Source organism: Lepeophtheirus salmonis, chromosome 8, assembly GCF_016086655.4.
Source record: "Lepeophtheirus salmonis chromosome 8, UVic_Lsal_1.4, whole genome shotgun sequence".
In the NCBI taxonomy this organism is placed as follows: domain Eukaryota; kingdom Metazoa; phylum Arthropoda; class Copepoda; order Siphonostomatoida; family Caligidae; genus Lepeophtheirus; species Lepeophtheirus salmonis.
Genome location: NC_052138.2, coordinates 371,136 through 443,224, shown reverse-complemented (window position 1 = coordinate 443,224; position 72,089 = coordinate 371,136). Strand labels below are relative to the sequence as shown.

General features: G+C 31.2%; 1 protein-coding gene across 1 annotated transcript; it reads left to right on the top strand.

Moving 5' to 3' along the window:
• The first annotated feature begins 36,773 nt into the window (after positions 1-36,773).
• Positions 36,774-51,063, top strand: LOC121120816 (uncharacterized). Its single transcript, XM_040715692.2, has 3 exons — positions 36,774-36,984; positions 39,669-40,298; positions 50,731-51,063. The coding sequence occupies exons 2-3, from the start codon at positions 39,745-39,747 to the stop codon at positions 50,885-50,887; spliced, it is 711 nt and encodes a 236-aa protein (XP_040571626.1). The 5' UTR covers positions 36,774-36,984; positions 39,669-39,744; the 3' UTR covers positions 50,888-51,063.
• The last annotated feature ends 21,026 nt before the right edge of the window (positions 51,064-72,089 follow it).

The following is a 72,089-nucleotide window of genomic DNA, read 5'->3' as shown; positions in this document are numbered from 1 at the left end:
TATATATGAAATTCAAACAAATCCTACCTATGCTATGGCACAATTAAACTTCTTGGGATGATAACCTTTTACCAAAAAACAATTCTAGTGGGAAACTCGTTTACTATGCTATCGCTCCAGATGCTGTACATTTTTTTATAGATTGGATCATTCAAATTCCTAAATTAAAAGAGCTCTCGTTTCCAAGATGGACTGGGGGTCGGTCTGAATTCCTTGCTACCCTTAGCGACGCGAGAAAAAAAGTATGGGAGTTGCAGCTTATATATTGTCAAAAGCAGGACAGAATAGCCTCACATCACTAGTAGCATTCTCCAAAACCTTAGTAATGCCGAAAATCTACATAAAGGAATACATACTGCGGATGCATCAACGATTGTAGGAGCAGAACTAGTTGCCCTACTTATGGCAGTCAGAGTTGGACTTTATTTCCAAGAAACCTTTAAGGGAATTATCACCAGTAAATACCTATTGTACTTTACAAATACCATTCTCAATCTTCAGACACTGCAAAATCTTGGAAGAACGAAGAATATTAAAAATACTTGACAATATGGTGGATATATACGAAGACATATAAAGACACAGAGACAGAAAATGTCATATTCTGAAGAGCCCGTTATTTTCTAGGGATCTGTTGGAATCTGAGCCTTTATATATCTGGCCATATAATAACTTATTGGCAACCCTGATTATATTCACCTGTTTCCCCCTTTAAAAGTTTGGAGGTTTTTTCATATTCTTCTTAAATATATTTTTCAATCGATATATATAATTCAAAACCTATACTTATAATTTTGTGTTTTGTTATTGAGTAAGTTATACGGCCAACAATTTTTCCCCCCTTTAGGTATTGAGAGAGGCTCTGGTCTTTTCAAAGTCTTTATTTACTTAGATTTTACAGAAGATGTATTAATGGTAGTACGTGACTTCAATAGATTCCCTGATGCTGAAAGAGTAAAAAGGGAGTAATATTGTACTAAGCCAATTAGATTTTGCTGCTTGATTTTGATTTTTAACCATAAAAAATACACGTCCCCCTACATGACGTGAAGTGATTGAGCTCTGGTCTACTCCAAATCTTTGTAGAACTCATTGCCCATATTTTTTATCAGGAATAGTTTAGAAATTTATATCGACAAGATATACAAATTGTTATAAACTGTAAAAAAATAAATAAAAAATGAAATAACTAGTATGTATATGCAACCATAAAATAATATAACATCGTACTATAAAAAAGTGACGTCTTTCAAAATAAATAAAAGTTTCGTTTTTTAAGATAATATTCATATTAAATTTATTATCAGGTTCCTCACCAAATTTTATTTCATCTTTAAAAAAACATTAAAATAATTATTATTGAATTGATGAGATATTTATTCTTTATTTTCCAAAGATGCTATGATTTATTTTTGAAGAGAGAGCGACCTACAGTCTCCTCCCGTGATATTAATATTCATGTAGATGTGAATTAACTACCCTAAAAAGTACATAATTATTACATTTGTCCTTTTTACGCAGTAATACTTTAATTTCTCATGTACTCTAAGCAGCACATTCTCACGCTTTTTGTTTTATTATTTTCGGCTGTAATTTTTAGTATGGATTTAAAGTACATCACATTGAGGGGATATTTAGGTTAGATATTATGTTTAACGTTACTGGTTGCAATCAAAGTTAATAGTATTTTCTATGTCGCCTACACGTCAGGGTTTAGTTCAAAAACTATTTATTTTAATGAAAAATACAAGATTAATAAAATCATACATTCAAAGATTCAATAATTTATATTTATTAAATGACAGGTACAAAAATAGATTAAGGGTCAATTATGGGCTTTGAATTCAAATTTCTGGGATGAATAGAAATACCCGAGAGTGTTCACTGCAGTTTAAACACTCCGTTTTATCTACTTGACTTCATTTTCAATTACTTCTGGTACACCGGAACTTAGACCAGATGGAGGGTAACGGTTATTCATGGGATATATATCTTTTTTAGGAGGTCATTACCAACATCTAAACACATCTCTTGATCCATGATAATTTTGAATTTGGTCAACTTAACAAAATAGTAAACACTATAAATGTAGACTGTAAAAACCCTTTCCTTTACCTTATAATTATAGTTGATAAAATTGTAGAGAAAAACGCGTGCAAGAAGAAAGGGGGGAGAGAAGGACATATGGTATCATTGTTTAAAATACTAATTTGATAATCACATCAGTATTTATCAGTTGCCTGCTTTATTATGATGTTTTAGTGTATAACGAAAGTATTTATTAGCAAAGTGTTTAATGAAGATATACTACGTATAATTGACTTAGACGTTTTTTATCGGTTATAGTAGATTTGAAAACGTCACACTCCATGAAATTGTAATTCATTATGAACCCTATTCTCAGAATAATAACAAATGAAACGACAAAGTAGAGTATTTCGAAATATATTTGAAGTTCCAAGTTTAAAAAGAAGGCTTAAATTAAATATAACCTCCATACTGAAAAATAAACCATCATACATTTATGTTAAATATACAAAATTAAACAATTAGAATCATATAACAAATAATAACAATAAATTATATATACAGAATATTGAAATAATAGATTGATCCAAATATTATTTTCTTGTACTAACATCGGAATTCAGTTCAATATGTCATAACTTTAGGTTGCAAAACACAAAGCAGACGTGGAGTTTAATCAAAAATATCAGCCGCTTTTTTCCTCATGTGCAAGTTGCATATACAATTGTGCACAGAATAGATATATCTCTACCGATGAGATCTTAATAATTATTAATAATAAAGTAAATGTCAATATCATAAAATAATGTTAGATTTAAATCCACATCTTCTTCCAATCTTAGTACGAACAGCTTTTAGAATCCCACTTTCATTTATTTCATGTTTATCTAAAAAAAGAAAAGTTAATCCATGCAGTCAAGTTTTAAACCTTAATTACTTATCTTAGATATAAAAATAAGACTCCTTTATAACTGATAAGACAATTCGGGCAACCATTCTTGACTTAATGTAATTTTCTAACATGACATCATAAATGTAGTAATGTCCAGCGATATTACTCCTTATTAAGAGCATCAAAAAAAAGGATTTTCCCCCGGTTATTTATGCTTGTATAACAACAAACTATTCTCATGAAGGATACAGACAATTGCTAATTATAGTACTACACCCAATGCAACTACCCCCGTTGTTCTGACCATTTAAGCAGTTGTGTTTGCCTGTTATTAGTTTCCTGAACACCTTTTCTTGGAGCTTATCAACCATAGCTAAGCCTTAAGTGATAAAAAAGTAATATTTATTGACTATGTAATATTGGAAAACCTAATGATCTTACCCAAGTCTTTAAGTGAAGAAACTAGTGTCAGACAAACTAGTTGCGAACCATCCAAAGCTACTACCCCCGTTGTTGTGACCACTTAAGCAGTTGCTTTTGCCTTTTATGAGTTTTCTGAACACCATTTCTTGGAGCTTATCAACCATAACTAAGCCTTAAGTGAAGAAACTAGTGTCAGACAAACTAGTTGTAAACCATCCAAAGCTACTACCCCTGTTGTTGTGACCATTTAAGCAGTTGTTTTTGCCATTTAATGAGCTGTGTATCATAATTCTTGATATGTTTAGCTAAAATAGAATCATATTTTATGGTTAGATTTAAAAAAAATTGAATACTTACTGTTCGATAGTACAAAATTCAGAGTTCCATTTCGAAATTAGTAAATATTTTATACTTTTTAATGATAACTTGATCGTAATTTGGTGTAGGTGACTCAAGACATGCTGAATATTATCTCAACTTCATAATTTACAATGGGGGTATTTCTATAAATGACATCATTACCAATATCCTCCATTAATTTAATGATGGTTCCTCTGGAATGGACGTGTTTACCCGTGTATTTCTCCATAACTTTTTTGAACGTAGGATGATTAGCAATGGATAAGGGTATATTACATGTAATAAGAATCTTTTTGAGATCAGAGTTAAAATCTGACTTAATGTGTTCATCATTAATTTGATTTTTTAGATGAATATCCATGCCCTTGATATGAGATGAGGATAATGAGTGGCGTGGAATTCTAGACAGAGGACTAAGGGCACATTTATATCGAATAATCCGACAACCCATCTGTTTCTCATGCGGTAAGTATTTTCCAAATTCCTGGGCCTACATTATCAGAAATCCAGACAGAAGGCGACGTTATTTTAGGCATTTTATTCAGTTCTCTATCTACTATCTGCATCTAATATTATATTAATATTGAATAATAAAGGCGCTAATGATAACGTTCTTGATAGAAGAAGATGTATACTATTTAAACAATGATGCCAAGCGTATTTATTCCTTCCTCTTCGCACGCTTTTCTATATTCTTATCAAAATGATCACCCTTACATGTAATTCGAACGCAGAACGGGATGAAAATAATGGATGAACGAAAAAAGAAAAATTGAACGGAACGCTAAAATAGCGGAACACTTACAAGCCTGATTTTTCCAAACCCTAATAATTATTATTTTATTCTTGAAGAGAAAAAAATAGCTTTCGAGTAGTTACAAGTGCGTGTTAGACGAATATAAACTCTGAAAATTTGTTGGAGAGTTATAAGTTCAATTTTTGTTGGACTCGGAGTATAATTCAAGGTCGACATCGGAGTAATTCTTGTCATTTCCTTGTAAGATACGGAGTGGTATTACTGTTTATTTCCTTCATCTTATGCTCGCAGCTAATTTAATGAAACGTCAACTAAGCTGTTACCCTCCAACTTATCCTTCAAACTGTCAGGTTGTCCACCTAAATTTTCGTTTTTTTAATATCTCGGCATTTATATAATTTGAAGCTCTGATTATATATATAAAAAAAGAAGAAAAAACCCCTCAAAGACGTCATGTGGGATTTATTTTACCTTCTTTAAGGACTATAGTTGATAAAATTGTAGAGAAAAACGCGTGTGAGGATAAGGGGGGGGGGGGAGAAAGACATATGGTATCATTTTTTAAAATACTGATGTGATTATCAGTGAGAATCACATCAGTATTTATCAGTTGCCTGCTTTGTTATGATGTTTGAGGGTATAACGAAAGTATTTATTAGCAAAATGTTTCATAAAGATATACTATGTATAATTAACTTAGACGGTTTTTATCCGTTACAATAGATTTGAAAACGTCACACTCCATGAAATTGTAATTAATTATGAACCATATTCTCAGAATAATAACTAATAAAACGACAAAGTACAAATAAAAAAGAATTATATTTAAATAAAAATACATTTATTAATATTTTATCCTGAAATTTGTTGGTTTCAAAATATTAGCCCCCACCCCTCTTCAAATCGATGCAGATCGTACCGTGTGTTGGATTAATCTATAGCTCTCATTTAACATCTTGTACTGAGTGTTCAAGAAAATTTTATAAGTTGCATGAAATAGTTGGTTTTATTTGTTGAGCTGTATAACCATTGATGAAAATCCGGTGTATTTTTTTGCTGTCCCATTTTTTTTTAAATTGGTAATCTGAAGAATGAATTTTATTTTCCTAAGCAGTTGTTGTTGTGATTTTATTCTTGAGTAGTAAAGATCTTTTCCTAAATACATTCAATTATATTCAATACTTGATTGAACATTCGCGTGTACTCATAAAAGGCGGAGCCTAGGCCTGAGGATTTGTTGAGGAGTTATAATTGTAAGTCCTTGTTGGACTCAAAGTAGAATTGTGGATACACATCGGAGTAATTCTAGCAAGCGCCCCTGTTTATATCCTTTTTTCCTTCCTCCCTTGTCACGGCTGGTTGTAGCTGTATATAACATATGACGTTTAGAACCCGTGCGAGACTTCCTATAGTTTCAATTTGAACTGAGTTTTTCATTTTCCAATGCCTTAATCATTATTTTTTCGTTAAATGAGAGAACATCTAATTATTAAGTAATCACTAGTACGTTTGCTGATGAATGAGGAAGGGCACCTCTGTGGGTTTCTTGGGGAGTTATAAGCGTAAGTCCTTGCTGGACTCAGAGTATAAATTGAATTAATTATTGTCCTTCCAAGATACCGAAAGGTTTTTGTGTTTTTAATCGCATAGCTACTTGTAGCTAATTTAATGAAACGTTATAACAGCTAAGTAGCTCTTCCCGAAAACATCTATCAAATTGTCAGGGTGACCAGGTTAATTTTTGGTTTCCCTTATATTTAGATACTTAGAGGTCATATTTTATGTAACTCTACTTATTTTGGAGACAGAACTCATTTTGGAAATCAACATCTATAAATTTCAAAATATTAATCCTCCTTAAAATCAACACATATTACGTCCTTTAAATAAAAAAATAAGTTTACTCTAAATTAAGGTGAATTTGCAAAATGTTTTTCTTTCATTTCTTTATGTCAACATGTCATATCTGGGGTTCTCAATATCTATTAAAATCTAAATGTACAGGGGCCCAATAAATTGGGATAATGTTTAAAGGCTTATAACGAACGAACTAGATGGGTTAGTACCATAATTTCTTTATTATTTGAAAACTACATTTAATGACTCTCACGACATACTGGCATATAAACTATACTCGACTCATCGTGCAATAAATTTGAATAAAATACCAATAATTGACTGATATATATTTATGAAACATAGGCCTGTATAAAATGAAAAAATAAATTGGGCTTGTTTTCTTTTGTTGATTTTTGTTCAAGATTGTATTTATGTTGACGGATCATATATTTCATTCTGCACATTGAGTTCAACAGAGTAAATTCTCATGTTCGTATTGCCCCCTGAGCTATGTTGCTTTAAAGGTGTGATTTATAAAAATTGGTTAGTTTTTTCAATTTCTTATACATAAAAACGATTATTTTTAATATTTTATTTTCATTTTGAAAAAATTTAAATGTGAATCACTCGACACAATCATCTGCAATTATTATTTAATATATGTTTATTACTAAATTTTGCATTTAAAAAAAAAAAATATTCCTTTAAAATATCATAATGAAAAATTGTTTTCTTAATACACACCTTAAAAGTACCTTCCTTTAAAGCCAGTTTCTATCTATTTTTTTAGAAAACAGCTAGCAAAAGCTTGAGAGTCGATAATAGTCTTCCCCTTATTAGTTGGGGGGGAGTGTTAAAATAACATTCAATTTTAGCCCAACTTTTCGGATGCAAAAATGTATTTTTTAGCACTCTGAAAAAAAAAAAAAAAAAAAAAAATCCGGCTAAACCCTACCCCAAAATTACTTTTTCACCCATGAATGCGTATTTTTTTAATATTTTTCAAACTAATAAGAAGAAACTCGTGATCATTAAAGCCTTTTTATACTTAAAGCAATAGTTACATAATATTTTAAGTCTCTAAAGTATAGTTTTAAGGTCATATAAAAGGTCAAAGATCAAATTCTTCTAAATTTTTATTTTAGCGTGTGAACTAGGGTGTCTCATTTTTAAGATGACCAGTTAATTCGATATTTTGTTGTATTTTAATGAAAAAGTTACCTTATAATGTTTCAGTTTTTAAAGGTTGTTCTTTGACCTCTCTAACAATTTAAAAATGACTTTTTGAGGGACATTCTCTATTTGTAAAGAGATTCAAAAGTTTAAATTTGTAAGTTGTGTTGTTAATTTCAAACGTTTCATTAAAGTTCCTTTTCTTAAGTGATAAATAAGAATATAATCCTTATTATTCATTTTGAAGATAAACAAATTGTAGCCTAGCAGAATACTAGCCATTTAAAAATAACTTTTTTACACAATATTTTCTATTTTTAATTTATGTTGCAGGATTTCAGAAATTTTCAAATTTTTTTGTTGTATTTTTAAATTTCAAAAGTTTCATTAAAGTTCCTTTAAAATATATATAACTATTGCTTTCACCACGAAAAGGCTTTATTGATCACATCATTCTGGAGTTTCTCTTATTACTTTGAAAATGGATTAAAAAATACGGATTCATGGGTGAAAAAGTAATTTTGGGGATATAGTTTTTTTTGGGCCTGAAATTAAAAACTATATTTCATTTATAAAATTATATTTTGTCGAGTGCTTAAAAGATGCTCTTGCATCCAAAAAAGTTGGGCTAAAAATGAATTGTATTTTAATACCCACTCCTCCTTTCTTAGAAGTGGAATATTTAATGTTAATATTTAAAAACTGAAAAATTCAGACTGTTTAAAGTAATTTTATTGATCCATTTTATAGAACAAATTGGAAAACATCATTATTCATCATGAAAGAATGAATTTTCCATGCTTAATTCTAGCAACTAAATATTTGAGTTATTCCAATTTGGTAGTCCCCATAAGAAGTAGTCTTAAAAGTATTTTTTATTTAAATATTTCAATTTTTTTTCTCAAACAATCTAATTTTTTGTCAATAGCTGTCTCTGAATTTTCGATTTTTTTTTTCAAAAGAATTGTTTTTCTGTAATTAGTAAATATAGTGAATAACTGTGGATTTTGGAAATTTTTTGTCGAAAAAATATAATTTTTTTCAGAATTGCTATGGATTTTTGAAAAGCAGAAACTGGACGCCCTATGTCCCATAATACCGTGATTTAAAAAGAAGGTCGGTAAAATGATATTATATAAATTATATTGAAATATATGATCAATATATATTTGGCTATAGAATACATTTAAAATGATTTAATAATAATTAAACGAATTAAAACGATATCAATTTATTAAGACACAAGAACCTTTTCTAACGAGATGAAATCCCTTAATACGATGGATATTGCAATTTGATAAACACAAAGGAATTGAATGGAACTATGGGTTGACTGAGGTCCATATATTCGGATATTCTGTGAAAAAGATCAATACAAAATATCCTTAATGTGCTACAAATAATTAATTTGATAACTAATAATTTGAAACACAATAACTGTTTTTTTCAAAAAAGTGCTAAATCATTTTATTACTTCCTTCTTCCCCCCGATGAAGTAGGTTTTTTGTAGGGAGCTTTCTTGACATTTCTCATTCTCTCTTGCTTAGATATTATTACACTGTCACAATTCTCCAATTGTTATTTAAAATATACCATATTATCTTACGCTATTTTTTTTTCGCATTTTTAACAACGCAACCTTTGACACTTTCCTCTGTAAACATGACATTAGCCCGAATAGGCTACAAGATGGCGCCACTCTCTGTCGTTTTGTTTACAAACAAATATAAGTAAACAACATTAAGGGACCATTAATGTATGTAACAGGTTAGCTATCATGACGTTTTATTAGTAGATTTGACATGTTTGTGAGGAAAAACTTAGATAAAAATTAGAAAAGGAAAAACGGAAGATTGTTGTTGACGTGTGCTCTTTCTTCTTTTTTGTTCATTATATAATAAGTAGGACTGGGAATCGAACGGGTGTGTGTAAAATGCGTGAGGAATGAATATCACTTGATTCTGATTAGAAATGAGAATCTTCTATATTTCAAGTAACAATAGAACTGAGTATATAAAAAGTAGTCGAAATTTTTTAATTAAGTAATACTTGATTTACTTAGTGAAATTCATCAAAAAACTTTCGCATTTCTATATTAAAGATCAATTAACATTGGGATCTTTTAAATTTATTCCCATTAAAGTCCCTAATATGATATGCTATACAATGAGTAATTAAAAACTAATGGCTAACACATTAGCCGCAGGGTAGCAATATATTACTAGTAAATTGATAAGTTAAAGTATTACAACGTATATTTGTGATATTAAGTTGTAATAGTATGGGTTAAAAAAAAAAAATTGAAAAAACGATTTACTATTACAAAATATATTATTTAGAATTTTGAATAGAAGTTGTGCATAGAAAATGAAAGAAATTAATGAAAACAAATGATACGACATAAAAGTTATTAATGTTAAATATTACAAATGGATTCAACAAATTATTATGAACAAATGTGAATTATATATATATATACAAAATATAAAGAGATATAATTAATTAATATAATTATTAATCGAAATAAAATCCGTCTTCATCCTATCATAATTCAAATACACTAACAATGCTTAAAATTATCTTAAATAAATTGCACATCTACATGTTCCAATCAATTGATCATATTAAAGTGTTTACAGGAGAAAATGGATGAAAGAAAAACACTTTGCAAACTATATGAAGTTAAAAAAAAACCTTTGAGACCATTCAAGCAATTTGTAAATCCAGATACAACTAAAATTACAACTGCAATCATCAATGTCTATATTTTTGATGGTACGAAAATACGGAAACTCTTCAGATATGTTCGCCAAAAGATAGGACCACAGCCAGATAGAGAAAATTGAAGAAAGATACTTCTAACATGATCCTCCATCTCAAATGAGCAAATTCGACTCCTTCCTTGGGAAGGAGATTCCAAGATTGCAACATTGAAGAAATCAATTCAACATGAGTAGGGAATTTCAATATTTCAAGTATAATTAGTATTTATTTTAATTGAGTTTGTACGAAGCACTGTATTATATATTGATATTATTATGATTTATTACAAAGTATAACGTCTTAATCGTTACATTGAAATAGTGAACATTATTAAGATAATTTATGTAAGTATTACAACGTGTATTTATAATAGTAAGTCAAATAAGTATGGGTAAATTCAAAAAAACAAAACAATTATATTAATTATAAATTTTAATTGAAGTTATAAGCAGAGAATAAGACAAAATTTAAAATGAAAAATTATACGATAGATAATTTATAAGTAAAAAATAAAACAAATTATAAGTGATATTATACATATACAAAATGAAAAGATACATTTTTATACAGAAATAAAAATACTTATTAGCAGAATAGAATATACATTGGCAATGCAGACAAAACTATCGAAAAAAAAGAAGCGTATTATCTTTAGAAGTCTATAATTATGTATGTTTTTCCAATGACAAAAGAGGCGCACAAGTAATAAAGAAATCATGGGTCCATGTTATATACTTATACATATAGATTATACATTACAAACTCTACATTATAAATTGAATTGTGATTGAGATAAGTTATATCTGCTTATTTACATCAACGAAACTGAATAATTCTTATTAATGAAATATTTTTTTTAGAGTAAGAAACGAAGCAGAATTGACTTAAGAAGAAAACGAATTTAGGATTTCAATAAAGGAGCAGTGGAAATATAACTCTTTCTGTTCCTAATTTGGGCTGTCAGTCCATTATTCCGTCTTTTTATGGAACTCATTAGTTCTTATTATAGTATATGATTATTCGGTAGAAGATTTGGAGGAATTTACGTATTTTTGAACATAGGTGCAATTATTCACAAGGTTAGAAGTCTCTATCACAGACCTTTAAAGGGAAGACTCATTTGCAGAATGAACGATTCTTCCATTAAAGAAGATCAGCTCCATTGAGAGAGGTACAAAGAGACGAGATCCCTTGAACAGAACATGAAAAAAGGATCAGAAGGTGTGTTGTTAGGATATCCAAACGGAAAAATATGAGCTCCGAGGGAATATTTAGAGATGGAGATCCAATTTAATGCAATCCAAGGTGAGGGGGGAACTTTATAAGGCATTTGACTAATAAAATTAATTATATTCAATATTTATTGCGCTAAGTTAAATGCCAAACTATTATATTTATTAGAAGGAGATGTTGTACAAGAATTATTAATAGATAATGAAGAAAAAATCGAAGAAAGATGAAAAAGGAAACGCTTGTTGCGTTTACCTTTTCTAATCTCAAAAAAGTAATTTATTTGACCAAACGCAATATATATATTACACTTAAATTCATATATATTTATTGTGTATTTTTATAACGACTTAGACCAAAGAAGTTTTTTCTTTACAAATACCCCTTCTTTATGTATTAGATTAGCTATAACCAGATATGTGAGGAAAGAGATACACGATTAAATGAGTATCTTTGCAGTATATGTATGAAGACTATATTTTTGTCGATACAGCATCACATTAATCCATTCATTTAACATTTGTCATAATTGCTTTCTATTTTCAATTGGGCGTGATTAATTCATACCTTTAAAGATCCCCCCCCCCATGCCTAAATCACGAAAAAAGTGATAAATATGGAATCAAGAAAATAATACTCAAAAGAAAATTGTGAAATGTTTAAATACTATATATAGCTATATTTTTTATTAATATGTCCTCCTTCAAATGTAATAAGCGCCTCCACACACCAGTAATTAGATTGACAGCTCTTGGCGATGAAGACCGTGTTCATGGCTTATCATGTTGTCAATATGGCAGCTCGGAGCAATTCCAAATTAGAATGAGAGGTGCGGCAGAACTTCTCCACAACACCCTACACTATAAAGTCCAGGGGTTAGAGATGAAGGCTGGAGGAGGGTCCCACGGAGGCAAGCCAGATGTCAGCCATATTATTGTTCCATAAGTTTTGATTTTTCTTAACTGTATGGTGCTGTAATGGACTTTTTGATGTTGTCTGGTGTTATACTAACGGTCTCTGGAGGTTATTCGGCATTGATAATGGCGTGGAAGAGATCAAATGACCGTTGCCCTTTTTGTTGTTGCTCTTTACAGACAGAGGGGGGGTCATATTTATTGTAGTTTCAATATAATGAAACCTTGTAGTTAAAAAAATGGGCGGAAATCGATATAACCCGTAAGTTTTAGTTACTGTAAAGTCATCGAGAGATTAAGACCTGTATATATATAATATTAGAACGTACCTTGGTATGGAATATATTTGTGTTAGTATCAATAGAATTGTCTAATCGTATAAACGTTCGTAAATTGATAACTCAACATGGTGCATTTAATAATTAAAGTTATTAATCCACGAATCAAGGCGAATCTAAGTCGTCAAGTTACAGCACTTAGGAACTTTATGGGAAGAGTGGAGTCCTTAACATTGGATGAAAAACCAGAAGATATGATGAAGAAAATTCAATTCATCATGTCCAAGGTCGATGATGCCTTACAAGAAATGGAGACGAGATTCGACTCTGAGTTTGAATGAGAGGAAGAAGAGGCCAAAACTGAGGAGACTATTCTTGAAGAGGTCTCTGAAACAGTCGATAAATCAAGGCTAACGGTCCTAAATCTCTCCAAATGTTCCATTAAACCAAAAAAAAAACAAAAGTAACCACATCCTGTCCAAGAAGTAAAAACTGCAAAAATAAATACAGATTTGAAGCCAGAGAGACGCACTACAGACTCAACACTGTCGGAATTTAGATCATGGTGCACAAGTTACGAGCTCTACTATTCTACAAATAAGATGAGGCAAATGAGCAAAGCTGAGCAACAGGGCATTTAGTTGTATAGATCTACAATTACTAGGTATAACTTTATTCAAAACAACTCCAAACACTACCATAATAGGCATCGGAGGATATTTAGATGAAATATATAAAATTTTAATTTAGGCAATTCCTTTCCGAACGCAACGTCATCATCAAAAGCAGATAGAAAACTACTCAGATTGGTATCTCCGTCTTAGGCTACAGGGACAAGGAGTAAAGCTCAGGACTATAGATGAAGACTATTTGTACACCCTATGCTTGATCACAGGTATAAATAATAGACGTCAATAACACGACAAGCTAATCCGGATATCCATGGTCTGGGAGTCAGCTTCATCCATGGATGAAAAAATAAAAACTGAAAAACAGGCAGATGTTGTTGAACTTAAACGTTAATGCTATAGGTGTGACGAGTCAAATGCATCACATCGACCTTTTAAATGTTCTGCTTAAAATGCGACGTCTAATAAATGTAAAAACATGAACTATTTAAATTTACTTACATGATGCTAAATCTCCAGTGCAGATTAAGGCCAAGCCAATCAAAACGTCGACGATGTTAGTGAAAACGTTATCCATTGATCAAGTTACTCCATATCTCGAGGCTAAAGTTTATCCAAGGTAAGGGAAACCTTTTACAATGGAAGCTCTCTCCGATACAGGATCTACTGAGTCTCTTATTTATCTCGACTTGGTAATGGAGGACAACATCGAAATAGACTCAACTAAAAGACTCTCCATCACAGTAGAGAGTCAACGGGAAATCATATCTCATATACTGGGTGGCCTCTCATAAGTAAGTTACGAAAGACTTCAACTAAGTCCGTCACTGATATAATGTTGACGTGGTTTGAAGATTGGGGGCTTACAATACATATTTGAACTGACGGTAGACCACAATTACGGAGAGAATTCCTGGAGTTCTGCAAAGATTTAGGCAGTAAACATGAGTTAGCATCCCATACTCCCCCCAATCCAACCGGCATGCAGAGGATGCTGTCAAATTCATGAAGATGATTATCAAAAAATCTAATAAATGCGCTTCATTTCGATAATCACTCCTGGAATGGAGAAATACACTTAAATCTGACAGACTCATCCCAGTCCAATAGGTATTTGCCTACTCACTAAGAACACGGGTCTCAGCATTACCCATTGTCTACACTCGCATGTCACCTTCCGATTTTAAGGGGGCGAAGGAGAAAAAAAAAAGAGAAGAACCTCTCATCCAAAAAATACTACGATCGAACCTCTAAAAATCGAAACCCTTTGATTCCTTGAGATCATGTTAGGATCCAAAATACACAAACTAATTTTTAACACTCGGGAAGATGGAACATCCTACTTTGTTAAAGAAAAGAGAATGGACGCTTCCTTAAAACAAATGAACCTGAATGTCCTTAAAAACGACTTACATAATATTAGTAGTACATAATTATTCGTCAGTGTTGTATATTATTGTTTTCTAAAGTGTTTGTTTATTATGTATTAATAATGTTAATATATTATTGTATTTGTCGTCTATGGAGGAGATACCATCTTATAGAAAGATTAAAACCTGTATGTATAAATTATTAGAATGTACCTTTGTATATAACATATTTATGTAAGTATCAATTGATTCGTCTAATAGTATAAACGTTCATAAGTTGGTAACTCAACAGTTACTTACTTTGTAGATAATGAAATTTGGATACAAATTGATCAATGATCATATATCAAAACTGTACATAGCTACATAAAAGCTCTCAGTTAATATACATTGTATCTGTACACTTTATATAATAAAAAACTGAAATGAAGAATACATTATGTAAAAGTTTTAATTTGCTTTTCATTGTCCTTTTTAAGTACTCTTTGAACATTAATAAAAATTCTAATTTTTACACCATCAAAAGTTTTTTTTACCCTTTACTCTTCATTATTGCTTCAGTTTTCATTTAAGACACTGTAACATTGAAAAGTTCGCAGCTAACAATTAAATGAAAATGACTATTTTGTGTATTCAATTATTTATTTGTTACACTGGTAGAGTGAATGTAATTACATTACAGGGAAGTGCATTTGATTAAATTGTAATTCTAATGAAATTATTTTTTAACAAAATTACTTTTATTTTTTTAATGATTTCGATGGGATATTTGAAGTTCAATTAAGAGGGTAATAATCAAATTACAAAAACATTACTTATTGTACTTTTAATGTTTTTTTTCAGTTAGGGGTTTCTAGAAGTACCTGCTATTAATCGGGGTTATTGGATATCGACAAACATGCATAAATTTTGCTCTGATAATTTAGATCAGGATTAGGCAACCTTTGAGATATCGAGTCCCAACTTGAACATTTCTAATGAATGTGTGTGCCCCTATCAATAATAATTGTAAAAACACGCACAAACTACGGGAATATGTTCTAATTTGCACGTACTATAGGTCTGCCGATCCCATATTTAGATATTAGTATTGGGTTTCCATCTCAAAGTCCATGACTGATCTAATACCGTAATCATTTATAGTGGGGAGAACTAATTCGATCCTTTCGATGCTCGGTCAGAGCTAGTCTCAAAGAAAAATTGGTCTAAATAGCTCACATTTAAAATTCGGTTTATACCGATTCTATACTCGAATAGTTGATGACGTTATGTCAAAGTTCAAAATGAGGAACATCAACCTATAACTACGTCATATAAGGTTAACTGCAAAAAGTCTGGTGCTCTTCCAATGTCATACTTTTTACAACAATTCTCAACTATCTTATTTTAGCCCTTGTTGGTCAATGCTTTACTTGAGCGGAAAGGCTGATTCGTGATATACAAACTTATTTAAATAAAATATATAAAGAGTTTAAAGTACTCTAAAATCAACTTGATTTCGGTTTAGGAATGTTAACAAGATGAACGTACAATAAAAAATGTCATACGGAGTAGTCTATTAAAATCTGAACACATTGAATTTTAAACTTCAATAAGATATCATTAATATAGTAACCGTAGCGGCAATGATGGCTTCCAGGCGGTGTAGAAAATAGGCGTAGTCGAGGGGGTTGTCATCAGGGCTATAGGAGGCGATAAAAGTGTGAAAAAAGAGTTCAAAATACTCACTTAAAGAGTCTTGAAATGTAGGAGATGGGTTTATTTCACTGCTGATGTCAAAAGTGGCCTCTCCACCTTCACAAGCCTCTTCAATTCACTTTTTTGACAGCTCTCCGGACAGTTTGGTGTGAAACTCCAAGATCTCTTGCATGGGTCCTCATGGACTTGAGGAGATTGACCTGGGCTGTTTTCGTTAACTCCTACGGATCCAGTTTGTCCTTTTGATAGAACCCTTCTTCCTCTCCAACGTTTCGGACTTTCTGACGTCGTAGACGGGGGTCCCGGAGACGCCCAACTGCGAATGGAAATTTGTGGATCACGTGGAAGAGTAATTTCCTCAACTTTTACGTAAGCTAGAGAGCTCAGGTCTGTTTTGTTTTGTAACTAATGGTTGATGCTTTAATATATCGAAATGGGAATTAATTTCAAATACTCAATCTTAATATATTATTGAATTATTAAGTGTTCAGATTTTAATGTCCCACCTGGTAACGGATGGATTCATTCATTTAAGTATGAGTACTCTGAGCATTAAACATTCCCTTGTTTAAAAAATAAAGCATTTTTTTTTCTATTCTCTCCTTTGCTTTGAATGCAGCGTACAAAATATCGTTCTTGCACGTTTTTAAAGACCGATTAGACAAATTATAAAGAGTTTTTTGTAGTAAGCCGGGATCCTCTCTATTTTTCCTTCAATTGGACATGTCTATGGCGTATAAAATATGCCCTAAGAAGCCGGAGCAGCTTTTTATAATTAGTAATTTGAATAAGTTTTTTATCTTCCAAAGCTGTTATCCTTATTATATAATTCTTGAGAAGGGAACATTTAAGTATAAAGTAATCCCAATTACATGTCCTCATATACCATGCAGAGTAACAATGAGGGCTTGCTCGGAAGTTATAAGTGTAAGTCCCTGTTTGGCTCGGAGTAAAATTGAGGATTGATATTGGCCTTGCTACATAGGGTTTTGGTGTTCATTTATTTCCTTTCATAGATTTTACCTGATTAATGGAATGTCATGTCGGCTAAGCTACTCTCCTACGTATAAATAAACTCCAATATGGATACATCCATATATGTTACTATTGTGAAGTAAAACACACTTTAAACTTGTTTTTGAGCTATGAATAAAAAGTCTCGACTTATTTGAATGATACACAGGTAATCCCACAGCCAAAAAAAGCCCTTCAATGTCAATGCAGTATACAAAGTGATTTTAGGAATCAAAGAACTTCCTTACAGAGTTTTTGTCTCTGTTACTATAAAATGTGACACTTGTGCACTGAGTTAGCATGCTTTTTTCTTGCAGTCTGGAAGCCGACAACTCAGCAGATTGTTTAAGTAAATTCAAATCTCGAATCGGGTCATTCAATTTAGGTTAACTATACAGAGAAGGTTGAGCAAACTGTAAACCCAATGGGGTGTAATTTGCATCTACATCTTCTTCATCATCCTCATCGACTGAAGTATGGGCTTTCTCATCAATATCTGCTAACTTAGTGAAAACAGGCACAGGTATTTCATCCGAATGAGGAACTGGGCATATTGCAGTGGAAATGCTAAGGTATGTCATTCATCGCTTGTTCTTTTTATCCTTTAACATTTAAAGGTAGAAGTAGAAATCATCTAGATGATGTGATGGCTCTCTCCAAATCATCGGTACACTCAATTTGAGGGTAGCATTTTTTTCTTGAGACCATGATCTCAGAGCGTCGAAAAACGTCGTGCATACTATGTGAGGTGCCCAATTTTTGTCTTGGTCTCCAAGAGGTACTTTAAAATAAGCAAGGTACACAACACTCTTAACGAAGGAAGTTATGTTCCGTCTTTTAGTTGATAAAGTGAAGCATCCACAGTATAGCAGAATATATCTGGCTCGCTACAGCACTTATTTCTCCGTGAGGATATAGACATGGCTAGCTTATACACTATCACAGATGTGTTCGGATTTGGTAAACAGTTATGATGGTAATTTAATTTTTTTTAAATAATCCCCCACGTTTACTAAATGACAGCAACATAAGAAAGTGCATCCAATGAGAGATCCACTAGTACCAATTTGGATTGAATAAAAGATATATTGACTGCTGAAGGAAAAGCTGGCACACACCGAGCTATATATTAAAACACTGTAGGTACTCGAGTCAAAAAGAGAGAAATACATTCATACAGAAAAGGAACACGTGGTATCATTATAGCCTTTTAATATATACTTCCACGAATATTAAATATCAGTTAGTACAAAAACTTGATGTGATGGGGAAAATCTAAAAATATATTCGGAATCAACTGCCCACATTCTATAAGAATACGTGGTTAAAGTTCATAACATAATTTTAATTTTTTTTGTTAACCATTGTAATGAACTACGCAGCATTCATGAACATACTTTTAATTGAATAGTATAAAGTGAATTCTGCAAAAAAGAAAAAAAAATGTATACGTCACGAGGAAAAATGAGAAAGGAACGAAATGAGATGCATTATCCTGCTAGGAAAGTTTTTTTTCTTGTAGGCAAGGGAATTTCCTCAAACTAAAAGCAGTGTTTTGTTTCTTTGCTAACTTTGATCTAATCAGTGTCGGGTTTAAACGAAATTAGGAGAAGGTATTGATGAAATTTTTTAATTAATCTATAAATTAAGATCTTTTTTCTTTTATATACAATTTTATATTACTTTAAGTCACTTTTTAATACGAACTATGGATTCAACATAGAACAAAACATTTCAACAATAGAATTAAAAGTTCTTTCTACTGTATTAGTAAGCTGCAATTAAAATCAGACGAAACATGGACGAGTGGAAAATGAATAAACAGGTATCACACTCTTAACACTTTAGATAAACAAAGTTTGACGATAAAATTAATATAATCAAAATAAATAAATAAATTATTGTTTGCATATATGAAATCCCAAGATCTCAAAATTTTGATAAATATATCCCTTAACGTAAAGAGTTCAAGTAGTTAAAATAAACATATAAAAACGTCAGGTTCCAACAAAATGCAATGTAAATTTCTATATAAGTGGAGCCGACATTCAAAAAATATTTAAAAAAACTACAACTTAAATGGTCACATTTGTCTTAAAACAAAGATATATATATATATATATATATTTAAATTACTAAATAAATGGCAAATTGAATTAAACTTGTCCTTTGTTTGATTCAATATTTTTTCAAGATGAGAATTTTATGTAAGTGGATAATAAAAGAATTCTACAAAACTAATATTATCGATGCCAAAGTTTGATAATAGTCAATTGATCAATTAATCAATTTCATTGTTTATTTTTTGCATTAGGGTGGATTGTTTTGAACTTTTTTCGAATTTCGAATACGGCTAATTAAAGATAGGTCGTATCCGTATTTCTCGGATAAGGTCAGTTTGGTTCCTTATACCAAAATACTCGGATAACTTTCAGATACCCAAACTTTCGGATCCAGACTCTAAACTAAAATTAGACAAATATTTGTCTCGAATTTTATAAGAGGTTTAACCGAGGCTCTGTCTTTAGATTAGGATAACGCTTACATTTATACTGATTACTTATGCCGAAATAATAAATAACCAAATTTTATTACTATTAAAACATACATATTAGTAATTATTACAATTAGTTTTATAATAGTATTGGACACGTCATTACCTTTATTGTATTTCACAACCTCTATTCCGATAAGAAACAAAAAAAGAACGAGAATCAGTTGGGAGTTGGCCAATTCTTCCAACTATGGAATTAATAATTGAATAATCATTAATAACTGTTCATACTTTAATAAGAACTAATTTGAATCCCAACCTTATTAATAGTACGAACACTTTTGAGAGGAAAAGAAAAAGAAACTTCAACAACTAACAACCAAATATAATGTACATTTTAGTGTTTGTGTGCATGGCGTTATCTCGCCAACAGTAAAATATACTGTACGTTTTTGTGTCAGAGGGATTTTTTGGGTTCTTTTCTCCTATTCAGTGTTCTGAGCATTGATTGGTTGAATGATAATGAGCTCCTTTTAAACTGTAAATAATTCTAAACAATTATGGAACAATAGTTCCATAGTTTGAGAAAAATGAGCTAACTATTAACTTATTTTGAAAACTTTTTTCCATTTCCTTTCGGGGGAAATGTTGTGTGATACATTCAAAGTAACGATGTGTCATTGACTTTTGTCACATATATAGTTAGTTACAACTTTTTTTGATATGATAAAGATGATACGCAGTGAATATCTCATATTAAACAATTATATTAACGGCTAAAATAATACATTAAGCTTAGGCATGCAGATGGTCAAAATATTGCATTTAGTGCTTCTAGGTATATACTATATAATGGCCTACTTACGAATATTTCATATGTTTCTTTTAATAAATTTAATATAATTTCATAGTTTTAAATTTTATGCATGACTAAGACACATTAAGTTTAAAGTGTATGTATGCTCGAAATACTGATTAAACATTCAAAATATTTTTTGTTGGAAAAAAGTACATATGGGCATGGTTATGCACAAAAATGACCCAAAATAAAAACGTTTCATCTAACATGCAAGGTATTCACCATTTGTTTCACTTTTATAAAGTGTAATTTTCTGCAAAAGTTTTGGCTGGCTAAGACTATTGGGCGACAACCCTCAAATTAGATGAAAATAATAATGTCCACCGGTATGTAAAAAAAAAGAAAGCGAAAATTAAAGTGGTCACCTTGATAAATTAAAGATTGTTTGGCAGCTGAGTAGCTTATCTGTCATGACGTTTAATTAAAGTAGCTGCAAGTACCTATGATATGAAACGAATAAACACAAACCCCACTCCGCATTAAGCTATGGCATAGGCAGGAATTACAACGATGCGGGTCTCCAACTCTACTCCGAGTCTAAAAAGTACTTATTTTAATAAGCAATAATTACACAATAAATTCTTAGAGTACTCTTCGATTTTCACGCAATCAAGATTATTCTTACTTTATTGTTCATCATTCAAGAATAAAATAAATAATGTTCACACCTTATAAAAAGCCAGCCATTTTTGATTTATAATTCCACCCCCCCCCTCTAGTCTCCTTGAACACCAAAAAATTGTTTTTTAAAAATTTAAACTATAGAATAAGCTCCCTTTATACAACCTCCTCCCAAATTGGAGCTTACCAGGTTTAAAACAACCTCCTAGGTTCAATGGTGTAGGCACCTCTAAAAGACGCATACAAACTGTACTTCATATTTATACAGATGATTTTTATTTTATACTAATTTACATATGTTAATCCAAGACTTTAATACAATGAATATTATAGATAACATATAAAATATCCCCTGAGAAAGAAATATTTATTTATCCATGAAAATATGGGAATAATAATTTTGCCCATAATAATTAAAAGTGGCGAAAAACATAGACTCAGAGTGCCAGCTTCTTTTTCTGCGGAGCAATTTTACGTGACGTCATCAAAGTTGATGACAGCCATTTTGGGAGCCTAAACAACCAAGTTTCATAGGGAGGAAAATACTTTGTTCAATATTATTAAGGAAAATATTGTCATTGTATGTCAAAATGGAACCATCTGAGGCCTATTTTTCTCTTCCTAAATCGATCAAAAAATAATAATAACTGTACAAATTCCATTCATTTTTAGTACCTTATAGGTATAGTTGAAATAAATCCATTATTTTTAATGGATTAAAAAAAAAAATCTGTTCTATTAACGGCAATTAAAACAGTCCATACATGACGGCCAGACTCGTCGATTTCATTATTTTATCCACATCTTTTACAATTGTCCTTCTAGAGCGTGGTGCATCTTTGATATCAAAATTACTCCAAACAAATCGACGAAATGAAATTTGTGCGTGATTAACTGTAACAGTATCAGGATCATAAACACAATTCACATTTATAGCCGCCTGGCTTGCGTTTTCGTCATATTCGAAGGAAAACTGTAAAATATGGAATATTTTTTCTTTGCAGTTGTCCCTCTTTGACACGTGCTCAAACAATAAAAATCGACGTTGGAGGTGTCATTTAGTATTTGCTTTTGAAAGGAGGTCCTTTATTTAGATTCAAACAAGAGCAGACATATAGATACTTGATGTGTTAAAATTGGATGTTTCTAAGTCAATCCAACTCGGAGTAATTGAGCCAAAAATAAAAAGTGTCTCTCAAAGAATTATTAAAAACACCAAGATAAACGTGAGAGGCAGTAGAAAAGTCAACAACCATCAAAACAACACACTGTTAACTTACATAACTTGCTATTTCCACTTATATGTTATTTTCTTTATAATTAACCCTTTGATTTTTGAATGCTGTTCCAAGGTTTTATTAATGAACAAAGCCAGATATTGTATAAAGATTTTAGTAATAAATTACTGATATATTATATATATCAATAAATAAAATACTTTTGCCCTTTTTGTATCTTATATAAATTTTACTCTTGGCCTAATAAAAGTTAAAACTTTCCAAATGTTCATGTGTCTTTTGAATTTGTTTTTAAAATAACATTTTGAGAAATGCTTTTTTTTTGACAATGAAAGTAATGAAATAGCTTTGTTTTTGGGTCAGAAAAGACATAAAGAAAATAATGTGCATTGAGTTGGACATTACAAAAATATTAGCAAAACTTGTAATAAGTTAAGTTATTGAATAAAAGTATAATTAAAGATCGACATCAGAGTAATTCTAACCTAAATTTCCTTACTATATCCGAAAAGTATTTGTGTATTTTTTTTTATACTTCATATCTGCTCGCTTAGCGGTTTATTATGTATTTTTAAAGCAATATAAAGCTAAGATGGGCAATAATGCTTACTTCATAAGGAGACGTTAGGGCCATGACGACTTATTAAATAATGAAGAAAAAAGAGCACACGCACCAACCCTTTTTCCTTTTCTAATTTCATTTTTTTTCATTACAAACATTTCAAGTCTATACATAAGTATTTCCATTTACACTGTCCACACAAGAAAGCGTAAATGGCTTTGTCAGATTTCCCGCTCTAAATATCGTTTTATAATAAACAGAATGCTGGCTACTTGTGAATACAAGCCCTAAACGGTTAATATGATGTGTTATCCTAGGAAAGGCTTTTCTCTGTGAACAGCTTGCTTGATTGAACCCAATCCTAAGTATCTACCGGCTGGTCAATGGAAATCTGAAAACTAATTAATCCAAAAAATAATATGTGTTTAGTGATATCAGTTAATTTATATTTCGAACCATTAAAGTCTAAACAATTGGTAACAAAACAAAAGAAACCTGAGCTCTCTAGATTACGTACAAGTCAAGAAAAAGACACTTGAACATGATCAACGAATTTCCATTCGCGCACTTTAAGTACTTGGGAGTCTCTAAAACCAACGTGTAAGCCGTCACCAAGTCCGAAAAGTTGGAGAAGAAGGAAGGGGTCTGTCAAAAAGGCCAATTAGTCTGCACTCCTGCTGAATTTAATGATTTTTGAGCGCGCTCACCCTCAATGAAAAATGAGCAGTGCTCACTTTTTTAGCTCGTATAGGTGTATTTGAATTTGATAACTCGTGCAGATTGCAATTTAGTACAATATATTGCAAGTTCAAGTGTCCCGTACGATTTGTGACAACCATGCATTATTAGCAATAGCTTATAATAATCCAAATCTTTTGTTTTATCAAAATATATGGTTCTAGAATTTTTTTTTTTGGTGTGCCTTGGGCACAAAAAGTTTATGAACCAATGTCTTAGGGGAGATGTATTTACGAGGTTTTGTAAAATATCATCCAGTTCATCCTTATAAGTAGATTTTGCTTGTACAAAGGTTTCTCAAAGTTTTGAAATTATGTTGCGTGAGATTTTGAGATCTTATATCAATTTACTACTTAAAAAAATAAAAAAACCGTATTTTAGTGGTGAAAATTCGTTTAGAAATAGTAAAGATTTATCTTCCAATTTTATCTTGAAGGAGGAAGGAGTTGGTAGTGTGTCTGGGGGTATCAATATCTGTGTCTCCTTAAAGTGACTAGTTACATGAGTGACATTTGTCGTCAGAAAACAGTATGTAGTCACAGATACAGATGAAAAAAAAAAAAAAAGAATCTAGCTTAGTTTTATCTCTCTATTTGTTTGAAGTTATATCATAAGTAAGGGTGATAATTTTGGTAAGAATGGAAAAGCGTGCAAGGAGAAGAGAAGAAATACTTATGGCATCATTGACTAAATAATATACATCTTCTTCTATCAATCATGAACGTTATCATTCCCGCCTTTATTATTCAATATTAATATAATAATATTAGATGGGGATAGTCGATAGAGAACTGAATAAAATGCCTAAAATAACGTCGCCTTCTGTCTGGATTTCTGAAAATGGAGGCCTAGGAATTTGGAGAATACTTACCGGATGAGAAACAGATGGTTTGTCGGATTTGTCGATATAAATGTGCCTTTAGTCCCCTGTCTAGAATTAAACGCCACTCATTATCCTCATCTCATAATAAGAGTATCGATATTCATCCATAAAATCAATTTAACGATGAATACATCAAGTCAGACTTTAACTCTGGCCTTACAACGATGCTTATTGCATGTAATATAACCTTATCCATTGCTAATCATCTACGTTCAAAAAAATTATGGAGAAATACAAGGGTAAACATATCCCTTCTCGAGGAACCATCATTAAATTAATGGAGGATGTTGTTACTGATGTCATTTATAGAAATACATATAAAAATGTTTTGAGTCATCCACACCAAATGACAATCAAGTTATCAGTAAAAAGTATTTACGAATATCGAAATGGAACTCTGAATTTTGTACTAACTCACAGTAAGTATTCAATTTTTTTTTAAAATCTAACCATAAAATATGATTCTATTTTAGCTAAACATATCAAGAATTATGATACACAACTCAGTAAAGGGCAAAAACAACTGCTTAAATGGTCACAACAACGGGGGTAGTAGCTTTGGATGGTTTGCAACTAGTTTGTCTGAGACTACTTACTTCGCTTTAAGACTTGGGTATGATAATTAGGTTTTCCAATATTACATAGTCAATAAATATTACTTTTTTATCACTAAAGGCTTAGCTATGGTTGATGGGCTCCAAGAAATGGTGTTCAGAAAACTCATAAAAGGCAAAAACAACTGTTTAAATGGTCACAACAACGAGGGTAGTTACATTGGGTGTTGCATTATAATTAACAATTGTGTATATCCATCATGATAATAGTATGTTGTTATATAAGCATACTAAAATAACGGGGAAAAATCTTTTTTGATGCTCTTAATAGGGAATAATATCGCCGGACATTACTACATAATTAGCTTTTGCTCTAAATCTTTACGATGAATTTATTTATAACATTTTTTTATTAGTATATTTATTATCTAATTTTATGATTTTGACATATCTTTATTATTAATAATTAGTTAGATCTCATCGGTAGAGATATATCTATCCTGTGCACAATTGTATATAGCAACTTCCACATGAAGAAGAGGGGTGATTATCTTTTTGATTAAACTCCACGTCTCGCTTGTGTATTGCAACCTAAAGTTATGACATATTTAACTGAATTCCGATGTTAAAACAAGAAAAAATTATCTGGATCAATCTATTATTTCAATATTCTGTATTTATAATTTATTATTATTAATAGTTATATGATTTTAATTGTTTAATTTTGTATATTTAACTTAAATGTTTAATGGTTTATTTTTTAGTATGTAGATTATATTTAATTAAAGCCTTCTTTTTTAAACTTTGAGCTTCAAATATATTTAAAATACTCTACTTTGTCGTTTCATTAGCTATTATTCTGAGAATAAGGTTCATAATGAATTACAATTTCATGGAGTGTGACGTTTTCAAATCTACTGTAACGGATAAAAAACGTTTAAGTCAATTATACGTAGTATATCTTCATTAAACATTTTGCTAATAAATACATTCGTTATACCCTCAAAAATCATAATAAAGCAGGCAGATGATAATCACATCAGTATTTTAAACAATGATACCATATGTCTTTTTTTCCCCCTCCTCCTTGCACGCGTTTTTCTCTACAATATTATCAACTATAATCATAAGACTTAAAACAGAAAAAATAATACAAACTCAAAGTGAGTACTGCAGCACACTAGGGTTCTCCTGACAATGCCAAGTGCATCATAACGCATATATGTAGATATCTAATTAAAAAAAAAACACCAACTTTTTTTTGACATGTTGGTTAAATATTTGCAATTGCAAACATTAGGTTCTTGAGTAAAAACAAATGTCTAACTTCTCTAACCTAGAATCCCAAAAACTCATGTATCAAATATTATAGGTAGAGTATTAAATAGTTAAGATAATAAAGATCTTACATGAAAAGCTCTTATATCAAACTTTTTTTTTTCAATAGACTACATAGGCAAATATTATGTATTTATGATTAAATTATGAAGAATTGGATTATTGAAAATAATTTTCTTAAAAGTTTATGTTCCAAATTTTTTGTACTGTCACTAATTGAATACCTGGGTACTTGTTTAGTTGTTCACTCATTTATATGGTGGTCTTTTAAAATGACAAATATCACCAATAGTATAATGATTAACGTTTCAGATGGGATAGTGTGTTGTTTTATCTTTTCCCTCCTAAAATGAAGCAATATGACAGCTAAAAAAAAAAAAAAAAAAGGTGCCGTCATGATGTTCAATAGACATCGGATTTGATATGGTGTGGAAATTAATTAGTAGGTTTATTCGGAGTTTTTGAATGCAATTTTGCTACTAATAACGGTTCGTGTAAAAGTTTGGATACTAACACGAACGAATCAAACACCTAAGCCAGTTTTTTATACAGAGTGGGGACAAAAACTTGCAGTAGCCTGACTAAATTACAAAAAAATGTTGTTTTTTTAAATGAAGAAAAAACAACTCAAAACCAATTAGTGCTATGTTTAAATACTACATGTATTTAGCTATACTTTTTATTCAATATGCACACCTTGACAAGCAATAACAGCCTCAACAGCTGCAAAACAGATTTGCAGCTGTTGACGACGATTGCCGTATTCATGGCGACCAGCACCTTCATGATGGCAGCTCGGAGCGAAGCCAAATTTGAATAAGATGTGAGGATGACATTCTTCTCAAAGGCAAAATCCAAACTTAAAGTCGTAGGGGTTGATGTCAAGGCTGAAAGAGGGCCAAATGCATGCATGCCTGAAGTCAGCCATTTTGTTATTGCATAAGTTTTTCTATATGTGAGTGCAGTCCGAATAGAGATGCCAACGGTCTCTGAGTCTTCTCAACACAGGCACAGACTCAAAGGAGATCGCTCACGCGTTATTTTTTGTTGTTGCTCCGAAATTTTTACTCTTAGAGACAACAAAACTTGTTTATTTTGTTTCAGCAGTCGTTAGGCTCTCTAATGAAACCTTGAAATTAAACATTACAGTTATATAATTGTAATTTAATGCTATTGCAAATTTTGGGTCCCCATTATTTACATTTAATATCAAAAACAATTTTATTAATAAAATTTATAGTAATAATATAAGGGCGGTCAAATCTTCAATATGACCGCTGTAGGCAAAAATAACGGCTTCTAGGCGATGGAAGAATTTGCTCCAGATGATTTTGATATAGGCTTCCGACATGGGAGCCCACTGCTCATTGACAGAGCCCTTAAGTTCTTCAACATTTTGGTGTCAAATAATGCAGATCTAGGATCTTACTTGCCCCCCGAAACTATAATCAAGAGGATTCTGATCTTGTGATTGGGGAAGTCAAGTGTTGGCCGTGTGTGCGAGGTTTCATCCTGTTGAAATACCAATACAGACCTCCTGAATACCTGACCATGGTGAGCCATATATGGTAGAAATAACTGGTTTTGGGGACATTGATGAGGCAATTAAAGTTGCAATCTTCGCTTTTGTTGTTCTTGCGACATGATCATAAACTCTAATGTTTTGAATATAACATAAACAAAAAGAAGAAACTCCATGCTTATATACATAGTGGCTTAGTTATTAAGTTTTAAAAATTGAATCAAAACTTTTTGTAAAAATGGGTTCTATGACAAATAGGCCGAGAAAATTTATACCGAAGGACAATTTGCCAAATTTACAGTTTTTCAAAGGACAATTTATGACACTTGGCCGAAAAATGATACTTAATATATTAGTATAAGTATAGGTATGATTGTGTATTTTAATTTGTAATAGTAATAGTAATTTGTAATTTGATAGTATGATAAAAATATATTGTTTATATGCTGGTTACATCATATAAGGTAAATTAATGAGTGTTCTTTTTCAGATTTAAAAAAAAATAATTATATTCATTTGATCATTATACAATACTTGATACATGAGTATTTTTCATGATGAATAATCCATCATGTCGAAAGATAATTAATTGATAACGGATCAGTGAAAATATTTTCATCCATTCGAATCACTGTCACGCCTGTTTATTATTTAATTTATTTTAAGTACTACAATGGTAAAGATTCGAACTACATTGTGTTTATATAATCATTAATCATATATCATTAATGAATATAATTTATAAACAACGTATTTTTCTGCAAAAACACACGCATTAATTTACCTTGTATGCCATATAATTATAGCATATAAACAATACCTCTTTATCATGGTATCATTTTAAACGTAATTAAAATATACAATCCAATATACATGTGTGCGCGTCTAAAACTGGTCGAGGTTGGCATTCTTGAGGGCAGACTTCAGCTGGTCCTTGGACTTGTACTGGACTCTGGACAGCATCCCCTTTAAACGCCCAAACACTGCAAAGTCAAGTGGTTAACAATCAGGCGAGTGATGCGGCCAAGAATTCCGATCGAAGAAGGCTGGAGTCTCGATCGGAAGGAAATCTTGGGTAAAGTTGCGTGGGTGGCGGCTGGCACCGTCCTTCTGCCAGCACCACCTGTCCCGTAAGGAGCCCTGGCCCAAGGGAACACTTTGACCTTCAAGTATTGGCAGTACGTCTCGGAGTTAAGCCTCTCGTGGTCCTCCAAGAAGATGAGATCACATTTCTGACTTTTTCACGGCAGCAACTATTTCGTCCGACCTTCGAGGCCTTGACTAAAAATCATTCTAGCTTGGTTTGGAGTTGACGGACACATTTTTGTTTATTTATTTGAATAATTATTTACCCATTTTTGAGTCCGACTAAATGAAGATCATGTAATTGTTATGGTTAATGTTATAAGATATTTTTGCATAACTTTTGAACATGCATGTTTTTTATGGAGGCCTTATCTATGGTGAAAAAAGTCTAAAGGTGGTCCAAGCTGTTGTGGGGATCTTGCAAGACTTAGAGCGGGTAACTACATCTATTGCTAATAACTTTTCATATAATAATCTTCAAACCTCAAAAACTGTACTTTTCAAAATGAAGAGGTTCTAGATTTAAAATATTGACAAATAACAAATATAGTCATAGTTTATCGTTTTTATTGCGGAGGATAAGAATAAAAAAAATAAAGTGACAATATATATTTTATATATAGTTAATAAATTGCCTGGAAAGGATATTTCTAAGCTGACTGGTCCTTAGCCCCTATATAATACTGCCTTAAACATAATTATTTAGCTGGCATCAATCTAATCTACTCAGAAGACATAACTTCTAGACCAGGGATATCCAAGGTCTTTCATATATAATGGGACGGATTGTCACTTGAAATATTTTAATATACCCTGGAAACAATTAAATTAAATTTCATGAAAAATGGCTTCATAAAACGATTAAATTCATATTTATCTCAAATTTAAGCCAAATAAAAAAAATGACAAATCTAATTTTTTAAGTCATATTTGTGTGGAGTGTAGTATCAAAGTGTTAGTATTAAAAGATTTGAATCTTTTAATCTAATTAAAAATCTAAATCAAAGCCAAACATCATTTGCCTTTGATATTACCTTCCAAAACACATTTCAGGTTTTTAGTTCAACTAACAAATTCAGTTGAATAAAATTGCTATCAATAATGGATGATTAATTTTGATAAGCACACAGTATTTACTTGTCTAAGTAAAATATCGATACTAGTATTTTTATACAAAATATAGCCTTCTGCATGTTTGTAAGTCTATCACAGCTAAACGATTTGGTTATGTTCATTAATCAAAATAAATAGGTTACTTTTTTACACAGTTCAATAACTGTATTAAAAAAAATTATGTTTACTTACACAGGATTAATTAAGTCTCTTTGATTCGGTTAATATTTTATCTTGCTAATTCTACTTAGATTTATAGGTATATTTAGAAATAGGAAATAGGTGATTATTCAAATCACTATTTATGAGGAAATAGGTGATTATTCAAATCACCTATTTATGAGGAAACAGTATACGACTTTTAATTAAGGATTTAATAGGATGACGATAATAAGGACATGATTAAAAAAAAATCATTTATATTACGTACTTTGCCTCCAATAACAGGAATGGGAGCTTAAAGGTGTTCAGGGTGTACACGCTATATATGGCGTTAACTTGGAACAATTGCTTATTCAACCGACGCCAACCATGTACAGAGTCCAGGTAATGTATCCTGATGTACGATAACATCATGGCCGATATGTCTAAAGAAAACATAAAAAAAAGTGCCAACCTGCGAAAGGGATCTTGAGGTCATTATGGACAAGATTGAAGATTAGAGGATACAGTATAGCCTTACAACTGGTATCCCAATTTATTTTGATCAAGTCTAATAGTACCAGAAGTACATCTTGTTAAAGATAAGAATATCTATTGTTTGGATTTCAACGTCAGGCCTGGTATATCATGACTATATACGGAGTGGAATTTGTGTTAGTTTCCTTCATCTTATACAGTGTGTGGCAGCAAATCGTGTAGTAATTGATTTCCCTTTTACAGTTTCGCCCAGATTTTCGGGAATAAAAAGATGCAGAGAATTGAAATGGTTTATTGGGATTTCAATAGCTATATAATTTCTCAAAATGGTTTCCCATGGCCGCCAGCATGGACTCGATCCAGGAGCAGAAGGCCATGTATGTGTTCATCACACAGTCATCACTCATATCCTCCTACTCCTTGTCCACCGTAGGCTCCAGGGACTCCACATTGGATTTAGAAGTTGGACGAGCCTTCCTCTCGATGGCACCCCACACACTATAGTCTAGAGGATTCAGGTCTGGGCTTGACGGCAGTCGAAAGCCCTTTGACCAGAATCCCTTCAGGGGGGTCTGCAAGATTATAATTTGAAAGGGAACTTAGTTTTTGGATTTTTTTTTGGGGAAAAAAAATCAAATTATTTTAATTTGTTGAACAAAAATTCAAATATTTAATTTTTGGAAAAAATTTCAAAAAAGGATATTTGTAATATTCAATTTTTTTGAAAAAAATAATAGCTATTAATAGAAAACTATTTTTTTGGAAATAAATTTGCAAATACTCATTTTTTTTCATCGGGTCTATCTTTTTCTTCACAGAGTCTAAAAAGGCTGGAGACCAAATTTTGAAGCCCCTACCGCTGCCAGGACTCCATGCGAGGCTCAGGCCATCGTTTTTCAGCTTCTTCAGCTGATCCTGACAATTTCTTCTACTTTGACATGGGTATGGAGCAAGTCAGCTATCCTTTTTCTTTGAACCTCCATCGTCAGTCTCGATTGTAATACGAATGTTGTTTAAAAGAAACAGTTCTAATTGGACTATAAAATAAGCTCACGTAACTTAAAATAGTTTAAAATAAGGGTACGAGCACTAAACAAGTTTAAATCCTACTGCCTAATTCATTGCTGCACGCTGTAGCTGCTTACATGAAAACAGCTCTAATGAATTGTCATGAAAGCTAAGCTACTCTACCCCTAAACATTCTTCAAGTTCTCTGGGTGACCCCTTCTTATTTTTATAACATACCGATGGATAGTTTTACAGGGTGGTCTGAAAAGTGAATTTAAGATAGTAGCACCCGTAAATAAAAGCTCAGTAACATCTATATAATATCTTTTGACAGTTACTTACCAAAGTTTCAGCCATTTTGGACATGCAATTGTTATACAACAGTCAGCTTAAGTCGGTTAATGTGAGTGTTTTTGTAAAAAAAGAACAAAATGGAGTATCGATCAGTCATTAAATATTTGTTTTTAAAAGTGTACAAATAGGAAACATCTAAAGGCTTATTGAGTATAAATTTGATACATCTAAGTCAATCCAACTCGGAGTAATTCAGCCAAAAACAAAAAGAGTCTCGTGAACAATTTTTTTGCAGAGAAAATCGCCGAGTACTATTTGGACAGGTTAAAGAGATGGGAATATCTCTGGGAGAAATGTGTAGAGTTGCAAGGAGACTATGTCGAAAAATCTATAATCTCTATGGTTATACCCATAGATGAATAAAATATTATAAGGGAAGAGTAACTACATCTTTCAATAACAACTTTCCTGGCAATATATCAATTATATGTAAACTCTTTTTTTATAGCCAAGATTAATAGACTTCATTATATTCACTATTGGTTAATATTTTTAACTATTAGTAAATTTACATTCAAATTATAACGTAAATCCTACTTCTTGGGGTGGGGTGGGGCGGGGGGGGGGTATTTAGTACTCCAAAAAAGGGAACACTGATGAATTGTTGCAGATTTATTCGTGTTAGTCCTTGTGTGACTGGGATTAGAGTTAAAAAATAACATAGGAGTAATTTTGGGTACATTGTTTAAGTTTTCATGCACTTCATACTATTTCCTTCTATCTCGAAATTAGAGATAATGACAGCGGATACTTGAATTTCAGTTATTCCAACCTTTCAATAATAGTGTAATAACTTTGCAAAACGTTAATTATATTATTTCATTAGAATAAGAGGGATCTCAACTTTTTCGAGATATTCGGAGAATGAACACTTTGGATGATCATGAACGTAAATGGAAGGCCTCATTATGTGGAAGAGGTTGTATCTACCATGAACCTTTCAGTATAATTACAGGATGAGTGTAATAGGAGTCATAGAGAGGAACTTTTTAAGTCATCATATCCATTAACTCTTCAAACAGTAAATTACTATAAACATACATTAATAGAAATAGCCAGACCCAACTACCCTAATGATTGTCTAGTTGTACATGCAAACTTATTCGAGCAATTGGGATCGATTGAGTTGATATCCCTCTCCAATTACTCAAATAATATTCTTGAATTCTTCGTTGCACTTCACGAAGATATTTCCTTATTATTAAAAGGTTACGATAATTGAATTGAAACTCTCCGCTTTCGTTGTTTCCAATTTTGAGATAGAAAGAGATAGTATGAAGTGGGTGCAAACTTATACAATGTATCTAGAATTACTCCTATGTTAATTTTTAACTTTAAACCGAGTCCCACAAGGACTAACACAAATAAATCTACAACAAATCATCAAAATGATACAATGTATGTATCTATATTTCCTCCCTTAATCATTACTTGATACTGTGTAGGATTTATGCTTACTTCCTTCATCTCATTATCATCAGATAATTTTATGAAACGTCATCACGGCTAAGCTGATCTTCTCCCAAACATTTTTCAAATTGTCAGGGTTACCATGTTAGTTTTCGGTATGTTTTTTTTAAACATACAGGTGGATAATATCATTTTCATGAAGATTATATATCTTAACAATGAGAGCCCATAGACCTTTTGAGAGTTCTAGATATAAGTCATACAAAACATTTAAAATATAAAATTAACCAAAAAAATTAAACAAATGAAGATAAATAATTCAAATTAAAAAACATTTAGAGGTGACGGCATCAAAAAACTTTCAATTACATAATAGACAATAAATAGGAAAGGTCTACGCTCTACCGTGTGTCCATTCTCGTTTAAATATGCATTTTATATTAAAATAGACAACCGTAGAGAGGCATATAAAAAAACCCAAAGCTTCAAAGTTATGTCATAAAAATATTCGTTATAATCTTAAAACTATATAATCTTAATACTGCTAAATTTTATTTAAAATACAAATATATGTCATGTGTACAATATTTACTAATCCTTTAATGTCAATTTTCTCTTGTATTATCATCGTGTACAGGGATTTTGCTAAAATAGAAATACCTTCCCATTTCTCGTACCACCAATCCTTAAAAATATTCTCAAACAAAATTTTTACTTTCATAAACAGTGTGCAGCCGTTGTTTTACAACGAATGTTAAGCGAATGTGAAGGTAGGATGTTGCTTGTTGTTTTGGCGGCTACCCATAAATGTTTGGGGTCGATTAACAAAGCATTTATTATACAATAAATGAAAAAGGCAGGTTGTCCTTGTTGCGATCCGCACCAGACGAGACAATGTTGAGATTGAAAACTTCTTAAATCTAGACAAGTCCTTTGCCTGGAGAGTCCAGAAGGAAGTAAAAGAGTCTGGAGGTCCTGGAGACTCTCCTCAATGCCCGACTGCAAAGAAAACGTTCATTTGATTATCATAATTTTTATATTTGACTTTGTTAGACTACGTGTTGGGCCTCCAAACTCACCGTACCTCAACCCTATGGATTTCTTTGTGTAGGCACAGATTAGCAACACACCAATAACTCCTTCTGCTGAATAAAATACAAACTGATGTACAGGATCTGGAAGAAATTCCGGAATCTGCCAAATGAGATTGTCATTAATAACTTTTCCTGTTTCCGAGGTTCTGTCGATGCCGTTGTTGACGCCAAAGGCGATAATGTTGAATATTATTTCAAAAATATATATATTCAGTTTTCATTTGGCATTGGTTCAATTTAAATTTGGACCGTTAGTTAAGGAGAAAATTCATTTAAAAAATCGAGTTCGTATGTTAAATAGAGGTCGCAAACTTTATTAATGTTTATCTCCTTAGCAATCAAAAAACTACTGACATGACGGTCAGAATAGACAAATTCCATTCATTTATGCATACTTTCGACAATTGGCCTTCCAGAGCGTTGTATACTTTCACATCAAAATTACCAGAAAGGAATCGGTGAAACAATCAATTGAGCATAATTGGCTGTTGTAGTATCAGGACCATCAACACTATTCACATTTTCTGTAGGTACAAAGTTGGTCGAGGGAAGAAAAGAACAAAAAATTGATGGAAAGCAAAATAAAATACACCACTGTAAAGACTTAAAGCTATATTTCCACGATTATTTACAAAGCGCCAGATTAAAATAACGGATAATCACATTACACCTTCTTTGCTTATATGAAAATAATGTTATTGACATGAAATGTTATAATTATATGAAAAACAGTCTTGAAATTTCATATTATTCTTGTTTGACTTAAAAATATTATTTAGTAATTCTTCCTTATATTATATTGACATTACTTTTATCATATCACGCAACCTTGCCTCCAAAAAGAAACAGAAAAAATGCCCTAAGTCATTTGAAAGTTCGGCAAATAAATTAATTAATTATATCTACTGCTATTTATCTTTTAAGTAATTTCAGACTACAGGGCGTCTGCAGGACTGTATTTTAAGGGGGGCTTGGTAAAAAAGAAAATATTAAAATAATTAAAATATTGTTTAAGAAATTTAAATATAATACATGGGTTAGGTTGCATGATTATATATTACAATAATATTCCAGACGAAAAAAAATTATTCGCTTCTGAGTTTATAACTTTCATTTAATCAATTATTTTGAATGTTATTATAATCTATATTCACGCAACCTAACCTATGTAGTATATCCAAATTTCTTAATAAATATTAAAAAGTAAATTGACCAAAAATCAATCAAAATCTACCTTTTTTAAATGCATTTTTTTAAATTGAAATATAAGGTATATTCTATAAGTTCAGCTGGAATATAAAGTACTTGAAAAAAAAAAAAAAAATATTCTAGGTATTCTAGGTTCATTTTACTCGATTTTTGGTAATTATATACATTATTTATTAATTGTAATCAAGATAAAGTAATAAATAATTCAATTCTCAAAAGCTGAAATGTTTGTCTTAATTTTTTATCTATTTTGATTTTCATCTATATAGTACTTTCATATCGAAATGTAGCATTGAATCGTAGTTATACCCTAAATGATTTAAAAAAAAGGGCTTGAAAGGCCCAACCTTTATCAAATGAAAGTTTCAATGACCATGTTCGTGTTCTCAGGTTTAAATAACAATAAGAAATGTGAGTTTCAGCCTCTGGGCTAAAATGCTGTTGCATTGAGTATTCGGACGCTCATGTATTTTTCATATAAAAATAGACTATAATCATTCATGCCTGCTTTTTTGTTGACGAGAACAATATGATGGAGAATGAACACATCAAAAAAGAATATAAAATACGCTTTTGCCAAAAGCGGGGCAAGTTTCTTAGTAGAGGAAGAGATCGAACAAGAAAGAAAGAAAAAATTATAGAAATACGTCCAAAAAAAAAAAGCGAGGATCCTCATTCTCTGTTCTCTCTACTTCTTTTTCCTCCATCGTATACATATATATTTATCATATAAGGAATATCCTTCAGTATATCTTCAGCTAACAAGGGAAAAAGAAATGCTTTATGTATTCTATATAAAACTAAAACACATATTATAAGAATTATTATGTTTGTGTCTCTGTGATTCTCTCTGACTCGTTTATTTTTTATCTATTCTTAATAAAAAAGTATAGAGTAAGTAATTATAAAATAAATTATTTTGTTAAGGAAAGTAAGAGGTGGGACAAGTCCTTGGACGCGCAAGTCCATGCTGATAAGTACCTCCATTATCTTTCAAACTGTTCAATTCAAAGCCTCAGAAAACAAAAACTAATTTAAATAGTATCATATCATATCCAGATAAAAAATTGAATTGACTTTCAAATGCAACCCAAGACACAAGTATTAGCTTTCGAGTCCAAAGCGTAAGCCTTTGATTGTGTGATCAAGTTGAGTCGCCAGTATACAAAATATGGACTCAATTCCAAGTTCCCACCTCTTTTATTCGTCAAAAGGAGTTTATAAGAGACATTATCTTCTTTATGACTCATCATTTGAAATTAGTTGTCTTGAAATATGGCATAGACTTACGTTTTTAATACTTGTGTTTGACTTGACTTGAGACATACACAGATGAAATAGAAAAGTCTAAAGATTTCGTGATAAGATTCCAAATAATTGATGTCCAAGAAAAAAAAATACAATTCACTTTAAGGTTAGGTCTTGAGAATTACCCTGAATTTGCAACTCATTTCGGCTTCAAAGAAAGAAGTGTATCAAACATTAAACTTTTTTTAAAGAAAGTATGTACCTATGCAGTCCCATAACCTGAACTATATCTGAGGAAGGGCTCCTTAAAATTCTTGAAGGACTATGTGACTATGATTTTTCGTTGGGGATTGAATAGCTTGAGATGACATGTAAATACATTCTTGAAATTATACATATGATCTTTTTTTTAAAATAATAGTAGTCCTAAAACTCTAACAAATGTTGTTATTACAACCTTCAGTAGTCATAGGGTTAGGGCACATTTAAAAATAAACGTCTGGGAATCAAAAGAATGGAAAATGTGATCATAATTCTGCAGTTTTATTTGAATCAAACTTATATTATATTTATATTAGTGGTTCATTTGGGAGAAGGCATGGTAGGTTGCCTATTGTATTTTTCTTATTACCAAGAGATTGGACTTGGAAAGATCACCAACATAATATTTTACTATTTTAGAAAAAGTACTATTGTTTTATATGAACAAATACTACATAAAACTTTCCTTTATGTGAATTAGTTATCAAGTCTGAAGAACCTGAATGTAAAAAAAATAATTTGATGAAATCGACTCAAAAAATTATCCATGGCTTAATCTTAAGAAACAGGCATAATTTTCTTTTGATGTCGGCTTCCTAGGCCCGGCATCAAATGAAAATAATGTTCCCTGAATAGAATAGAGCTACTAGAAATTACGGAACTGTATTTGTGTCATAATTTGGAAATAGTTCTCATAATGCAATCTCATATAAAGTCCAAATTTAGTCGTTTTTCATGTTTTTGCTCATAAGTAAATGTCCTCAGATTCCATAATTATTTATTTGTTGATTTGGGTTTGAAGACTTTTCTTGAGTTCAATAAAAACTAGCTATAATAACTTAAAAGTAATGGCCACAATTACCTCTCAATAATTAAATAATATAAATAATGTAATATTTATATGGAAGAGTATTTTATTTCTAGTGAAAAAATTGAACAGACTGTGAGCAAATTTGATATAACATAGTCTCAAGTTCAATAAAGTCTCAAGTAGGAACTTTCGAGTAAAAGTCATGTCTAGAGTCATTCATTTTGAGCTCCATTCAACTCTCAACATCTTTAAGAGACTCGAGTCCCATCAAGTTTCAATAATTTAAAATAAGGACTCGAGTTCATAGCCAAAGTCCTCACCTCTTATTCTTGTATAAATACTAAGTGTTCAAAGTAGGTATTTACTACGTTCAGTTCCTACATTCAATTTTAGTAATATTTAGTGAATAAAACCAATCATTTCTTTTTGGTAATAAAGTTTGACATAGGATTTTTTTACCAATTTCTTACTTCAATGAAATCGCTAATAGAACTTTTACTCTCCTACATATATCATGGAAGAAAACATATCTTCACAAATATAATTTAAGGTTTTATAATGGGGTTGAAGTCATTTGTAAAGCTTTTTTGCCTTAATTTTGCAAACATATCGTTTTTTAATTCCTTCAAGAGTGAGGTGCCCTTTGTCTCCATAACAGGTTGTTGTAGTTTTTACTCAGAGTAGGATATACAAATTCCATAAAAGTTGAAGTAGCAGTACTTACTGTTTATTCAAATTTACTTGTTTGTGTCCTTTGTTCCCATTTTTTCTCTTAGCTAAAGTTTACCAGTAAAAAAAAAATGGTTCGAAGTAATCATAATAAGAAACAAAATTAATTAAATATAAATGCTATACATCCAAATTGAATTAAAATGCCCTCATTTCATGTTATTCCAAGTAAAAATTAAGACCCATTTTAAGGGCAAGAAATAAGGGCAAAGATACATTTATGTTTTAATATATATACATATATGGGGGTGAAAGTTCCCAGGGCGAATTTTTCAGTCACCCATATAATCATGGAGTCCATGTGCTTCTTATTTTTTGAGGGATAAATCTAAGGCAGGATTACTCTCTATGAATTATTTTTTAATATCAACGTAATTGATTAATTACGTTGATATTAAAGATATTTTTGAAATTTATGTGACCTTATCAACATTGGTTTCCTAGAGTTTATATTTATTTTGCTCTTATCTGATGTTGTTTGACTTTTCTTTGTCATTTTTTGTATTACTTACTCAATTTCTCTTGTTAGATATGAAACTTTACATTCAGAATATCCCAACAGCTTCATTTCAAAGTTAGCATCCACTAGATTTGGTTTTATTTTCATGATGGCAGCGACAAACTTTTCTAAACCAACCAAGTTTTGTCCCCTCAACGCAGCAAACTTACCTCAAGATTTGGACTCTTCCGGAAGCTTTGTGACGGATTCAGAAGTAAAAAGAACAACGCCATCTTCCTCATTCTCCAAAGTTCCTCCGATATTTAAACGCATTTGGTATTTTGGAAAAACTCCAACACACCCAATTTCCTCTCCTGTGGAACCATTCGAAGGCCGAGATGAAGAGGAAGATGATTCGGCCAAGGGTTGTAGCTCACGATTCTACGTGCCTAGTCCGCTTAGTTCACCTCGAAGAATGAGGCAAAGACTCTCCACTAAAATTTGTAAAAGTCCATTGCTCAATCGAGTTCGAAAGAAAATAGAGGAAAGGCCAGGAGCCTCCTCATCTTCTCAGAATGGAATAATGTCTCCATCCTCAGTTAGGTTCCTTAAATCATGTGCTTTTGGCTCTTCGCTCAACTCTGATGATGAATATCCAAATAATCTACATGATTGTGGACGGATAGCCAATCGTTTTTACGAAACGAAGTGGGATGCGTGGTAAGTACATTGTTGATATATACATAATATAAAAGTATGGTCTAGTGTTGCGAATTAGCCTGGAAATTCTAGTGCGCTCTAAGACTATTATAACGCTACGGCTTACAATTTTAACCATAAGTCATAATTTCTCGATCTATATACTTTTTGTGAATACCGTTGCATTTACTAAGAGTATAGTGTCAACAGTACAACAGTACAAGATGAATTGAAGCGGGGATAAATTTCTGTCATTCTGAATCATGTATGGCAACTTGTAAAAAATATGAGGAACTCCAACGTTCTAACTGTCATTCGCAAGAAGACAAATAAAATACCAATCTTAAAATATTGAGGTAAAATGATTTTTAATAATTATCGAACAAAAGTTCAGTTATGACCATATTGGTACTGCATAACATTTTTTGATTGTCCATGGAAAATTGATAGTGTTAACAATTGCTCGTAAATTACACACCAAAAACAAATCATGTGGATAACCCTTTAATATATCACATCGTTACCTTTTTATCACGCTACCTTGCAAACAAAAAGAAGATAAAAAAAGGCCCAAAGTTAGTTGATATTTAGCTAATTCTTCCTGTCTATGTAACTATAAATTAATTGTTTTTTGAATTTCTCAGATCTTAAGAATAGCTTATTTTAAGTCGACCAGTCTAAGTTCAGAACACTGACACTTGGGAAAGGAGCAGAAACATTGACAGCTGATAACAAAATACAATGAAAATTTGTGTGTTATTGGGGAAATGTCGTAACAGGGATTCTCAACCAATGCTCCACTGTAGAAATTAATTATTCCATGTCCATAGGTATTAAACATTATTCAATCTGAAATTTATAAAAAATGACGTACACTTTTACAAACTGTCGATTTTGTTTTTATTGTTGTAGTTAATCTGTGACTATTTAAAAAATATATATATATCCAATAATTTCTCTTCAAATTTTTTTTATTCAACTTGGTATTGATTTTTTCGGCAAGTTTTTAGTTTTTTGACAATAAATGATGTTTAAAAATATTCAAAATACGTTGACTTCAGGTTTAAAAATATTATCGGTTGTAAATCTGAAGCATTTTTTAGCGTACGAGTTTGGTCGTTGTTGGATACCAGAATAAAGTTTAATTTTTGTTTTTTTCAAACTGTTGTCATTATTCGGTCATTCTTGAGGAGATAATATCTAAGTATCGTGTAATGACATGTGTGTCAGCTCATGAAAAACGGCGAGTAGCACCTATAATTTGCTTGGGAGTTATTTTCTATACTTACAAAGTAAACTTTTGAAATATTTCTTCAAGATCTTCAGAAAAGACAGAATTCGAGCTTTTGTTATTGACAAGTTCCTCAAGGAGCACCTTTTTGATTAAATATAAACACTACCAAAGATTTCAATGTACAAAATTGTACATAAAAATTTCACAAAAAAAGAATTGGCCAAATTTAACACCTTCGTTTTATATATAAATAAAATACCTAATTTTGTCGTCATCCTCAGATTAGTATTTAGGGCGTGGAGACTGTTTCACAGCTTACTTAGAACTTTTCTGGGAAGAGCGTTAATCAAAGTCCCATGAAAAGACTTCAAGGAACATTTCAGAAATACAATGAATATGGGAATACATTTTTTATCAGTAGGGGACTTGTGGGATTTTCTCTTATATGCCCTTTCTCCTTGCAGTGGTTCTAAACGTCGTAAAATTCGTTTTTGTATACCGAGGATATTGTTGATGTACGCTGGGCTGTGTCCCGCACACTCCAATTCGATGATGGTGTATCTCCGGGTCTCCTCTGTCGTAAATACTTGTTTTGAATTAAAAGTTGCACAAATTACTTAAAGCTAACGCTCATCCTCTTACTTTAAAATGGGAAAGAAACTGACTTAAATGCTTTCGTTATTTTTCAGGATGTAGTTAAAGATGGAACAGATTTACCTGAACGACCATGTATATTCATTTTTCAATAGGCCTTCATCTTATTTTATTTTAAATTAACGATTTATAAAATCAAAAGTTCCGAGTGGCATCCAATTTTTTTTCTCTCACTCTGATACTCCAAGGAAGGGTGTGACCCCTGCCCAAATCTCCACGTCACACCAGCCCAAATATATCATACTTTGGCATTTAATACACTAATCTGTATATATATAAAAGAGAATGTGTTTGTATGTGTACATGTCCGTTATGTGTTCCCACACCGTTGAACTTAGGAAGCTGAAATGTCGTATGGGTTCATCTTTTAATTGGAGTTTCAAAAAAAACTATACGATAAGTTCGATTTCTAAATTTATTCAAAATCAAAAAAGTTATGGGGTAAAAAAAGAAATCAGCGAAAATTACAATTTCGTTTATTTCAAGTGAAAAAATTAATGAAAATAAAAATATAGTATTAGTAAATAGAATAAAGTTTGTAGAAATTTGTCTGGAGATTCGTTTGTATATAAATTTGTCCATTAAAAATTGATGTTTAATTCATGTTTTTAATAATTTTTCCCTTTTTTCCGATTTTTTCATCAAACGTCAATTTTCAATATTTTTGAAATAAATGCCACAAAATGATGTATTTTGGAAATTAAATTTTGAATTCTATTAAATTAGAGCAGTATTTTCAATTTCCAGAACATTTTATTACATAATTTTTGCAATATTGGCAAAAATGAACCAGTTATCCAGGGTTATTTTTTCGACAACATTATTCTTAATAACTTTTTGCTTTTTGCAAGTACGACAAAAATATTAGTAGATTTGCTTTGTTTTTTAAATTCCAATAAATACATTTAACAATTTTTTGCAAAATTAGAGTACAAAAGTTTTTTTCAATTTTCTTCGAGAATTTCTTGGGAGTTTATGGAAGTAAATAAAAAATGATCTTCTCCTCAAGACAATTTTCTAGATGAATATATGTTGGTATGTTATTCTTTAAGTTTATAAGACATTACTTTTTTTATATTAATAATAATACAACTAAGGTTAAAAAAGGCAGATAAGAGTTTTTTTTTTTTGGGGGGGAATTTGCCATAATGAGACATTTTGGATTACCTTACTTAACAGGATTGAGATAGTCTGAAAAAGATTAGATTAGATTTATCAGAATTTTTTTCGACAACCATAAACATTCATATTATAATTATTAGCATATAAAAGTTTTTTCTGATTTTTTTAAATTTTTTTGAATTAATTAGACCATTCTCAATGTGATTCTCCCCCCTTCCTTAGTCAAAGCAACGCCGGGTAATCCTTAGATGGTTACTTATATAAATAAATTACTCCAACCAAAAAATAAATAAAAGTTATGCACTTATGTTCTTCACTTCTGAAAAAAAAATTGCCTTTCATTCAAGTCTTATATAAGATCTTTTTTCTTTTCCCCCCATCACATATGATTTAGTTGATAAAAGATATATATTATATTGATATAAAATAATGATTTTGATAGAATGTGTAATTTTCTCCTTAAGGGATATTAATGCTCTCAATCAATTTCGACTCTTTATACTATTATTAATTGCTACTCTCCGCCTTGTCTTGATTATTTATAGGATAAGGAAATATTGCTCAATAATACTCTCTATTCATCATCAGATAATGAGTATTGCCGGGAAATATATTTAATTGCATATCCTATATAGTAGTTTTGGCCCTAGCAACATATATTAGCTAGGACAATGCTACCAAAACTAGAAGGAGGGTGATATCTAAAAATAAAAAAAAACTTTAAAAAAAGTTGTTATCAATATGAACGTCATTTCTACATAGTATGCCTTTGCTAAGATCTATTTATTATATACAGTTATGCTAATCGATAGTATTTTGTGCCTGTTAAAAAAAAGAAACCAAAAATCAATTTGATTATTTAGAGGAGAGTAGCTTAGCTGTCATGACGTTTCACTAGATCAGTCACAAGTAGCTGTGATGAGGAAGGTATGGAATAAACAATGACATTAGGGATAATTACTTCAAGGTTGATCCTCAATTTTATTATGAGACCAACAAGTTACAATGAGTAATCTTTTATGAGAAACACATATGTTCAATCCGGTTTTGTATATAATTATATGTAATAGAAACAGAAGTTCACTTCACAAGAATTAAATAATAATGACAAACGCTTAGGAAAGCAAATGCACTCTTCAGTTAGCTAAATATAAAAAACAGGTGATTTTCATCACTATATATGTATATAACATTTACTTGTGAGTGTAATTTTAAGTAGTTTGTAATATATCAAGGTTAATAGAAATTCAAGGTTTGACCATCATGTAATCGGGATTTGCTTGAATTTTTAATCTTATGTATTGTACCAATTGCTGGGGAAGACAAGCTGATTTTGACAAAATAGACAGCCACCCATAGTTAATGAAGTCACTATTGCCAGAATTTTCAATTTAATGTATCGTACTGAATGTTGGGCAAGAAAAACAGATTTTGATAAAACACGGAACCACTCATCTACTATGACGCCAATATTAAAAGTGTGATGGAAGTCAAACATCAGTCGTACACGCATTATGGTATAACCTTGTATTTCTATTAACCTTGCAATATATTAACTGTATTTCCGTTTTTTTCCTGAGCTCTTATAATATTTTTTTTTACCTAAACTTATATTTATTCTAGTAAAATACAAATTATAAATTCAAATCAATACTTAAATGATCTAACAATACTTCAAGTAACATAACATTTTATAGTAAGTATATATTAATTCATGAAAATGAGCAAGTTAAATTTTAACACAATTTTTGGGATGCAATATGATCTATTAAGCACTCTGGAAAAAAAAATCCGTCCAAAAACACCCCCCTATCCCCAAAATTACTTTTTCACTCATGAATGCGTATTTTTTTAAATCTATTTTCAAAATAATACGAAAAAACTCGCTAATGTCGAGATCATTAAAGCCTTTTAATGCTTAAAGCAATAGTTATATATCATATTAAGTTTTTAAAGCACATTTTTTAGGATTATAACAGGTCAAAGGTCACAAAAAAGGTCAACTTCTTTAAAAATTTTATTTTAGTGTGTGTACTAACTGCCCAATTTTTAGAGTGATCTGTTAATTGGATCCTTTGCCGCATTTTAACCCTTTTGGTACCAATAAGGTCCCTGACAATATTTTCATACAAACTTTTGTATATTTTTTACTTAATTGGATATAAAAAACCTTTTTGTATAGAATTTGTACAGATTACATATCAAAGTTTCGAGACATTTTTGTGGACTCCGGTACCCCTATTGTCCTGAAGGGTATAAAAGTGAATAAATAATTTTAATATATATAAAAATAATACAGAAAATAATTAAGGTGTATTACTGTAATTACCATTAAGTGAACTTGTTAAAATAATTTTGAAATCACCCAATTCTATTGTTTTTGGATTTTTATTTTAATTAACAATATGCAAATAAAAAATAATAATCAGTAAAGCCTTAAATAATAACGATCTAATTTAACAGTAGCAGTCTTTTGAGCCAGAATATCAACACCTCCCAAACCAAGGTATACATGGATGTACATGGGACGACTATATTAGAATTTTCCCCTTTTACTACTCTTAGAACCGATGAAACTTGATTGTAGCGTTCCAAACTCGCGCCAATTAAAGTTACTTCGCCAAAATTCAAACCCCTTTATTGCTAATATATTATTTGTATATTTGAACTCCATTTTTTTAACCAATAAGCATAATTGGAGGTTGCATGAATTATAAGCAACAAACATAATTAAAAAAGTATACACTCGTCTTGAAGACATATTAAGTTAAAGTTGCAGACCTAAGACTTATGGGTCACCTTGTATTTATTTAAGTATATGTTTCGCCATATTTTTTTATTCGACATATCCTTCTTCACAAGCGGCTAACAGATTATCAGCTTTTGTCGTTTAAGGCCTTGTCAAGATGGTAGGACGGAGCAAATTCAAATTAGAGTGAAATGTGTGCAGAAATTTTTCCCCATGACCCCTCCCACCAAACTGAATGTTCGGGGAGTTGAGGTCAGGGCTAGAAGAGGGTCACATGGAGGAGGGCCGGAAGTCAGTCATATTGTTGCCGCATAAGTTTTCCTTGACTCTATGGAAAAGGGCACTCCTTAATGGACTTCTTGATGTCGTAAGGAGTCTAAACGGAGATGTAAAAGGTCTGTGCGGCCTTTTCGGCAATGAGACCAACGCACTGTTATCTATTTTGTTAATGCTTCTACATTTTTACACTTTGAGACATAGAATAAAACAAAACTTGTTTATTTTTGTTTCAGCTGTCGTTTAGTTGCGGAAGAAAACCTTGTAATTAAAAATATAAAGATAAAATTGTATTTAAATGCTACTGCAAGTCCCAGTAAGTACTTTTTACCTGTACCTTGAAAAAAATATTTTGAAAATATAATTCCTGATTATTTTGGTGGAATGTACGACAATAAATTTATTTTTCTCCTGAAATTCTCTCATACTGCTGCTAAAAAAGATTAGGGAATTTCCGTATGAAAGTATTATCCACACAGGCGTAAAATTGGATTTAACAAATAAACAAATATATACCCGAGTCAAGAGAATGGGAGCTGAAAGATACAGAAATGTCTCAACCATAAAATTTTTACGGAAGAGTACGTCTTTAAAGAAAGCTCATATGTATTTTATGTGTATACAAAGCTCTTAATATATATATAAAAAAAATGAACTGGAAATAATTATCGTTAAAATTTATTTTCTTTTGACATCAAAAGAAACTCTCAAATTTATATAGCTGAAGAATATTTTTGTTTTTGTAAATAATAATGAATAGATCATTTTTTTAAAACGGATATCCAATGTAGTTCATAGAATCAATATTAACGAAAACCAATAATATAAATATTTATTTTTTCTTCACATATTTAATGTTAGTAATGGTACAGAATGCGATTTTATTTCTGTTATTTATAATATCGAGGTTAATAACACAACCAAACGACACCTAAAACATAAACATACAACTTTTGTTTATCCCATGTCTCCAAGTGGAAAATTAAAAAAAACTAAACCTTGGGCGATCTCCTCCACACTACTGTTTATGCACTGACACCTCTACAGATCGTTGTCATCTGCAACCAGAATATAGAATGCCCAACCTTTTAAAATAATAGGATACATTGCTACTTGAGATATTTTAATGGGCCCACAGAACCTATGAAATGAAATATCATAAAAAATATATCCCAAAACAAAACTATGAAATACATATTTTTTTTAAATTTAGGGCAAATATAAAAAAATGGTCAGATATAATTTTTGAAGTCAAAAACTTCAAAAAGGTCATTTTGACAACCTTGATCAGGAGCGTCCGCAGGATTAGATATTTATATCTATATTATTATTTTTTCTTTTTTTTACATATTTAATTTTATTTTTCAAAAAATTAAAATTTTTGGTTATCCTAAATAATTTATTTTTGATAAAAAATCCTTGAAAAGTATTTTTTTTTTTCTATTTTTTCATTAAAAAAATTCCCAGAGAGAAATTATTAGTTTATAATTCCTTGCTACAAAAATACCACTTTAAGTGAAAATGAGCAGTGGGACATACTTAAATATTAAGCGGCTATAATGCAGTCCGCAGGCCATGGGCTGGTCATCCCTGGCCTACAATTACAAGATGTCCAGTACAGCCCATAAAACCAAGAAGAATAGTAACTTCTGCATCAAACATTATGGCCGAACTTCTGGTCTGCCTTATTTGACCCACCTCCAGCCCTGAACGTAACCCTATTGACTTTACAGTTTTTGTTGTCTTGAGAAGAATATCTGCCGCACCTATAATCCAAATTTGGATTTGCTGCGGGCTACCATCATGACAGTACGGTACACTATGGACACAGCCTTTTAGAGCTGATAATCTGTTCTTCTGCGTGTCAAGGCTATTCCTGTTTCTGAAGAAAAACATACATAATAAAAAATATAGTATTCAAATATCTCACAAGTTGGTTTTCAGTAGTCTTTTCTTGATTCCACTAAAACACTATTTTTCGTAATTTAGTGATGGTACTATAAGTTTTTGGGTCCTGATAATTTTCAACTTGATATTTCTAAAAATTATTTTTACCTGTTTTATAAGTTTGAGCCAGTTTTGTTCCTTTTAGAAATGGATGAGCCAATAGGAAAAGGGAAAATACTCCTAATTTTTTTCTTCCCTGAATAATGTGTGAAATACGTTATAAGATTAAAATAAGATTCTTCTCCTTACATAAATTACCTTAACCTTTCAATCCATTAATTTTAATTTTTCAATGGAAAATATATTTTTTAAAATTTTAATAACTTCATAATTTATGAGGTAAAAATAATTATTTTTGAAGAAACAATCAAGTACTCAAGAAATAATTTTCCAAAATTTTGTATGCCCCATATTGGTATCATCCTCAACTGTTTCCAAAGTGGTAATTGTCCCAATATTACTTAGTGAAGTTATTTCCTTCAAATGAATAGGTTGCAGTTATTAAATTTCAACTTTTCTCAAACGCCATCATCTATTTTGGGATATAAATATAAAGTATGCCATGTCGGCAAACCTATACAGTGAACCAAAATAGAATATTGGTGAAAAAGTATTTCATTCTTCAAGTTTCCACGTAGCCAAAGAAGTACCCTCAACCTACATTGTTTTATAACTTTGGGTGTGGAGTATTTATCTAAAAACTAATAATGGTGAGATAATTTTTGTATTTACAGTAGGTGATACGCCCAAGGAGAATTAATTATTAATTAATTAGAATAATTGATTTAAATCTAATTTATTTAATTACCAATATAAAATATTTAATAGTTCGTTAAATATTTGAACTATTTTAATTACTTATGTGTAAAAAATGATTATAATGTAAAAAGTAGACTGGTCAGGCATTACATTTTATCAGTTATTCCTATTTCTACGGATTACTTTTTCACCCTCCAACTTGTAATTTAAGGCCGATTTTTGGAGTACACTTTTGATAAATTGACGTAAACCATACTTAACTAATTATTTGATGGATTAAAATATGTAGGTTGGTTAGTGAGATGTAAATTATGACGTCATTATTTTCACTTGAATGAAATTAGTTAAGATATATTGAGGTAGCGAGGGGATAACACATCCCTAGGATTTCAACTACTGTATTTTTTAGCTTGCCCATTTTTTGGAATTGGTAAACTAAAGAGTTTTTTTTATTATTCCTAGGCTGTTGTCATTATTATTTAATTAACTTAGAAATAAGTTTGTATTTATCATCTTATTATCTTTTATTTCTATAAATAAATTAATATGTCTCGCTCCCGCCTTCTTCTCGCGCTCTTACAAAAAACAATAAAACATATTTACTCATTCATACGAATGACTAAGTTATACATTTATTTTTATATTTTAAGCTATTTATTAATATATGTTGTCTTAAACTTTGCTGTTGAAATTGGTTTAATTTCATATTAGTATCTCATAAAATGTCTGGGTATGTGTCCCAAAGAGTTTGAGCCGAAAAAGATATGAAGATCAATCAAAATATTGTTTGTTCATTTATAGTCAAATATAATTATGAGTCAGTTCAGATTTATTCGGTTCGGTCCAGTCTTAGGGCCGGTCCTTTGGACCGTCAGTACTAGCACCGATTATAAAAATTGAAATAAATTTGAGTGACATTATGAACGACAAATGTTTATAAGTTTTAGGGTTAAATTGGACTATCTTCTGTCCTTAGTGGCGCAGAGTATTTTTGCCTTAAACTATTTTGCCTCAGGACATTTTGCTTTAAAGCAATTTTGACTCAGGATATTTCGCCTTAATAACTAATTGAATGAGGCTTATACGTCGTGATTGTTTATTTTTGGTTGAAATTGATGTTTCTTTTGAATTTTGTAAATCAAAATATGTAATATATATATATCTTGCCTTATTATATGGTTGTTCGTCAATCCATTAGTCTATTTCTAGCCTGAATAATCCATCATGTCTTGTGATAACTACTAAAGGAGAAGTGATTAATAATGATTCTATTCGAATAATTGCTGTACTCATTTATTTTTGTTTTTCATATTATACTAATTTTATTAACTACTTTGTCTCTTGTTCGAATTCATAAAATAGTGAGATTTTGTTGGTGAATGTATTGAAATTTTGAGGTATGATTCAATCATTTTTCAAACTGAAAACGAGCACATTTAATGTGTGTTATATTAATGCACATTACATATTTTGATTAAAAAATTCCAAAGGAAGATCAGTTCTTATCAAAAATGACCTATAAATCGTATTTATTCATATATTAAGGCAATACATCCTTGAGGTAAAATGGCTTAAGGCAAAATTATCCAGGGCTGTCCTATGTAAGGAGTAATACAACAATAGTCAAATACATTGTTTAATCATGTAGGGGTCAAAAGTGATGCTTTGGTAGTTGGTTACTAATTTATTTCTTTTCTTTTTTTAAATTCCAGGACAACTATGGGGGAGGATATGACTGAGGAGGATGAAGACGACGATGACTTAGATGATGAAAGCTCAAATTCTTATTCAAGTTCTTCTTCCATGGACGATTTCCTTCAACTACCTATTGATAACTCCTACAAAAAAGGAAAGAAGTCCTTTTGGTGAAGGGGAATAATTCTTATCAGTTAATACCAATAATATCTTGATATTGTTTGTCGAATCAGTTATTTTGTTATACAAAAATATATTGTAAGGAATATTCAAATAGTTATATGTATAAATAGTCTATAATGAGTCCTTGAGGAGTGCAAATCTACAATAAAATTGAATACTTTTAATAATTTTCTAAGACAGTTAGCCCTTAAGTTGCAGGCTTAGAGATTGACGGAAAGATGATAGCTATTTATTCTCTTATTATCTCTAAGGGGTTGTTTTAGGGTAACTTGTATAAGTTTGCAGACCCGTTTTACTTTATCTTTGTATCTCGAAATTGGAAACAGCCACAGTATGTTTACCTATACAACTACAGAGAGCTCAAATTTCCTTACAAATAACCTCTCTAATCAAATTAATACATGCTTGTAGGTTTCAAGTTTCCACCCGGTATAATATAATTAATAAAGAGGTGGCGAATATGTCTGAGGCAAAATCTCCGAGACGCTAAATTACCAGCGGCAAAAATATAAGTAGCAAAAATACCTGTGGTGAAAATATTCAAGGCAAAATTACTTATCTCAAGTCGTGGAACATTTATTTTTATTCTTTCTTGTGTTTTTTTTTCACATTTAAAAAAAAAAAGAAGAAAGGAAACTCTTCAGAAATGAACAGATCCAAGACTAAACTATATTTTTTTAATACTAACCTAATCAACAAGCTATAATATATTATCAGCAATCTAATATTTTTTTATTTTATGTGAAATGAAATACTAATTTTTTAATTTCACTTGAATAATTTCATAATTTCTAAGAAATATGATAAAAAGATTGCAAATTGTCTCATTAATATTAAAGTATATACAATGCACTTACTGTTAACTTTTTATAAGGGATACAGTGCACGCACTTAACTTAGTAAGAACTTTTAGCAGCTGATAATTAAAAAAAAGTGCTTTCTTTCATTAAACTTTGATTAACTTTTAACATTTTAGTCACAGCATTTAGGATAGTGAAATATATACAAGAGTGGTCTAAAAAGTTTCTGATCTCAACGTGAAGATGGCAGCACGCGTAAACAAAAGCTTGTCACATTTATATATTCACTGTTGACAATTGCTCAACAAAGTTTCAGTCATTTTAGAAGCGTAGTTGTTATATAGCAGTTGTTTATGTGAGTGTTTTTGGAAAAATTGACAAAGTTGAGTATCGTTGGTGCAGTTTAGAGGCAATAAATCTACAAATTTTGAAGCCGTTTAGTATCTGTAGATAAAAGTTATATACACCAATATACGATATTAACAAAAATAAACTCTAAAAAGAGGACTTCAAAGATTTGTGTCAAATGAAGTGGCAATCCACCCTTGTAAACAATTTTTTTATAGAGAAAAACACAGACTACTATTTGGACATGTCATAGGGATGAGAGTATTCTCGGAAGAAGTGTGGGTAGTTACATGGAGACTATGTTGAAAAGTAAATAAGACATTTTTTTTGAAAAAATATCTTGTATCTTTGTTAGTATAATTTGTCCTATAGTGAACGCCTAATTACTCCGGACAATGCTAGGTACTACCGTTAGGAACTATGAAGGCAAATAAAGTTTACTTGCTTTAGGATTTAAAGCATAATGAATGAAGAACCATTTTCAAAAGATATCAAATCTATTTTATTAAAAAGTTCCTTTGAACAGTTTCCAGAAAGTAAGTATTTGTAATAAAAAACATTATCATCATTCAATAAATAATAGAATTGATCTATTCTATTTTTTACAAAAAAAAAAACATCATTTGTAACGTTTTTGTTAGGGAATTTTTTTTTTGGTACTAGAAGACAGAGATTGATTGTTGATCTTATATAATTTTATATATATAAAGCTTATTTTAAAGAAAGAAAAGAAATACTTACATATGTAAAGGAACAATAAGAAACGTACGTAATCATTAATTTCCTTATACCTGAAAATATCTTTTGATATTCGATTAATAAAATAGTCTATTTACTTCCCTCGTTAGCCATAATATTAGTATAACATACAAGAATTTTTTTTAAATATTTTGAAGCCTCTCCAATAATTAATCAAATCAACTTGATCATCCAATTTAAATTTTATAATTAATGATTTATTTTTCATCATCATTTCATCTCTTGATCATATAGGGTATGATAATTTCTTACTTTTTTATTTAAATAATATACATTTATTTCATTAGAATGGCATACAGATATTATATGTGTCCTAGTGGTAGTAGCCGGCATGTCCAGAGTAATTATTCATCAGCTAGTTACCAAATTTGTATATAACTCGCCCAGAAAATTCACAGTGTTACTTTGTTATTTTTCTGTGACCACAACACTCACCCGTAACTACTCAATACAATAATACTCATAACTAGATGAAAATCCGTTGTATTTTACAACTGGCCAGTTTTTTTTTTTTTTTTTTTTGAAATTGGTGATATGGAGAATGAATTTTCTTTTCCTTAGCAGTTGTCATTATTACTCAATTCTTGAGTAGTGAATGTCCTTTCCTAAATGGATTCAGTTATATTCAAAACCTGATTAAACATTCGTAAGTGCTCATAAAAGACGTAATGTAACCCTGAGGATTTGTTGGGGAGTCCTTTTTGGACTCAGAGTAGAATTGGGGATGGATATCGGAGTAATTCTTGCAAATGCTCTTGTTTATATCCTTTTCTTCTTCTTCTCTTGTCACAGCTGATTGTAGCTGATCTAATGAAACGTCTAGAGCATTCTCTCCTCCAAAATGTTCTTCAAATTGTCAGGGCTACTGTTTTAATTTTTGGTTTCTTGTTTTTATCATCCCAATTGCCCATTCCTTACTGGATTTTCATCACTGCTTATATCAATTCATATGAATTTTGTCCTCAAGATTAAAAGAATAATAATATGTGTAATTTTTTATTTAGAGCGTTCTATAATAAAAACAAAATAAATTTGTATTGACACACCAGCGTTTATATTTAATTCAAATCTTAACATATACTGTAAATTAACATTAATTATGAAACTCATGAGATACCAAAAAAACAGAACAGTGTATAACTCTAATTTGTTAGGAATTTTTTCATTGTGAAACCAAGCAATGTGGCTTTAACAAATTTGTTTGGATTGCCAACTATAAGCTCCTGCTTTTGAGGATATATTTTATGCACCTCTGATTTACCTTGTCTCTAGGTATCCTGCGTGAGGTAATGCCATGTCGACATGCTTAAAAGTATATAATGAAACAAAATCACAATCAAAAGCTTTTCTATGCACTTAGTATTAAAATAGAGATAATTGATTTAAATATATTTCAAAGCCTCCAGTAAAAAAAATAAAAAAACTATTTCTAAAATGCTTAAAACTTGAGTTATCATTGTTTAGAGTTGAAATGAGGTACTCTGTATTCAGAGGCTCATAATTTCAAGACGAATACATATATTCAAAAAGTTTAAAAGTACCTCATTTTTACCTGAAAGTCTGAACTTTAATTTGAAAAAAAAAAATAACTTCCCAAAAAAACACTCTATACCTTTGTCAATTTGAGATAAGGCCATGAGAATATTCCAAGGATAAAACTGTATTTTGAAATGATGTCATACGAAAAATCCATAAATTTGGATGCCATAGCTTAAAGGAAGAGAGAAATAGGAGCTTTTGAAATATATTTATATAATGTATCCATATTTTGACAGCCAAGGGCTTAGAAAAGCTTTGAACCATAAAAATAGCAAAAAAAAAAAATCTTGACGGTATTTTCTAAAGGCCATGAGGATATCAGAGAAAAAATAATACCATATTTAGTATCAAGAGATCAAATTCTACTAAGTTTATTATATTTTGCTCTTGTGATATTTTTGCTGTTGAACAGTGGGCATTAGAAAACCCCAGAAATTCATTCTTTATTAGAAAAACCTAATAAAAATGAGGATCCTCAATAAATGTTTAATTAATCTTAATGGTTATCAAGAGTTTTAGGGAATTAATTAAAAGTCTTGATGCGTACTTACATCTTGAGGGATTTCAAACTCAATAATCACACTAATTTATTTTGCCAAAAAGTAGGATAGATAAATAAACATTTAATCTAAATTCATGTAAACAAACTATTTATATACTAGGTCTTCAGGCATAAGTCAATAATAACGAAAAATACAATTCATACAATACAATGGAATGATTTTTACTTAGTTATTCATAAAGTATAATCAATTTCACTTTTGTATAATATTGATTACATCATTAACTAAAAAAAAATATGTTCCATATTTAATTATAGAAATATAATTACGGAATGGTTGCAACATCCCCTTTTTCTTGAGCGTCAAAAACCTACTAACACAACAGTTATTTATTAATTATTTTTATTAATAAAGCAAAGTCTGTTTGTCTGTATGAATATCTAAATGTTTGCATAGGTGAAAATGAGTCACCGGAGTGCACTGCATATGCTGATCTATGATGTATATGGTAAACATATTTTGAGCTAAGAAATAACAATGTAGTCGAATTAATAAAATATTGCAGGCTATTAAATATAGTAATAATATAATATAGTAAATATACTATTTCCACAGACCTGGAATCCAACATCCAACGTGTATACAGGGTGCAATGTATATTTTACTTCCTTATAATATAAATTATATTATTAATATTATATATATGAAATAATAATATAGTCGTATTAATTAAATATTAATTAAATATTGTTTCAGTTTGGTCAAAAATATATATTAAGTGCATAGTTAACATGGTGTGTATATTTTGTTATAAAAATGGATCTGCACAAGGTTTCTGGGGTCTTCCAAACATTCTGGTGCCATGTGGCTGAGGTTCTCAAGAGAGGCGGATTTCATTATGAATTATTGAATGCCATTAAATGTAGCTTTCAATTTAAAAAAATTTGATTATAACCCATTTAGTTTGTTGGTTATAAGTCTTTAAAGATTTTTCTTATTTATTTGGAGCACCTTGTAGATTAAAACAATCCACTACACTTCAGTAAGCTAACATTTGAAAACTTAGTATACTTATTTGTAGGAGTGAAAATGTATTACAAACTTATGATTTTTGAAGCACACCAGTTATAAAGAAGAAAACGCACCGTCCACACGAATCATTTTCTAAGAAATACACAAAATATGTATCCGTTTAGGGGTTGCATCCACACAAAAGCCAGCATTCTGTTCAACCTAACCCGATATTTTTGGACAACAGCTTTTACATTAAAAAATTGAAGGCCGTTTGCGTATTAAATAACTTAAACAATATGCAATCTGAACAAAAACTATTCAATACGAAGTATATGAGTATTCTTCAAGATAACCAATATATTTTGTTTACAAATGCATACCATGCATAAGCACTTGTAGTCTAAAGAGTTTTGTAATAATCAATCAACTATTAATATCATTTCTTCAAACTTGATTCCAAATTATTAAGATGTTTATCCAAAAAAAGAAATTAAAATGTTATATATTATAATATATCTATCAAATTATAACTTCTTTTATATTGTAGTGAATAGCAGTGAAAAAATGATATATTATATTTAACGAAGGTATATCTATAACAAAGAAATATATTGTTAAATTTTTACGTGTCAATTACATATATTGCAAGAGTTTGAGAGGGGGGAGGATACAAAAGAAAAGAATGAAGAAAATAAAAATAACTGTACACCAAACTTTTTAAATGAACAAATATCAAGTTCATCTCCTACTACTTAAAAGTTATATTTACATATGTCCAAAACAACTTTCGTTAAATATTAGAAGGAGTATCTAACACTCTGCTTGGAGTAATTAAGGGTCGATAAACAGACTATAAGGAAATTTTCTATAAATAATATCTACTATAGCAGGTTTGCTACATTCTTATGTCTTAAAGTCAAGGGGTCACCTAGTGTTCAGCTTTTAAGCGCGCATTCAAAAATGAAACTCTATAGATACATTTTCCTTAATTAATGGTCATAGATAGTTTTATTTTTGATTGATCAATTTATTTGGATATTTGTTCAAATTAACTATTCCAGATAGTAATTAATTGTCCAATGAAAAAAAAAAAGACTAAATTAAGCCCGTTAACAAAAAAGAAAGTTAAAATTATTTTATCAAAGTTGTAGGAATGGGAACATGAAGGTTTTTGAGGGAGTGTAGAATAACTTTCCTTATAATAAAAAAGGCCAATTTATTTTTCAAATGGTATACATTAACATGGTATATTACTCATATTACATTTTTCCTGACCTAATAGTCCATAAGGGATGCACCCCTTCTCTCCTCACTTCCTGTTGTACTGTCAATGCCCATATTTTGAAAGCTTACAGCTCGAATTGATTACGCAATCAAAGACTCAAGTCTAGAATAGAAATGGAAACTCATCTCATTTTATTCAAATAGGTCATATTGGGCCCATATAAGTATCATTCATCAAATTAAGGTTTTAAACTATAGTTGATATTCTTAGGTATTTTACCTCATGGAAAAAATGGGATTAAAAAACTATAATTGACTGAAATATATTATAGAAATATTGGGCTGAATTTATAAAGGAGCAAATATGCAAGATTTTTTTTCTATATTAATTATTTAGATTTTAAACAGGCTCATTGTAAGTTTACATACTTCTCCCAGCGATCATGCTCCCATCTCTGTAACTAGTCCAAATATTTTTCATGTGTTTTTCTTTGCAAAATAATTGTTTTTGCCTAAATTATTACGAGTTGGATTGACTTAGACGCGTCTAGTTTTAACAGAACAAACTTTTATATGTCTGGTATTGTTTGGATCTATTTAAAGGTTACAATTTCAAATAATAATTATAATAATAATAGCTTGATACTTGATTTTGGCCATTTTCACAAACTCACTCACATCAGTTTACTCAAACACCTTTTACATAACATTTACACGTCCAAAATGGCTACAACTTGGTCAGTAACTGTCTACAGATGGTAGATAGATTGACCTAAAGTATTCAAGGGAAAGAGTGGACACTAAGGGGAAGAATATCATGTTTGTTCCTTCTCTTTGCTGATTGGCTTAAAATTGTCAGCTGCCATAAAGTCTTATTTAAAGGTCTTCAAGGCAAATTTATGTACTACCTTGTGAGCTTCATTTAATTATTAATAATTAGGCTCTACTTATTCATTGCAATATAATTTTCATAATAGTAACGTGCAATGTAGTGTATTATTAATAATAGATCAACTTTGAATAAAAAGTATCCAGGCTTATTGCCCATAAAAATGTTTTATTTTTAAAAGACTTCAATCGAAGGAAGTTGTGGGTCAATGAATGCATCAAACGTGTTAATTGGAATCCTGCCAAAGACTCCAAAGTTAGCAAAGTACTCTAATATTCAAAAGTAAATTCGGTTCTTTATTAACTCTATATTTATTTTCAAAAATACATTTTTAATTTAATTCTTTAATAAAGATAAAACAAAATATTAACAACCACTTTAAATAATAGCTTTATATCAATTAGTAGAATAGCTGTAGATGCCCACCTTATTTCTTTTTCTTTTATTTTTATTATTGTTGTAGATTTTTTGTCTGCCGCTCTTTTTTTCCTGAGTCCTTTAGATGTGACTAGCTTTTATTTACGATTGCTGCCATCTTCACGCTGAGGCCGGACACTTTTCTGGCCGGATACTTTTCTGACTACCCTCGTTTATAATGCTGTCAAAATGTAAATTGGACATTTCTCATTTGTGTGATAATTTTTTATTGACTCGGATGTCGATCTTCAATTCTACTCATAGTCAACAAGAACTTTCACATATAATTCCTCAACAAATCATTTATGTTACTATTCTTCTTTAGCAAACTTTTAAACATAGATATTTTCTCTTCAAGAATATAATAATAATTAGTTAGTTTTGACAAATACAAACTCTGTTCAACTCTAAAGAATCTCTTGCGCATATTTTATACAACACTATATATGTGACCAACAGAAACGTAAGCTAGATTTTTTTTACAAATTCTTCGACAAACTATTGTCGATTTCTATCAACATATTATTCATATTAATACTTTGGAGGCACTTCAAATTATACTTAAAGTAGTTAAAATGATAATGCAAAGTTGATAGCTTTTATTTAAAAGGACCAATCGGGGCCAATATAAATCTTTTCAATCAAATATAGGTTCTAAACTACTGCTAAAATTCTCGAGTATCATACTTTATCCCTCAAATTTGAATATAAAGCCTATGGCTGTGATAAATATGTCTATAAATCATTGGCGTGTTTTTATGTACCGCGTGCGGTTAAAAAATATTTTCACTTTCAATCTAGAACTTTATCAAGATATATTTCAGCAATCAATAGTAATAGAGTATGTCAATAAAATAAAAATAACTAATATGATGTCTTGGCTAATCTAATCATCCATGTAGCCCCCCTTGGCAGGAATGATAGCTTCTCGGTGTCCACAGAAGGCATTGCACCCCTTGCAGATGTAGTCCTCAGATATGGCATCCTCGTGCTGGTTGACAGTGTCATTGAGGTTGTTTATATTTGGGTGACGTATGGTGCAGACCATGGACTCAACATGCACTCTAAAAGTGAAGTCCAACGGGTTGGCATCTGGTGAGTAGGGGGGCAACATATTCTTTGCCCAGAAAGGCAAGTTGTCCTCCAACCACTTCTGGTACTTTTTGGAAGTGTGTGCAGGTGCACCATCCTGCTGGAACAACACGTTCATGCCCGAGTAGTTGGTCTGGACTCATGGTAACAACTTCTTCTCTTTCTCTTCTTGCCAGTGTCCAAGTGTATGCGGACCGAAATTCGTTTGGTCATGTTCAGACGGGATTTTCTCAACTTCTATGACACTAAGGAAGATCTAGTTTTATTTTTGGTTTAGTTTTAGTATTTGACCAGAACAATTTATTCATATTCACAAAAAACCTTGATTTTTATAGCAAAAACGAAGAGTAAAGATTTTTTCCCCATACCCGGTACTGGTTTGATTTTATATAGTGATTTAAAGGCGAGGTTATGTGAGGACATATATTTAACAAAATCATATAACAATAGTACTTGGCTCAATTTTTATTGAATATGTAAGCCCACAGCTTTAATAATTGCCTCAATAAGGGCCTAATCCCTTGCAAGCCTTGTCTATGTAGTCAGACTCGAGCTTCGTCCACTCCTTCTTGATGAAAGCCTCTAAAAACTGGACACTCCTGTGAGGAGTAGGACACACCCTTTCCTCCAGACGTACCTAGATAGAGTAGTCAAAGGGGCTTGCGTCTAGAGAGGAGGACGGCCAAAGTTTTAGGTCCCAAAAGTCCAGAAAGTTATCTCTCAAGAAGGGAAAGTCTCAGCAGCTCAATGATACGGAGCTCTGTCCTGATTAAAAACAAAGTTCTCCTGAACTCTTTTCTGGCCCAAGGTAACACTTTCTTATTCAAAAGTTTTATTTAAGTATCTGCATTGGGCCGCTCATTCCTCTCCCCAATAGGAGGGGATACTCTACAACACCCAAGGCCATAGTTCCAGCTGAAATTTTTGTTCTTAAAATATGTCTCATTGAAGTTGAGGCAGTGTCTAAATGTTCAGTTTTGATGTAGCGTCTGTTCTGCGTATTCACAGTGGTATCAACGGCGAAAATGTTTCCTTCAGAAAAGAGCCAAATTTTGCTTGAATTTTTTGTTGGTCTTAAGAATATTTAAAATATTCTTCAGTCTTTTCATCCACTTGAGCTTGCTCCGTTCAGAGATTAGATGTCTTGTCCTCTTCCATGATTTTTCATGAATTCCATTCCGGATTAAAAATAATAAAAGTCTACCACTAAATAAGATAAACCCCCCCGTATGAAGTAAAAAAAGACATTTCGTATTTTCTCCTTTTTTTGATTTTTGTACAGGATTGTTTTTATGCTTATATACCGCATATCATATAAAGAAATTTCCAATTGACTTTTTTAAAACAGATTTATAACCTTCCTGTTAAGAACCATTACTTTAAGACAATCCATAATATATTTTGTTCCATGAAGAATCTAATTATAGTTTGAATCAAAATACAAAATAAAAGTTTCAACCGTGTATACACAATAAAAAACAGTCTGTTTGGCTTATGATAAGGCTTAAACAGTCAACTAATTTATTCAGTCAAATGTTGACATTATTTTGTACCTAGTTAATAGAAAAAGTTTTAATTTATTGAACGTAGTGTTAAAACTATATTAAGTGGTCAGGCAAAGTTTGGATGGAGATGGAAACTGTCTTTGCAGCCTTCTCAACTTTTCATTTTTTTGGGAAAAAGGTTGAACGATTAATGTAAATTTGGAGATGTTTTTTGTAAATTATTTAATTTACAGCCTAAACAATTTGTATGAGTTTAAATGTGATTAAAAAAGCAACCAAAAACTTGTAAATAATACCTTCTTATCATGTGGTGTATTTAAAGACGTTTTACTTTCTAAGAAAATGTTGTCCAAAGCTGTCAGTGGTCTTATTCCTCTAACATCAAAAATAAAAGAATTTCCTGAGAGCAAACTAGTAGTCAGCACCAATTAGCATGCCAATTTTGTTTTTGGTGAAGAGTATACATTAGAATAATTCAGTTGGCAACAAAATTAGAAATCCTTGTCAGAATCATCAGAATCTAATTTTAGTACTGCAGTTACGTAGGTAGAACACAAATACAGCATTTTAGCAAATTCGGTTAACGTTTACCTTTAAGACAATAGCAATTTCTAAACATGTATGAAGCAATTGAAAAATTGTACGTTATTTAAAAAAAATATATTTTTCATTAAAATATTTCTGTGGACAAAAAAAGATTAGGATGGTTAATAATTTTTTTTTGTGTTTCTAATTTCCTTGATACGAGAGAGCTATAAGTGATTACTCATAGAACGTTTCTTAAATATAATAGACAATATTAAACTTCAGTACAGAAAATAAAATAGGGAAACCTTTCCTTTTTTTTCTTATTAATTATCCTTTTAATATAATATATATTTAAATTTAGAATGTAAACATTGTATTTATACTCTAACAAGAAAAAACCACATTTAAAGTTTTGCAATAACTTTAGTTGAACACATATTCAGACACAAATACTAGTACATGCCTAATTTTTTTTATTATTCTAAACTATTCATTACCGTAAGTGATTATTTTGTTGTGATATCAAGGACATCAATTATCCGTCTCTGGACGATAGACTAGAAGGGAAGAAGGAAATATCCCTCAGTTTTGCAAAACGTTGTTAACTAAGATTTTAGTTGGAGGGGATTGTAAGGAACTGGTAATACTGGTAATTTTCTACATAAGTAAGGGAAAGGATAATACTTTCGACTGTTAATCTGACCTTACACAAAGACAGGTGGATGTCTAGGCTTCTTTATGCTATCGAAATCGATCCGTTGAGCAAAAATATAGTTCAAGAATTACGTAAGGAGACTATATTTGTGATTGGTCCCGCAGCAAAAACTAAATTGCTTTGTACGCTTTTTTATTTTTGGTTAGCTTTATTGGTGGTTTCAAGCTCCACTTTCTTCAGCAAAACTTTTTAATGACATAAAAAAAAAGTAGTTGGTATTTAAAAATTGACGAATGATCTATATATTTATATGTGTAAAGTGGTTACTAATTTAATTATAAATATATACTATTATATAAAGATGATAATTAGTAAAAATAAAATCACTTTTATTATTTTTTTTTCTTTTTTTCTAAACTGAAGCTTAATAATGTCTTCTTTATATAATAAACGGTCTAGGCACGATCACATATTGCTTGATACAATCAAGGAAAATGAAGTGACAAAAAAACTTGCAAGATAAGATAATCTTTATTTGATTATAGAAATTTTGAACATGTTTTTATAAAACCCATAATAAAAATGTTTTGCTTAATACACATTGTAAAAATTATAAATGTGCTAGAGGTAATCATTAACCAAATTTGCTAAAATTTTGTACTGGTGTTCTACTGACCTAGCTGCAGTACCAAAATTAGGTTCCGCTGATTCTGATAATGTTGGGGCGTCTGTCCCATCCTAATATACACGGTAAAGGTTTTCTCATTTTATTTCATGTCTAAGAGTATGCATCTCCAGCTGTCTTTTACGGAGCTTATGATGAAATTGTGTCAAAAAAGGATTCAAAAACATTCTCAATGGTCAACCTCCTGTCTAACACGATTGATCTCATACACCTATTAGACTGTGTTGGAATTTCCGTGGTGTTTTTAATAAGGAGGACTATATACTTTATGAATGGAAGCAGTAAAAAAATGAGTCGTAAATCCTTGAGAAATGCAATTAAAATAGATTTCGGGGACATATTCATATGCCGTATACTAATCAATCACTGCTTTTTTACAAGTAATTAATATGAAAATCATCGTGTAAAATATATGTCAACTTAAATTCATAAGTTGATCAAAGAATAAGGAAAGTTACTTTATTTGCAAACTAACATCTAATTATAACACCATTATTATTTCTACTCTCATTGCGTAATGAAATCTGGGGGAAAATATATATTTCCCCCATTAAAACTTTCCTCATAGCATTTTCTTCACTTGAAGAAAACACTTGTACATGGGTTTCTCATTTCCCGGGAAATAGTCCTTGGGCAGGGTCCTGTATTTTTCAAATATCGGGATAATAGTTTGTAAATAATTATCTCTGCTACGCGTTTCAGCGGTGTCAGCCCTTTACCAAGACATTTAATGCTTTTATTGTTTTTTTATAACCATACTTGTAAATCCTGTGAGTTTTCTAGTAGTCCTGTTAATTTGTAATTGGTAGTATATATTGAATTACATTTGTATTTTTTGGCAAATAATTGTCAATTTCTATGAAAAATTATTATTGTTAACCCTTTGGGTGTATCGCAAATTGGACTTAAAGTAGCAAAAAGTTATCTTGAAAATAAAAATTGACGGATTTTATATGAAAGACTACATCGGGACCAATATATATCTTAAATCATATAAAGTATAACCATAGCAAAAACTATGAAGAATCTTAGTTTATCCCACAAATTGGAATACAAAGCCTATAATTGTTTTGAATATTTATTTGAAATATTGGGTTGAGTGTATATTTGAAGTAAATAAATAAATCATGATTTTTCTCTTGTCTTTATTTTTGTGCAAAATTCTTTTTATGTTGAGGCATCACAAAGGTACTTATCTTTTTTTCCTTAAAAGGCAAGAAGACAGACAAACTTTGTTTGATTTTAATATAGATAGTATTAAAATTAAAGATAATAATAATAATAGGCTTTCACTAAAAATATATATAGTTGCGCTCTGGGCCTCTGTTGGCCCAGTTCATAATGAGTAATACTTAATATTCTCAACTTATATGATATGTTTTCTGAAATGGTATCAATCTCCCTGATAAAAGGGCACATCTGTAATTAATTACTAAAGGGGGCACTTTGGCATAACTTCAACAATTTAATTGATTAAGGCTCCGTAATTGTTTTTATAGAAAAAAAAATGCCCGTTATAAGTTACTGTTGTGTCTTGACGAGGTTGAGGAGACACAAACTATTTAAACCAAGGAATCCAGGATGACCGAGAGACATGATGAGAGGAAAGACGTGGAGGAATAAAACAAAGGTTGTCTAATAGGACCAATTATATTCTTATTAATACAATAACCTACTCTAATACATACATAAAATACACGCCCATTTATACTTAAAACGAGGTAAAAGACTGTACTTTACATATATATATACATACAAGAAAATAAGAGAAGGAAGATAACAAGGGGGAAGGAAACACGAATACATTACACCACCCCCCAACCACCAAATCCATGCCAGTGCTTAACCAGGTTCTGCTCCATGAATAGAAGCTTATTGATCTGCTCCATCCATAACCAGGCGCAGACAAACCATTTGCTCTTGTATATTGAAAATTTATCTCCATAGACGTGCCTTGCTCTCAGCACGCGCACCGGAGAAAGGAGAACACTACTCCTCATAGAGGTTTTAGGAACACGAGCCCACTGCCCGTTCCTGGGAGAAACATCGTTCACCCTCATAGAGGTTTTGTGAACGCGAGCACCTTGTCCGCTCCTGGGAGAACCATCGTTCACCCTTATAGAGGTTAAAGGCACACGAGCACCCTGCTCGTTCCTAGGAGAAACATCGTTCACCCTTATTGAGGTTTTAGGGACACGAGCACCCTGCTCGTCCCTGGGAGACATATCGATCTCTCTCGATGTACCCTCATACAACTCTGGATGATCCAGAGGAGAAACCATTGCACATTCATAACCAAATGAGGTGAACGGGACAGTAGGAACAACGGAGAACCAGATCTTCATGGGATGAAATCCACTTTGAATGATGTGGTCCCTAACACGGACACGCACTTCACTTCTTGTAAGTGACCATGGTTCTCTTTCTTCATCCACGAGCCCGAAACTGAGGCACATCCCGTATTGCTCCGCCTTCCATAGACGAATGAGCGTTCTCCCTGTTTACGAAAAAGGGCTACCCAACTCCAGCAGGGCTAGCTTCGCCGACTATCCCACAGCAGGGAGGTCACGTGATCCTGATCCCATCCTCGTCGCTAATGTTGTGTCTTGACGAAGGTGGCGAGGTTCCAATTATTTATAGGCAGGAGGGATCCATGACGACCGAGAGAAGTGAGGAGAAGGAAAGGCGCGGAGGAATAAAACACGGCTTATTTATAGGAACATCCATATTCTTATTAATACAATAACCTACTCTGATACATAGATAAAATGCACGACTATTTATACTTAAAACGAGGTAAAAGACTGTACTTAACAAATATATATATACATATAAGAAAATAAGAGAATTAAGAGAACAAGGAGGAAGGAAACACGAATACATTACAGTTACCTCTGATGCTATATCATTATCAATTTAAAATAAAGTTAATCAAATTCATTACACAAATAATCCTTTTGATCTATTTTTATTATCTGTAAAAACTTGAATTAAATCAGCAAGGCAACGATTAAGGGTTCTCTTAAAATGAAGGAATTGCAGAAATAGGGTCCTTTGATGATTTGCATTATATCTATAATTCTCTAAAGAAACTACTTATTATATTTTTCTCAAATCATTAGTATTATAAATTGGAAACTGTGGCAAATAATTATTTTTTAGTAAAATTCTGGAACTGATTGGTTACGTACAGAGCTGATACCTCATAACGTTAAATAGAATAATCTTTCGTTCAGACTCAGAGGTAAATCGGAAGTAGAGGAACCAAAAATATTTAATTACGTTTTTATAGAATTTTGAAAAATTATTTATTACGCTCTCCTTGTTCCTAACAGCATAGCACTGCTGTTAGGACCAAGGATAGCGTAATAAATCACATCAGGGCACCAAAAGAGGATACCTTATACATTATTTATAAGTATTCCCATTAACGAGTTTGACTCTACATTACACTGACCACCTTGTCTTAAATTATATTAAAATTTTAATAAAATATTTTAGCAAAAGAATAAAAAAAATAATGGGTATGTAGAAAATTGCACTCTTACTTAAACCAGAATAACTATTTCTTATACGACCATTACATAGTCAAATGATTTGCAATTGGTATGATATGATATATTTCATAGACAACAATCGATGTACACACAAAATCGGGCTTATAATTTTTTAATATAAAGTCATTTTATTTTAGGCACAAGAAAATAATAATTATATCCAAAAGGAAAAAAAAAGTAGTAATCTTTGCAAACTAATAGTTATATAACGACCCCTTAGAAACAATTAAAAATGAAAGTTCATTTTTTCCTCCGTTTATCGTTCATTTTTTTCATTTACCCGTTGTTATACTCTTTGTTTAAATTTTTAAATAATTGATCAGCTTAATGTGGAGGGTGGGAACGAGAAAAAGAAGAAAGTCAGCTGGAAGAGAGAATAAAGAGAAGAACGAAAAAAAGAATAATGAAATTACCATTTTAATAACTTAAATTTTCTTAATTTGATACACTTTTAGAAGCTTCTCCGGGAAAATGAATGAATTCTTAAAAATCCCTTTTATTTATGTGTGTTTACTGTTTAAATTCAATTTATTATTTATATACATTTATTTTCATTGTTATTGATAATGAGTATGTTTGCCTGCTTTGGTTGAGATAATAAGTAATACTTCAAAATAAATAAATAGTGTGAAATTTTTTCTTATATATTTTCAGAAGAAATAGCATATTTTAACACATGTGCTTTCAAGTCCCAGGCTTCACACATAGTGTCGATTTTTTTATTACTTCATTTTCAGTTAGTAACAACCTTCATAAGACAGCTGTAAAAATGCCATAACAATGGATGAGTTTGTGAGTTATTGTCCTAAGGTTGATGCTACTTTTGCTAAATATTAATGAAGAACAATCTTATGTTTTTATTTTATACGAAATTATTGATGGGAGAGTACCGTTCAAGCTAAGTAGTGGCTTGAAAAGTGTAATGGGGACTCCGTCCATCATGCACATATAATAACGTGTTTTCTTTGTTATGCTTATGACTCTTCAACCCATGTCTTATGCTAATTTGAACATAATATGTATTATTACTTTTATCGTTATCAATAATAGTAAGCTTTTTTTGAATTCCTTAAACTGATCCCACCCGCGAAAAGAAATCAGACGTTTGTGCCGTTGATGAATATTTTATAGGTATAATTTAAATTAAAAACACAACCTACCGATATTACTAAAAAGCTTAGTATCTACCTATTTATATATAAATAAAAAGACACCCATGAATATCCATTATAAATCAAGTGTTCACCTCTAGGATTTCACATACAAATTAAAAAAATATCTATTTGACTATATTAAAACTGAAAATTTGTTTAAATAGTAAATTGGATAAAGAAGACTAAAACGTTAATTATAAATTTATGTCAAATGAAGCCTAAACCAATAGTTAGTGAAAAGAAACTCAATCTGTACGTCATCAGGTATCTAGATAAGATAGTTTATCGTTCTTTTTTTCTTGAATCTTTTTTTTTCTCTTCTCTTCAGTTCGTCGCATTTCTGCTTCAAGTTTATTAATCATTTAGTGGCAAATAAATAATTCTTTAGTCTTTTTGGTCATACTATGGTCCTTATTTCATTCTTCCAAGTCTCCAACGTGCAATATATATCAATCTATCGAATTGTAAATTGTAAGGTTTTAATTGTTTGATGAAAAAGAAGGAACAGTAATGTATAAAATATATCCCGCCGGTATGAGGTGAAGAATAAGATCAAAGGATAAGGAAAGTTTGGAGAGGAAGCCGGGGATTGGAGCGGAGAACAACATGAGGACTGATTAGATTTTAGTGGAATTGTGGGACACTATGGGGAACAATCCAAATAGAGCCATAACAAAACTTTCAAGGGAGTTGAGTGCCTTAGAGGCCACAGTGCGTAGAGGGGTGGGGGACCTTGAAATAACCTTATATGTCAGAATGAAATGTCAGCTACTTACTGAATCTGCTAAAATCAGCACATAGGATAGTGGAAAACGGGTAATTAATTGGCTGAAGTGGAAACTGCATTCCACAGTCCTGGTCTTCTCAGACAAGAAGAAGTGGACTGTGGACCAGGCGTGGAATTTTTGGTCAGACAGCAACTTGCCTTCAAGGTAGATGTGTTTCCTCCATCTATACCATAAAGCCCTCCAGGGAGCGCAATGATGTTTGGGGTTCTGACATTGGATGAGTGCATCCGCTCATATTGGTTCCCAAAAGGGCTCAGGGTCGGAGCAAAAAAATATGTTGAGGTTATGGAAACAGCCGTGGAGCCTTGGTTGGGTAAGACCCATCTTAAGGTTAACTACGTTTAGCAGCAAGAAAGTGATCCATGGAACAAGACCAATACAGTCCGGGAGTAGTGCCAATCTAACCTGGCTGATTTCTAACCGTCCAACTTTAGGACCCCCATCATTCCCTGACTCTGCTCCTCTAGATTATGGAATATGGACGTATGTGGAATGTGGAGCCTGTGCCAATCCCCGGTTCTCAGCCAACGCCCTTAAAGCTGCTTTTAAGGAGCAATGGGATGCTATGTCGGACGTCTATTCTGTTAGGGTATGCAGTGTCTTCAGGTGCATGGTTAGCGCAGAAGATGTACATTTTGAAAAATGAAAGTTGAAGATGCAAACAATTAATTGCATAAATAAAGATTTTTCCTAACACCACTCGCCCAGCCTGTACGAGGTATTTAACTTGCATAAGTTTTTTCCCCGATTCGCTGACACACATTGTAAATAGTTAAGCTTAGTTTTTCCCAGCTCAACATGATAACATATTGAAAAATAAACAAAAAAACTTTCCAACACCCAAAAACCGCACACTCTAAAATGCTTATCATGTACAACTCTATCAATATGTGGATTTGTATGTCGGTATGGGGTATAAGAAGAGAAAATGAACGTTTTTGAACATTTGATGCATAACTATTTAAGGAAAAAACAAACACTTTATCAAGTCACAAAATATGTATAATTTAAAAAAATAAGAATGAAATGCTCTAAATTAGATTCACTAAGAATAAAAATACAGGGAATGAATTTACTTTTGAAATGTTTTTTCCAATTAATTAAAATTGTTTCATCATTTATTATGCGTGCATTTTCTTTAAACAAATAATCATTTTTGGAGCCATTTTAACAACTGGATTCTATAATATCTACAACTAATAAAAATAGATAATGTAATTAATTATATTATCAATATTTTCTTATTTTCAACCTTTTCAATAGTAATTATTATGAGATACAAATAATAAAAGAGTAAATAGGATGGGAATTCAATAAAAAAGAAAGCAATTGTAATTATTAATCTGCCTATAAATGCAGGCACCATAAAGCATAACGATAAAATACCAAAATAAGTCTATCAATATCTTGATAAAAATAGATGATTACCATTTTTCAACAAATTACTCCTGTTATACAGGGTGGTCCGTATAAATTGGGAAAATCTTTTAGGTTTTCAACGAACAAACTATAGAATCATCATTTCTTTATTATTTGAAAGCTACATTTAATTAAATTCAATTATTCATAATGAGATCTGTCTCTCTTGATAACCTCGGCCACACGGCGGCCCCGAGTGACCTCATGCAGATCCAGCTTTTCCATTGTACTGGTTCTGGCTTTTTACTTTTTAATTTAAGTTACTTAGATAGATGGAGTAGCCCCATAAAGTAACTCAGTGAACCAGACTTTAGGGCCGAAAAAGGAAAGATGTCCTGACCATAAAATGTCCTCACTTTTAGAGGCACGATTTTTGTGCTCCAAAAAACCCATCCGTACCAAGTAACATTCGTCTGTGGAGGCCTTGAGAAGTCCATTACCCGTATAATGATCGATCTGGATATGCACGAGGTCGCCCGCATCTACCAAAATCTCTTAGCGCAGTGTGGCTGAGGTTATTAAGAAAGGCGGATTTCATCATAAATAATTAAATTTCCTTAAATGTAGCAATCAAACGATCAAAAAGTTATGGTTCTATCCCATCTAGCATGTTCGTTATAAGCCTTTAAAGATTTTTCTAATTTATCTCGACAATCCTGTACATATTTAATCAGCTGTCTATATTTTTAAAAACCAGTAGTAGAACAAAACCAGTTCGTGGACAAAATCTCTCGGAAATTATTTTTTAATCTATATAGAGGGTTGTAAATCGCAAGCCTTTTGTGTATGTAAAGAAATAGGGAAAACATTTGAAGGATAGTTTGGTGGAGAGCAACTGAGCTGTAATGACGTTTAATTAGATTACCTTCAAGCTTTTATAAGAGCAAGGAAGTAAACACAGGTCCCACTCTGTATCAAACAATAACATTGGCATAAGTTACTCTGTTTTCGATGCTCAATTCTACCTTGAGTCCAACAAGAACTAAGACTTATAACTATTGATGCATTAAATATGTCCTGCTGATGTGTGAAGATAAAACTTCCCCAAAAATGAACATGATAGTCCTGAAGCTTACTATTAGCAGCTTACTTGTCATGACATCTTATTAGATCAATTACAAGCAGCCGGATAAGGAAGGAAATAAACACAAATCTTTCTTCTTATCTAGCAAGGACATATACGCTTAGAATGACTTCCATGTCGATACTAAATTTTACTCCGATTCCAACAAGGACTTACGCTTATAACTCCAGAGAAAACATTCATAGTTAATCTTTATGTTTCATAAGCACATGCATTTAGTTATTATTTCTGTCTTCAAGAATTAAATAATAATGACAATATCTTTCGAAATAAAACAATCATTTACAGATTCACAACTTGAAAACCCACTTTCGCTTTCGGAGACATGATTCATACCCCCTTTATAGATTTATGATTACTAGCTGTTATATCCAGTTTGTTAAGCTGTATTTGTTAAGCATCAATGCCTATAAGAGTACTGATATTGTTAGCATACCCATATGGACTGCCTACAGCATTATTAAGTCAATTAAGGAGTATTCCTTTCAGCTGCAATAATATGGACGCCTTCTGCCCTATTTCCATTAGGTCCGCTTTGTCTCGGACCTCAAGCTCTTGGACTTTTGCAGTTTATGGTATTTTGGAGAAAAACATCTGTCACACTTATCATCCAAATTTGGACTCACTCCAAACTACCATCATGACGGTGTGGTCATCATGGACATAGCCTTAACTGTCAATATCTACTAATCTGTTTGCCCGCATGTAGATGCTGTTATTGTTTGTGAAGGAGACCGTATTGAATAAAAAATATATCTAAAGATAGTATTTAAACATATCATCAAATTTATTTTGAGTTGTCTTTATTTGATTCTATAAAAACCACTTTTTCGTAATTTACTTATGGTTCTACAAGTCTACACTCACTAGTGATTAATTTACACTTAGATGTTCCGTTTTCAAGAATAAAATGATAATAAAAACATCTTTTCCAAAAAAAAAAAGAAGAAGTTTTTCCAATTTTCCTTTTTCAAAAAGCCGCTCATGCATTCTAGGGCATATTTTATACACCTCTGATGAATTATTATTTAATGAAGGTTGTTATATAATAATTAAATACGGAATAGCTTGGGAATTTCTCAAAGGTGTAAATCTCTGAGAAATCCCGGGATCTTGGGAGATAACCCATTATATGTAAAAGTTTGAATAAAGGTACATGGTAAAATATTTTATATATTAGTATACATCTTGATGAATAATCGTGGAAGGAAATAAGGCAATTTATTCTAAAAG

What these genes read in the sequence shown, in the direction of transcription:
- LOC121120816 (XM_040715692.2), top strand. Translation starts at nt 39,745, where the DNA reads ATGATGGCAGCGACAAACTTTTCTAAACCAACCAAGTTTTGTCCCCTC. An exon ending in GAAACGAAGTGGGATGCGTG is followed by an intron (nt 40,299 to 50,730) that starts GTAAGTACATTG and finishes TTTAAATTCCAG; the next exon opens with GACAACTATGGGGGAGGATA.